The sequence below is a fragment of the Ambystoma mexicanum genome, chromosome 6p (genome assembly GCF_040938575.1).
Source record: "Ambystoma mexicanum isolate Mex_15411 chromosome 6p, UKY_AmexF1_1, whole genome shotgun sequence".
Classification (NCBI taxonomy): Eukaryota; Metazoa; Chordata; class Amphibia; order Caudata; family Ambystomatidae; genus Ambystoma; species Ambystoma mexicanum.
This window is the reverse complement of record NC_090935.1, coordinates 732,754,567-732,826,655: the sequence shown is the minus strand read 5'-3', so window position 1 is coordinate 732,826,655 and position 72,089 is coordinate 732,754,567.

Below are 72,089 nucleotides of genomic sequence, written 5' to 3'. Positions count from 1 at the left end.
AACATAAAAAGAAACCAGAGAATTAAGATAGCTAGGAGCAATTCCACAGAGAGATTTACATACTATACAGAGAAAATAGAATTTAAGTTGAGAATGAAAAGGGAGCCATTGAAGAGAGGTCAAAGAGGGAGAAATAGAGTCACACATTGGTAGAAAATACAAAAGACGAATGGAGGAATTAAAAACAGATTTAAGAAGGGGGCGCTGTTGCGCACAATACAAATGGCCGCCTGATTGTTGTGCTCCCGCTCCACTGAAAGATCCTGTGGAAAAGAATCTGTCTCAGACCTGCCTGGCAAACCCCGGGCACAGGCATCGATAGCCCGACTACCCGTGTGCATCCCCTGGAAATCCTGCGTGCTGGCGACCGGGGAGGCCGGAGTTGTGCCGTCCCGAACATTGGGTGGCCCATGCAGCGGATGGGACCCGGAATTGGGCACCGGGGTGGCCGACTCGAGTGCCGCGACTTTGGCGTGCCGAGAGGACCCGGGTGGGAAGAGCCTAAAGCCTCGACCTGCGCCCGCTCTCCGTGCTGGGACTGCGCCACTGGGCTCCCTGGCAGCCCTGGTGGGGCGAACCGAGAGATCGGACCTACGACCGAGGAGGTGCATAGCTTGAGGCGATCCTGCACTCTGGGCTCCTGAAAGGCCTCCCGAACCATCGCCCTGTTAGGACACTCGGCGGGTGTCCGGCCCGCATCGCAGTGCTACGTGGCTACAATTGGGCATTGGAAGCGCCGTATCACCGTGAGAAGGGGGGCCGATACTGTGGCCAGCAGAAGAAGAGAGACACAACGCACGTTGGCGGCGGTGGGGGGATCCCGCCTGGTGGAGTTTCCCCGGGCCCTGTACGACAACATCCGATAAAGGTGAGGCAAGCCCAACTGTCACTCCTATAAATCCTTAAGTGTGCTCCGGGCAATTCCCTGTGAAATAAACATGCAGGGCTGTGGCACCCTACATCATATCCCACCCGGAGGCCAGGGGTGGTGACATATGCATAAACTGAGTACAGCCTGGTGACTTCTATATAATCTACCATGAGTTGCCATTCTGGTATCAGAATACGTGGGAGTGCGCAGTCCACTCGGACATACTGGGTGGTTCCCCCCGATGACAGGGGTACATTCCTGCATCCCGCTCCTGATACACCCTGCACAAAGCCGGGACAATGGAAAACTCCATTAACACGGCTACCATAGCGGATTCTATAATGGGGGAGCCATCTCAAATGGGCAGGAGCTCCAAGACACCGGCAAGCAAGAAGAAAGGCCCGATGGACGCCTACACGGGAAGCCAAAACCCAACCACGGTTGGAGATCTTCATACTGCCACTGATGAGGCCTCGAACCCGGAACCAGGTGATCAAGTAGATAAGCTAACAGCAATAGTGCAGAGTGGCTTCCTTTCCATTAATACAAAGCTGGATGACATTGTTTTGACTATAGGCTCCCTTAAGGCTAGAGTGGAAAAGGAGAGTGCATGTGTCACAGACTGAAAATAGAATAAGCACCAATGAAGACACCATTACACACCATACCCAAGATATTGCCCAGATCAAAGAAAACGTGGCTAAATTACAAAACAAGTGCGAGGATCTCAAATCGAGATCAAGGAGGAACAAAATCCGCGTGGTGGGGGTGTCGGAATGGCCAGATGGAACGACAAATGGAGGAACAACTCAAAACCTTGTTTGGACAGGAGGCATTCTCTGAGCATTTTCTGATCAAAAGAGCACATCGTACTTTGGCCCCGATTCCTAAGCCGGGCACCCCCGCCACGCACTATAATTGCAAGACTCCTGAATTACAGGGACAGAGACACAATCCTGTGCAAGGCAAGGGAGGCGGGAACACTCCAATTTGAAGAAAATCGCATCCATATATATCCTGACTTCTCTGCGGGGGTGCAGGCGAGCAGAAGATCTTACGAGCCAGGCAAGAAGCTCCTACGGGAGCGTCAAATCCCGTACGCCCTAATTTTCCCAGCCAAAATGCGGATCCAACACGCAGGCAGAGCACACTTTTTTGAATCTCCGGCTGAGGCTACGCACTACATCGAAACCTCTATACCTCTTCCTCCTAAGGGGGGCAGACAGGCACAAAACAACAGCTCAGACCGGCAGACTGAAGGGGGATTAAAAACTCATGAGACAAACGCAGGTATATCATATGGTTCATTGAGGGCCATAGCTGAGAAAGTGTGTAATATTTATCGGCCCAGGCAATGGGTTTAAGTGGAGGCTGGGACCCAGTTGGCAGCGATGTGAAGCAACATGGCTACCCTTGGAATATTCCACGAGTTTGGTTTGATACATCATCAAGTTGGGGGTGACGATGAGAGTGGGGGGGAGGGCAGGCAAGTTGGGATTAACATTACAGTTCAGGACTGGCCCTATTGTGGCACAAAGTTGGTAATTGTGATCTGAGATGTAAAAATGTGGTTGCATTTGTACCGGTACTGAGTAAATTGCACGAATACTATATAGTTGCTGCTCGGGACGATGGCAGATATTCACTCATGATGTACAGGCGATGGACTGAGGGTTAAACTGTTAACATGGAATGTTCGGGGGCTAAATACTCAGATGAAAGTTAAAAAAAATTGGTAACTACATCGCCAGACATAGCCCCCAGGTACTGATGTTACAAGAAATTCACATGGTGGGGACCAGTAACATGCACATACTGCCTAAATGGGGCTCCCTAAGGTTCTACACAGACTATTCTTCCCAGTCTAGGGGGGTCATCACACTCACTCATCCAGGGTTGGGGTTTAGGCCAGAGGGCCACAGGGTTGACTCTCAGCGCCTTCTCCTAGTTAACACATATGGGCCCAATATGGACGACCCCGCCTTCTACTTAGAATTGTACCAGATAATCGTTTTGCTTGAAATCTCAAGGGTCATCTGGGGTGGGGACTTCAATCTGGTCCTTGATCCGGGGCTAGATAGAGCCTCTAAGGTTGTCAGAGCTCCCAGTAAAGCAGCCCTGAATCTGACACATATCCTGTCTCAACTTCTGTTAGTGGATTCCTGGAGGGAGCTACATCCCGATAATAGAAGATACACATTTTACTCTTCAGTCCACGACTCTGAATCAAGAATTGATTACTGGTTTGTCTCTTCATCCAAATGTTGCCACTCAATATGTCAGACCATTCCCCAGTGTTGTTAGACCTATTGCTCCAGAATGTGCCTGCACCCTCCAGAAGGTGGAGAATGCCCAGTGGAATGCTAGCAGACCCCGGGGTAGTGGAAAACATTGCATGTTGATATTGTGGAGTATTTTGCGTACAATGTGGGATCGGTTGATAAAATTTCAACAGTATGGGAATCCTTTAAGGTCTGGTTAAGGGGGGTGTTGATATCCTGGTCTGCCGGTATGCTAAAAAGGGTGAGAACCGAGTTATCAGAGGTCGAAACCAAACTATATAGGTTAGAAACAGACTACACTCGTACCCAAAATAAAGACATATTGGCTGACATATACGCACACCTGCAAGAGTTTAACAAACTGGCAGGCAGAGAGGTGCAATATATCGCGGCACCCATACGTGCTCGAAGATATGGAGAAGGAAATAAGGTGGGTAGAACTCTTTCCAATTTACTTAAGCAGGATAAACAACCCACCCTGATCACTAGCATTCATACAGCGCAAGGCGACATACGCCAAACTGATGCAGATATAAACAGGGAATTTGTGAACTTCTATAAACACCTCCATTCGAATAAAGATGTGAAATCACTCCCGGAAATTAGGTCATATCTTGAAGCCCTTTCACTCCCTAAACTCCTTGAGGAGGACCGCCTGGCCATGGATCTACAGATAACTCCAGACGAGATCACTGAAGCAATCAAGGAGCTGGCGTCAGGCAGGGCGCATGGGTCGGATGGGATAGGGGACGAATTTTACAAAGAGTTCCGCGAGGAACTTGTTCCAGTATTAATGCAGTTATGGGAGGAAGCTCTCGAAAGTCATATTTTGCCCCCAACCATGAGGGAGGCTGTAATAACGGTCCTCCCCAAGCCACAATGACCTCCACAGGAAGTATCGTCATATAGACCCTTGTCACTTATAAACACTGACGCAAAAATATTAGCTAAAGTCCTGGCGAACCGACTTCTCCCGGCTGTGTCTACCCTTGTTCACCCTGACCAGAATGGGTTTATTCCCACAAGGTCCACCGCACTGAATCCGCGTAGGCTTTTTGGCATTATGGCACAGATAGACCCGGGGAGAAGCGCGGTAGCCATATCCCTCGATGCGGAGAAGGCATTCGATTCCGTCTTGTGGGTTTACCGTCTGGCGGTTCTGGAAGCGTTTGGGGTGGGTCCTAACTTTGTAAAATATGTAAGGTTGCTATACACAAAACTTGGTGCACGAGTGTTAACTAATAAGACCATCTCCGATATGTTCCTGTTGGGCAGGGGTACCAGACAGGGATGCCCATTCTCGCCCCTACTGTTTGCATTAACCATTGAATCAATTGCGGCTGTGGTCAGATTGAGACACACAAATCGAGGGATCCTGATGAAGGGGTCCACCCAGCTGGTTTCGCTCTATGCAGATGACACACTACTGTATGTCAAAGAGCCTGAGGTAAACATAACACCTATAATGGAAGAGATACAGGAATTCGCAGAATATTCCGGGTACACCATAAACCGGACCAAGTCTGAAATGTTCCCACTTACCCCGGCCACTAGGTGTCCTCTCACCAAAGGAGGGCTTAAATGGTCAGAACACCACATCAGATACTTGGGTGTTCTGGTATCTAGAGACAAACACACGCTGTACTCCGATAATCATGAAAATGCACTACGTACTATAAGCACGAAACTTCAGATCTGGGGACGCCTCCCAATCTCATTAGCAGGTAGAGTTGCGGTCCTTAAAATGGTGATCCTTCCCAAGTAGCTGTACCTCTTTGTCAACATCCCCATATGGCCGGGCAGAGTCTTTGTCACCAAACTCCGATCTATAGTTGTCACATTTCTCTGGGGCAGAAAAACAGCTAGAATAAGCTGGAAAAAAATGACAGAACAGTATTCCATGGGAGGCATAGCGGCCCCCGACTTCGAGCTTTATTATTATGTTTCCCAGGCACAGTTTGCAAAACACTGGTATGAGGCCCCAGAAAATACGCCCCACGCATGGATAGAGGAATATACCACGCAGCCCACAAATATACAATCGGTCCTCTTTGACACACAGTATAGGGACACTTGAGATTACAACCCTGTGAGTTGCAGGGTAACAGCATGGGAGGCAATATTCAAAAGGCTGACGATCGAGACGCCCTATTACCCGGAGGTACCTCTTTGGAACTTCCCGGGCTTGCCTCCCACTCATGACGCTAGCGTATAAGAATCGCGGGACCCTGCCGGGCAAATGAAAGTAGGGGATATGTTTGTAGATGGGAAATTTGTGGATCTGAAGTTGTTCTTAAGGGCACTGGGAGATGGACCACTTAAAACACTCCAATACTACCGTATGAGGTCCGCATTTATTAAGAGATGGCCGCTATTCACGGACAAACCTGTGGCTCATCCGTGTATACAGTTAATAACGGCTACAAACGGTTTGGGGATCTCCAGGCTATACTCTGCGGTTCAGGCTCACACCCCCACGCTGAACCACGTTAGGGAGAAGTGGGAGGCAGATTTACAGACACCAATTGAGGAGGAGAAATAGGCGAGGTATTGCATGCTTACTAAAAACGTCTCACTGAATTCTGGTCTGAGATTGATTCAATTCAAAATCCTGAACAGGCTACATTATACTCCTGCCTTGGTGGCAAGATTTGCACCGGATGCCTCTGACTCCTGCCCTAAGTGCAATACACCTCAGGCTGATGCTTTCCATATGTACTGGAAATGTCCGGTGGTGGCGGGGTTGTGGAGAGAAGTGGCAGAATTATTGGAAGAAATAACACTGGTTCCCCCTGTTTTGACCCCCCCAGAAACAATTCGAAGATTATTCAATATTACTTGTGCCATGGCCAAAAAATGCATACTTCAGAAATTGAAAAGTTCCGCCCCACCCAGTATGAATCATTTTTTGCACGAATTAACACATATAAACGAGGCAGAAGAAAAGTTTGTTATGACCCAACCTGCATCATGCAGACCCAATGACATTTGGGGCTCCTTCAGGGTCTATTTAACATGATTGGGAGTGATGACATGTCTTTGTAACAGTGAACACAGAATAACGTTAAGATGTACTCTTTGCTGTATATGCGAGTTGTGATGAGATATGGTGCCGTTGTGCCTTTGTAAGCATGAATAAAGAAAGTTTTGAACAAAAAAAGATTTAAGAGGAGCAAAGCGAGATACAGGAAGACAAAAGAGGAGTACTGAGCAGTAGAATAGTTGAAATAAAATTAAATAAGAGATAACAAGCTTAGTTGCACTGAAAGTAAGAAAAAGCCTAGCTTTCCGAATAATAAAAAGATGAACACGACAAGAACGGGATGTTATTGAGATGTGATGAGCAAAGGAAAGATTTGTGTCAAGATGAAGGACAATATTACGGGCAGTTGAAGAAAAAGACAGATGAGAAGGAGAAAACAGAATGAAAGGAGGAGACACAGACAGAGGAATAGTATTAGCAGGAAAAAAGAGGACTTCAGTCTTGGATGGATTAAGGACAAGAAAGTGATCCGACATCCAAACTTTAATAGCAGAGAGACAGGCAGAAAGATTCATATGTATAGCAGATGTAAAGGAGGTAAAAGAAATAGCTCGGTGTCATCAGTAAAAAGATGATAAGACAACTCAAAGGAGGAAATAATATTAGCCAAGGGAGAGGTGTAAAGAGAGAAAATAAATGGGCCAAGAAAACACCCTTATGTAACACCGTGCAAGAGAGGAAGTGAATCAGAGTAAGCACCAGCCCAAGATACAGAATATAAGTTTGATTATGTAGATATGATTGAAACCATGTGAGTACAGAACCAGAAAACCTAAAAGAAGCAAGAGATTGGAGAAGTAATGTGTGATCCACTGTGTCTTAGCATAGCAGGCAAAAAGAAGAGAATCACAAACAGAAAGAAGGGCAGTTTTAGTGGAATGAAGAGGTCAAAAACCAGACTGGAGAACTTGATGCTTAAGAAAAGCAAGTGTCTGGAAATGGTTCTCCTCAACACATGCATACACTGGCCAAAAAGCGGCAACTTCATCATTGAATCCATTGTTTTGTCTAGACAGACCCAAACCTATATGCATATTATCTTTTAGAGTATAATCTATATAGAATTATTGGAAATTAATACTTGCGTGTAAAACAGTAGTGAGATTCTTACAGGCAGATACAATTGTTTGAATGACAAATTGTATTTGAGCCTAAAACACTTTGGTGATCTCAATGGTGTAAAGTTGATGACCAACTTAGTTTACGTTTGAATTTTGAGAAATACCATGTCGGTTTTTCATATCCAGAATGTGGGGTGGGACGGTATACAGGGTGCATGAACTGATTCATGCCACACTAAATGGAATCTTCTGAATATAAATATATCTCTACTTAGCGGGGGGCTTGTGTTGCCCGAGATGTCAAGGTAGATTATATGACTTGCGTCCATGTTTAGGTGCATTGAGTAACATAGAATGTACACAAGAACACACATGTGTAAGAAAATACAGTAGTGCATGGCATTAGATGGTCCTCTTTGTATGGTCTCATGAAGTATACAGACATTGTTTGTAAATTCTGCTTTTATAATTAGTGCATTGTTGATCATGACAGAAGGTTGGCCCATCTAATATGTTGATTTATCAGATTGATTTATCAGATGTGTGGTCTGATACAATATTGTCATGATATCAGAAGGCATCAGAAGAAACTTAGGCTTAACCCTTGACCATGAAATTACCAGATAGTTTTGCATGGTCAATTGCAAGTGCAGGAATTGCAGCAGAAAGATATTAAACAGATAGTTGAACGCATGGGCTCACATATTTGGATGCCACATGGATTGCAATATGAGGTACTTTGAAAATGAAATCTCACATCCACAAAATCTGATGGCAGGCTGACACCAATTTTTCAGTGCATCTCTTATTTCACCTTCAAATAGTGGTGAATAGGTTAGTAGAAAGCTCACATGATTTGCACACCTAACATAAAAGATCCAAGAGGACTTTACAAAATGGGCACTTGTTAGCACTTGTGCAAGAATACAAACACTCTCCATAATCCAGGACTTTCAGCCCTTAATGTTATCAATTTTCGATGTCTACAAACACATGAGAAATTGAAGATCCAAATAACTAATAACACCATTTATACCAACTGCTTACACAATGACATTGTGAATATTTGACATTGCTCACAGTGCCCAAATTCAAGAGAGCTCCTCGAGCGGGTGGCACCAGCTTCCCCTACCTAGCAGCTATGCAATGGAACGCACTGCCACCAGCACTCCGAGGTGAATGCTCACACCTAGCCTTTAGAAAGGCTGCCAAAACACTACTCTTCACATAACCACGCCACACTACTTCAGCTACCCAAATGACACATGCCGAAATGCATATTGTAATGTACTGTCTCACCTAAATGCATAATGTATTGTACTGCTCCCTGTATTGTAACTAAGTGTAACTACAAGTAACAGCGCCGTGATGCCTTGGGGCTGCATGTGCGCTATACAAATGGAAAAATAAAATAAATAAATAAAATAAACAATCATTTGAAACAGGATCATGATGAAAATACAAAACCTATAAAGAAACAAATTGACTTACAGACAAAATGTTATCAGCTATGTAATGATGTAATCATCATCAAGAAACAAACAGCTCTGTTAACTCATGGGGAAAATAGAGCTATTCAGAAAATACACCAGTTTATACCACAACTAACACATACTCAAACACAGGATAATAGAAATAAAGCGGCTGCACAAAAATGAATGCTTAGAACAGAGGAAAATGTTGCATCAAGGGACAAAATGGATGTACTATGGACATATATTTATGATACAAAGTCAGAGATAGGACACATTGAGAAAGAATTATACAGCTGCCAGACTATTAGTCAGGAGTCAGCAGATGAAACACATATTTACCAGAAAGAAAGAAACTCATTAAATAAGGAGCTACAAAATATGAAAGAAATGCTAGGGCATTTGATACTAGCCAGGCTAATCGGAGTGAGTCCGGGGAACAGCTGGTGTGAAGTAAACAGCAGATCATAACCAAATTGGACCATACTGTTAGATTAAAACAAGAAATCAAACATGTCCAAGTAAGTTTGAACTCACAGTCTAAAACTTGCTGACAGATAAGTTTCACGGAAGAGAGGAGATTGTCCTCAATCCCTGAGGTTATCTCTCCATTGCCAAAAACGTTCCAGAGTCATGCTGGTGGTTTCAGCACACCTAGCCATAGTCAGAATATAATGAACAACAGAAACAATATCTCTTCTTCCCAAACTCACCTAGATACATAGGAAGACCTGATTTCCGTATCAGATACAGAGGACTACAGAGAAATCCAGAGAGTAGAAGGGAGTGTGTGCCGACTTGACTTCTACCCTGCAGGTGTTCAAAGATGAGCAGAGGCTAAAGCACCTACTCAATCCTCACACTTCTACTAACAAAAAGCCAACCCAATCATAAAGATAAAACAGGAACAGTTAACTCTTTTGCCTTTTGTGGTAATGTGGACTGAGGGCAGACTATACTCTCAATAGGGATGGGAGTGTGAAGCAGTAGCAACAAGAACAGAAAAGTATAACAGTCTAAAATAAAGGAATGCCCAATCAAGGTTCGGAAAAAAAGATATATACTTTAATTAAACACACCATATGCATTAATAACTAAACAGAAAACACTAAAAAAAACTGTAGAAAGAATACAGAATAGGCAATGTAGTCAGATGCAGCACTGTGGGTAATGAGACAGGGGGAGAAAAGGCAATACAAACCACAGTTTCAAAAAAAGTATGCTAGTGTGTTGTAAAAAGCGATGGATGTGTCCTAGCCAGTCTATAGAGCCCATATATATAGATACTTTATCAGTTTACTGGTCAGACCATTGCGATCAAATGTTTTTCCTGAGGCATGACCCGGAGAAGCAATCAACATCTAATGTCAGATCTAAAGTTTTAGCTCACAGAATTAAGGATTTAGTAAATATTCCTGAAATGCAGGTTAAGCAGGCTTTGGCGACTATCTCGCCTGCTTCTAAATGAAATTATTTTGTTTACTGTGGAACTACTATAATCGGCATATCTGTGCCCAGATAGCATCACCTAAGTCAATAAAAGGAAGGAAAGCCACATCCTGGTTTACCCAAATTTTAATTCCCTTGCGAAAACAGTGTAGAGCTGCAGAGTGGAAATGGAGAGAGCTTAAAACAGTTGATAGGATTATTAGGGCCAAAGATCCTCTAAAAAAGAACAAGCAAGCAATTTATGGAGCTTAATGTGCATATACCCACGAGAAAACTGATAATGTTAAACACCATCCACGGGAACTTTTCTCTGTTATTTCAAATCTTTGCCATCCAAAGTGCCTCTCCTACCAAATGAAGCCTCCTTTAAAACAGACCAATCTGTTTAATATGTTTTTGAAAGAAAAAATAGCAACTATTCAGGCTAACATGTTGTTAAATCTTCAATCCTCTCTTAATACAGGTCTGATTCAGTCTAGACATAGTGTTTCAGCTCAACAGATGGTATGTCCTGTGACAGAGCTTTTTGATTTTAGCCCTGTTCTAGAGGTTCAGCTACTAATTGTCTCACTTAACCCAACCAACAATCTTTTATTTCCATTGCCGGCATGCACAACGAAGCATCTGGCAACAGTGATTGCTCCTTTTATGACACATTTCATAAATAAATCTTTTGAGCAGGGGACACTGCACCTTTGAAACTCAAGAAAGTGGTTGTTACACCTATATTGAAAAAAAACCATTGTGGATCCATCTATTCTGCAGAACTACCAACCTATTGCTGGTCTTATATGGCCAGGCAAACTGCTGGAAAAGGTAGTCACTAGTCAACTACAGGGTTATGTAGAGAAGGAATTCTTGTTAGACCCTCTTCATTCAGGATTTAGACCGAGGTTTGTAATGGAAACAGCTCTTCTGGCAGTTCAGGACAAGGCTGTGGATAAAGCAGATCTCTCCCTACTGGTGATGTTGGATCTCCCCGCGGCCTTTGACATGGTTGATCACTCGATTTTGCTCAATCGTCCTAAAGAGATTGGGAACGTCTCTGAAAATGCCATGAAATGGTTTAGCTCTTTCCTTTCAGACTACAGGTAAGAATTGTGAGTTTTCTGTCAGATCCCGTTCCTTTGGGTTGTGGTGTCCCGCCGGGATCTTCCAGGTCACCTTTATCTACGGCCCTTGATGACCATTCTGAGGAGTCGTCAGATCAATTTTCACTCCTATGCCAATGACACTCAGATGAACAGCAAAATCTGGAATGTTGATGAAACATTCCTCAGGATTAACCAGTGTCTAATAGAAGTCAGTCTTTGGATGGCAGAAAATTGCAGCTTAATCCGGCTTAGACTGTGGTTGGACTATTTGGGACAAAACATCTTCTTGCCATAGGGACGTGCCTCAAAATCTACACTTTATGGGGGATGATATTAAATTCATCCCCAAAATCAAAAACCTTGGCTGTATATGGCAAGATAACCTGGGCAGTGAAAGCTAGGTTCGTGCCAAAGTGCAGACAGTGTTTTACTCCTTGTGTTTGCTACTACAAGTCTTATCGTTTATTCCTAGTAGTGATCATGCTGTTGACAAGGGTTTGTTAGTAAATTCACATTTGGACTACTGCAACATTCTCCTTTCTGGAATTCAGACAAAGCAGCGTTAGAGACTGCAAAGGCCCAAAATGCAGCCGTTAGATTTGTCTGTCATCTGCCCATGTTGTGGCTGCCACAAAAATTCTCCACTGGCTGGCAGTTGATGATAACATACATTTTAAGATGGCTTGTTTGATTTATAAGAGCCTAAAGGGTCTGGCTCCATCATATTTAGTGAACAAATTCAATTGGTATCAACCGGTTAGGGTGCTATAGTCAGGGGACTAACTGTTGTTGCATATTCCTCTATTGCGCTGTGTCACAAGGGGAGATAGATGATTTGCTCTATATGGCCCAAAGCTGTGGAACAGCATCCCTAGAGAAATCAGAGCTCTTGATTCTCTTCAGCAGTTCTGAAGAGCCGTAAAAACCTTTCTTTTTAAATGACAGACTGCCTGAAGCCTTCATGATTTGTCTCCCTCTGAGAATCTGGCCCTTCTCGACTGTTTCTTGTCCTGCCTTATTGTTTGTTGATTTTATCATCTGCACCTTTAAACAATGAGGTTCATCCTTGTGTGCTATACAAGTCTCTCAAATCAAATCAAGTCAAATCAAGATGGACTATGGGAATTTATCAGTCAATAATAACTTTACAGTGTCTTGGTCGATTTGACTACAGCGAACCAGGCTTCTCAGTGATCTTCCGCAGTTTGGTGCAGTTTCAAATGCAGCAGTCACAGTGGTCCAGCAGTAACCATATGTCAGAGAGAGGGTCAAATTGAAGAACCATTCAGTTCAGAACATTACTTATGTGATGGAAATCTTGGAAGTCACCAGGTTCAGTTCAGTGGTTGGGATTTGATGGCAGAGGCGCAGGCAAATAGGCTTGAGGTGGGGACTGGAATGGCACAGTTTGGGAACACAACCAGGGTCAGTTTGATCTGCAACTCATTCAGCGATGAAGAAGCTGGAGATCTGGACAGTGGTTCAAGCAGTACAGATGCAGTAGTACTTCTGTGTTCAAGCCAAAGCAAAAATGCACTTTCGGATGGCACAATGCAGAGGTGAGTGGGCTCAAATGTTCTCATGGACAAGATGAGTCCTTTTTGCAGGCTCCCAAACAAGGGGGATGCTGTGGCACACCTTCAGGGGTTCTTAATCATGGGCAGGGCAAGAGTGTGGCTGTAAAATATGCAGGTCTTGTTGCAATAGCAGTTCACCCCCAATGGTTGCTGGGGATGATTAAGGGACAGAGTTTTCCTCTGACTAAAACCACTGCCTCCAATTCACACCTGGCGGGCTTTGGAAATGATTGCTCTCCCAACAGGTTCCAACAAAATCTTCTTGAATGTTTGAAATCCACAGAGTATTTAAAGAAGTGGTCAGAAAGTCTACAGGTGATCACACAAAAGAAAGCCTGCTTAAGGATCCAATACCTTTCTTTGGAATAAGTGGATTTTGCCTCCTGACATCAAACCCAAAGTGCTTTATGCTACAGAAAGTGGAGGAGACAGGAAAGGAAGTAAAGATCGAGGAAAAGAGAATCAAGATTTTGGAACCTTCCTCTATCTGTAAACGCTACCTCCTTCTTTTCACAATAGAATCAAAGGCCTTTTGGTATGCAGGACACTGCTGTGACGTTACACCTTTTGTGAATGAGTATGCCCTTTGATTCCTGTTCCCAGAACAGCTTCCTGTGCAGTGTCCGTCACTGGGGAGGGTGTTACCTGCTCTCGCAAAGGGACCAAAGAGGGGCAACCCCCAAGGCTAGAGTCTTGCTAGCAGCAGCAAGTCGGCCTGTCTTGGGAGACTACACATAACCCTTCCAGAGATGAACTTAGCGCACAGGGCTGACACATGTGTGATATCAAATTGATGTGACTGGGATAACTATAAGAGATGCTGGTCACCATACTCTAAGGGAGTGGGCTTCCAACCTTTTAGGCCTGGGCGCACCCGAGCAATATGTGGGCAGGCTGGCCCCCCCAAAAATGCCAAATGGACAATAAGTCCAAATGGCTATGAACAATTGGTGCCGTCACTGCATCCTACTCCCAGAATAGTCCCTGGGCTCTCCCAGCTGCTCCCATCACAGTGTCTGGCCTCCCTCATCCCACTCCTAGCTCAGTCCCTGTGCTCTCCCACCCCACCCTGCCACAGACCCTGCACTCTCCAAACCCTGCTCCCACCACTATTCCATGGCTCCCACCCATCCTGCTCCCACCACAGGCCCTGGGCTCTCACATCCTGCTCCCAGCACAGTCCTAGGGCGGTGGTGGCTCATGAATTTTTTTAAGTGGATGGACATAAATATTCACACCAGTTATTCCATAGTGATTAAGCGCATCAAGGGAGCCTGAACCAATCAAGGGAGGTTTGGGGGATTTTCCCCTATGACTTTTTTTAAATAATTGGTTAACATGTTGCATTTTAGATCATACTTTTAAAAAAGAAAATGGGTAAAAAGCCAAACAGTTTGATATTGGGGGGGGGCTAGGGGGCAGGTATGATATTTTGTACTAGACATCTATGATAGATGTCCTCTAAAAAAGGGTGAATATTAAGGTGAATAGTGAGCCCAATCAAAACAGAACGGTCCATTATTTACTTAAAAGGGTTTCTTACTGAATCACTAAAAGACATGTTTGATATTTAAAAGTGTGGCCATTATGATGTTCCCATAATACTCTTTGCTTGTATGCAAATCACCTAAATTGGGTTCTATGAAGAGATACGTGTTGCACAAACTGGCCTGGGGCCATACCCTTTAGCCCCGCCCCTCATCCCAACAGCCCCGCCCCTCCTGTTGACAGTTCTCCCAGTAAATATTTGTAACATTTCTAGCACTGACTGCAACCGTTGTTTGCTGCACTTGGCAGTACAACATTGCAGCTGGCTAGGCTGGGATTTCTCTTTTAAAGGTGATTGTGGATGCTACTTTAAAGTGGGGAGGTAGATAGTAAGGAAAACCAGCTCCAGCATCTTTTCATGATTCTCTACCTTCTGACTTTTCTGAATATGTACGTTAACGTCAATCCAGCTTTCTGAACTAGGCAGCTCTCTCATCTAGTCTGCTCCCCAAAGAAAGGTCAGAAGGGGAATCTCCGTTACAGGAAAATATACATTTTTTAAAAAGTTGGAAATTTCTGCCAAAAATAGGATAAGCTCTAAGCTTCTTTTAAAAGTATCATCCACTTAAGAAGATTACACAATATGAAGGACCTCTTATGTGTTATCGAATAACACACAAGTAATTGGAAGTGTTTTTGTTTTGCTTCTCATCTGGACCTCCATCTGTCAGTAATATTTACACTGCATGACTGGTGGTATTATGCTTCCACTGCTGTTAAATTATTACTACAGACATTTACAATGGAATTGCCGAAAAGGGAACAATTTGTGCGATCGTACTGTGGTATTTTACTGCCGATGACAATACCATATGCCTGACAGCGGCATGGCATCAACAAACCTTTGCTGCTACCATCTGCTCGGGCGGAAACGATTTGTTACACTTTCAATGCAGGCATTACGTTCAGATCAGCTGTGTCAGCTGTCATTTCCAGATGTGTCTTAAACATTTGTAGTGTCTGCGTGTGGCAGAGTTGGGGCTGTTTAACTGAAGTGTAATCTGCTCGCACACTTTGTGAACCAATTCTTTTTCAGAGCAAAGACATGTTCCTAAATGTGCGTGACTTCGGTCAGACCTGCGCAGCACGCTCAGATGGGCCACTGCAGCTGGTTATAAGAAACTTTGAGGGCGTCCAGCTGAGGTATTCCTCCCCTGTCACCAGCCTCTGCCTGCATGTTATAATGGCCTGACAGCCCACGATGCTTTCACTGTGTGCTATGTGGTGGCAGAAGGGAAGAAAGCAAGTCTTTTTTAGCTCCAAAGATCTGTAGGATGTGAAAGGCCGGGTCTAGAAGAAACTCAAAGGAAAACATATTGTTATTGCCGGAAGAAAGAACAAAAAGTCTGCTTGGTTGACCCATACTCTCTGCTCTTTTTGGTGTCTGTTCAAACATAGACTGATAACCATGGCAACATCAATAAAGCTTACCCTCGTTTTGGGAAGATTTCTACTCCAGAAGGCCATCTGCTTTTGGATGTTGGTGCAGTCCTGGCACGTGTATTGCATCACTGATTCATAAGGAAAGCCAGTGGAAAATGAATAACGGAAAGAGAAAAAAAAATCCTGTGTACATTTAATTCACAACTTAACACGTTAAAGTAGAAATTCACAACAATAACGACATTTAAATTAAAAGTGAAGCTGTATAAATATGGTGATCTATTGGAGCTTGTTTGCAGAAGTGGTGTTGCTAAAGCATGTTGCAGACATTGGGCCTCATTAGGACCCTGGCGGAGAGGGTATTACGCCAGCGTAGTGCATGGCGTACCTCTCCGCCATACTACGAGTTCCCGTAGCGCCATGGAGGTTTTCTCCGCCTGGTTTTACCAGCCGGAGAAAACCATGGCGCTACGGGACCTCGTTGTTAATTACGCCACCGTATTTTACGGTGGCGTAATTAACTCCTTCCCCACTCCCATTATACCCTATGGGGCAAAAATGGGAATGGGGAAGGGCAGAATGGGGATTGGGGATTTACCGCTCCGCCGAGGTCGGAATGGGGCGGTAAATCCGCCAACCCCCATGGCGCTATCGGCGGCTTTCCGCCATGCTTCGCGGTGCATTTAGCACCGCGAAGTCCGCCTGGGTCGTAATGAGGCCCATTGTTTTAAAAAAGAATAGTAAAAAATATAAGAATTCATAATAGGTTTTTGTACACTTTTTTCATTCAAACTTAACACATTTTAACATACTAATTAAATAGTTTGGGTTAGAATGAAGAACATGATTTCTAAGTTGTGTCCAGAATTGGGGATCTGGCGATCTGGAACCATATTCATTCAGAATTGTATTTTCAACAGATTCAATAAGCAATTTGACAAGCACCCATCTTCCAACATCATCAGATTAATTCGCTATAACCTTGCACATAAACCTCTTGTTAACAAGAGATATAACTCCATTCTTCTTGCCATCAGCTGCACTAGAGAAAACTTGTTCTACCCAGTAACGTTTAGGTTTGGCAGCTTCTGCTTGTGATAAAATAGTTTCTTGAATACTTGCTATTGACGGTTTAGTTCTATTAAGGTGTGACAATATTGTCTGCCTGTTAATAGGGATGTGTAACTCCTTGACATTACAAAATGGTACATTAAGGTCATATCTATGAACAAAGTAATTAAATGTAACAGTATTATGACATAGTACAGATTATAATTGTAGTAACAGCAGTAATAGAAGCAACAACTGGAACAATTATTAGGAAACCTTCCATAAATAGAAGTTGGTAGATCAGTGCATAGGGTGGAAACATGAGGGATATGGGGAGACGAACAAAGTCAACATGGATATATATGAAATATAACTGTATGAAAAAGAGAACCCTGAAATAAAATGTGGCCAAATTAAGACAGCCACTCCAAGCCATGTTGAACAAAAAGGAAATAGATGGGGGGTTAGAGGGCCAAAAAGGTGACATCCTCCCTTCCACCCCACTCCAGTGGAGAAATAGTGTGATATGTTATAATCATTGTGCTCTTATCTGTTGAAATTCCAGTAGACGGTCGTCAGGTGTCCCTCTCATCCTTCTTATAATTTTTAATGAAGTATTTCAAGTCAATTGGATTTTGAAAATTGGACGTACGACCATTTAGAATGACTTTGAGAGCAGCTGGATTACGATATCATATCTGGTGTTTAGTTGTTTTAAGGCTGGTCTGAAGGTCATTCTTTTCTCCTAGCAGCTGTAGCATTTGAGACATCCTGGGAAATGTATATCTTTCTAATATTCCAAAAAAGTTGCTTTCATAGCTTAACTTTTTCCATTATGAGTGTCACATGTGTGTAATCCAGAAGTGCAAAATTAAGGGTTCTGGAGGCATTTTCCGATGAGCTCTTTGGATATTAAGTTGTACCGACGTCGGTAGATCCAGGGGCTTAACAAGCATTGTATTTAGAAATACACTTGTATTATCTCCCTCAGTGCCTTCAACAAGTCCAACAATACGAAGATTGTTCCTCCTGTTGCAGTTTTCAAGATTTTCAGTTTGTTTTTGCAAAAGCTTAACAGAGCTTTCCAATATTTGAACTCTTCAGCTAACATCCTCTGCCTCACTAACACGTCTCTCAACCTCAGTGATTCCTGATTCGAAGGCAGACCATTAATCGTTGAGTTGCTGTAATTTAGTATTCGTATCTTCCATGAAAGGTTTCAACACCCTGATTTCAGAAAAGCTTGCATTCCCGGTCTAAGGATTCTTCGTTTGGTGGCGTTGATTCACTCTTCTGCCTCTTGAGAGTGTTAGAGGGGGATGCTGGTATGTCTTTCAGTTGACCTTTTTTAGATGCCATGGTAAGTTGGGTGCGTAGTGTTCATAAGAACCAACAAAATGAGGTATACAGGAATACAGGAAAGAATTATGGAGTAATGAAATGGGCTGACCGTACCTGCCCCCAGTGCAGGACATGCTACAATATATCCAAATATTAATAATAAATATTGAATATTTATTTTTGAGAATTGTCTATACACTGTTCCTTAACTTCAATGAACAATTGATTAATAATGGTCTTCTGGTGTGAGAAGTGCAGAAATTATATCTATAATTAGCTAAAGCACTTAAAATATCAAATAAATAAGACTTCAGGATGTTATATAATAAAGAAAATCCATACGTGTGTGTATTAATGCTTCATTTACGAACAAAAACACATGTTATGAGTAAAACGTGTTACCAGCAAGTCAGCGCCTCCCTCGCAGCATTTTTCCCGACCAGATGACAGGAGACGTTGGGTAATCAATCACGGGAATCCACTGTCACAGGCCTCGCCCACAGAAGTCCTCGCTGACAGAAGGCCTTGTACAGTAATAATGCAGCCTTTTTAAAGGTAAATTATATGTGGGCAGGCCAGGCCCCCCAAAAAATGCCAGATGGACAGTAAGTCCAAATGGCTATGAACCTTTCCTCCCCGTCACTGTAGCCTAATCCCAGTATAGTCCCTGGGCTCTCCCACTAGCTGCCATCACAGTCTCTAGACTCCATCATCCCACTTCTAGCATAGTTGTTCTCTCTACCCCACCACACACCCTGGGGTCTCCAAACCCTGCTCCCACCACTATCACATGGCTCCTGCCCATCCTGCTCCTACCATAGTCCCTGGGCTACCCCACCCTGCTCCCAGCAAAGTCCCAGGCCCTGTGGTTGCTGGTACATTTTTTAAGTGGAGGGGCATACATTTTTCCAGCAGATATGCCATAGTGACCAAGCGCAGGGAAGGAGCCCGAACCAAAGAAGGAGGATTCAGGGGGCTTTCCCCACCTGTGAATTATTCTTAAATAATGGGTTCAAATTGGGTATTTTAGAGCATACTTTTTAAAAAAAATGGGTAAAAAGCCAAACAGTTTGCAATTGGCGCTGGGAGGCCCAGGGGCAGGCATGATATTTTCTATGATAGCTGTCCAGTAAAAAGATACAATGCCTGTCCCCTGGGTGCCACAGACCCTAACACAAGCAACATGTGTGTGTGTGAATGCAAGGCGCTGGGGGGCCAAGGGCGAAAGCATGGTATCTTTGACTGCACATCTATGGTAGATATCCAGTATAAAAATACTTTCCCTGTCCCTTGGGCTCCACAGCACCTCAGAAGGAGAGGCAGATGGTAGGGGGATGGTGCAACAAAGGGATTTTGCCCCCACTTGCCAAAATCAGCTCAACGGACCAAAACAAACACACACACACAAGCACGCACACACACACACACACACACACACACACATATTCACACAGCAATCACTCTATCATTCACACGAGCACCCATCACCATATACTCACTCATAACACAAGCATACAAACATCCATATACATATTTAAATAAAAAACACATTAACGTAAACATACCTTTTATTGGGGCCTGGGCATAGTTGCTGAAATGCCCCACCATAGGCTGTTCCATCTCTATATATGAGGAGGTGCAGGAGCTCCCCCTCGCAAATACAGACAAGCAGTGTCAGTGTTTCCAATGAGCTATGCAAGGCTAGCAAAGCAAAACGCTCCCAGCCATGCATGGCTCAGTGAGCATGTTCGGCTGGGGAACTAAACTGAACTGTCAAAGGGAGACAATGTTTCCCTTTGACAGTTCAGCCAGCCCAGGAGCACTCCCTCAGCTGGAAAAAGCAGTTGAGTGAGTGCTCAGTGTTGCACTGGTTTGGCTCCTTGGCTCCTCCATAATGGTGAGGGGGCCACTGGGTGGATTCCCCCTTGCCCATGATGGATGACCCACCAGGCTTGGACTGGCCAATAGGGCAATAGGGCAATGCCCATACCAGGAATGCAAAATGCTAATGTGGGCCAGTCAAAATGAAAAACTATTTCGGCTAATGTGGGCCAGTTTGATGAGTTACTATATCCAGCTAGTAGTTTTGATAATTATTGCTGAATAAATATTCTTTAAATATCACAATGTGTTTACAATTTAACACAAAACACCCCCTTGGGACAATTCAAACAGTCTGTGACTAAAGGAATCATTATCCATTTGCAACTGCAGGCCACTTTTTGATTCATGCCTAAAACAGTTTTATGCTCCAGTCCGATCATGTGAGCCGCCCCTGCCCATTTCCTCCAATCTAAAAAACTAAAAGAAATAAACATTTCCTTTTTTTAATGTTTCATGCTGGCCTCTTGCGCCCCCCTCCACCCTGTATGTCCACTCTCAACAATAGGAAGGGGCACATTCTTTCCTGGAAATTAACTCTCCTCATTAAACAATCTTTCTGTATGAGAAGTGTGTTTCCATTTTCCACCAAACACATCACAAACTTGTAAGTACATGAATTGTTTCTATATTTTATGGAATTATGTAGTCACCTTAAGTAATGTCTTAATTTTCTTCAATACGACAATGAACAATTTTCTTTTCATACGAAAGCTTTTTTTTTATTATTACTTCTACTTTTTTTCTTTTGCAAAAAATGCTTTACAAAATATCCAAATTTTGGTTTCACACTTCTCCAAAGATTTGTAAAACTCGAATGTGGTACATTTTTCTATCTACAGCTTTATTCCGCTGTTTCAAATTGATAGCACATTTACTATCTTTTCTTCTCAAATTATTTGTTTTTTTTACTAGCTACTAAAAGAGTTTATTCTTTTATTACTTTCACTAAAAACATTCTGGGTTCCATTAATTTGTTGAGTTGCAGCATCTCCTATTTGAAATTGCAGAATTTCAAAAGAATTGATGATAACAGGTATTGCTGTATTATCTACAGTATTTGTATCTACAGGTTTGAGAACACTACTAAATATTACATTGTAAAACGTTATTTCCCCGCACGTGATTCTTCCTTATGGAAGTTGTTGTTGCTTGCTTTATCGCATCTTAGAAAAAAGCTGTAAGGAAAAACTGGGATGCTGAAGGTCAGTGATTGTGTTTCTTTATATTTTCAATATATAATATATATTGTTGTTTATATGAAATGTATTCAGTATTTTTAGGTTTGTAGTTTAGTACAGTTTATAGGTATTATTTGGAAAGTAGGGTTTTTCCATATTTGATTTCAGTGTTTTCTGAAGAGGATTCGAGCAGTAGTACATGTTATTCTATAGTTATGTGTAAGAAAAATACATTTCCCACATCAAACATCCTTAATTCTTTTTCTATAGGTATGACTTGGCAAACCCCATAGTTGGTGCATATCTTTCACTTCATATGTGAATACCTTATCATTAATTCTAAAGTTGTAAAACAAATGGTCATTATGATCTCTACAATTAACTGAGGGTTCATTCAGGATTAGCATCTTGAAAATCTACTGTACCAACCAAAGATGTATCACACACTGAGAAACTCAGTTACCATCCATTCATACTCTACTTTGCTCATCTTATTTACTCTGTATGCCATCCTTCACACACTTTCTCCAATGATATGACGTTGATCTATAAGAGCTATGTCAGCCTACTGGGCAAAATGCATTCCTTCCCCAGACATCCTTTGCCACAGGCATCGTTTCACCCTGCCTAAAAGAAACCTGGGTTTGCCCGCTCTTAAAAATTCAACCCTAGACTCTGCCTCCTCCAACAACCACCGTCCCATAACCATGGTACCTTTTTTGTTACACATCCTTGATAAAACTGCCTATACCTAAATCCAGCTCTTCCTTGAAACTAATTGCATTTTAGGCAAGAGATAATCAGGCTTATGCCCGGGTCATAGGATGGAAACAGCCCTACTGGATCTAAAAAATCAACTGGCTGAGATAATGGGTGATGGCAAACCTGCACTTCTCCTTCTTCTTGACCTATCTGCAGAATTCGATCTCATTGACCATAAGATCCTCTGCAGTCACCTCACTAAGTCAGCTCAATTCTCCCCCCAAGCCACTTCCTGGGTCACCTCCTTCATAGAGTGGAGAGCTATGAAAGTATTCTCTGACCAGGCTTATGCAACTCCCACTACCACCCACTGCAGTGTCCCCCAAGGCTCCTGCACATCACCTACTCTCTACAACTTGTTCATCAAGCTGATCCTTAACAAACTGGATGCCCGTGGCATAGATTAGACAAACTATGCTGATGATACGCAGGCCCTCCTTCATCTCTCTGGGTCGTATGAACAAGATCCCCTGATGCTGCATCAGGTTTACTCCATTATCCAAGCGTGGAAGGCAGTAAATGGGCTATGCCTCAATGGGGATAAAATAGAAATCCTTATTGTTGGCCCCAGCGAAATTATTGGTAAACATGATAAACAATACAGCACCTTCAAGGTAGACAATACAATGATGTCTGTTTTACCCTCGGTAAATACTCTGGGGGTCTACCTTGACTCAATGCTCTCTATGCATCTCCAGGTCAGCTATATTGCCCCCTCCGCTGCCTTTACAACTAAACTCAATAATGCAGTCAAGCCTTACCTCTTTAAACAGAAATGCCTATCGATAGCTAGAGCCACAATTCTGGCCAAACTCAATTTTTGCAACGTACTCCTTGCTAGTACATCCTCCAATAATCTGCACCAACTCCAAGTGATTCAAAACAATGCCCTTAGGGCTGCATTAAACATTTCTAAAAGAGAGCATATCTCCCAGGCCAGACGGGAGGCCCATTGGCTTCCTGTCAAAGAGCACATCACTTTTAAAACCCTATCCATAACACTTAGATGCCTCTCACTCTCAGTCCCCTCCTAACTCTCCAACAAAATTGTCAGGAATAACTCGGCCAGGTCTAAAAGAACTAGGTACACTAACCAGTTGATCGTCCCCACCATAAAAAGGGCTAAAGCAGGAGGTGCCAGATTTCCCTTCCTTGCGCCCAAACTATGCAACGCTCTCCATATCACCCTCAGGAATGAGACTTCCCTCACTGCCTTCCGGAAAGTCCCCAAAACCACTCTCTCAAATTAGGCCAGTTCACCCCTTCTACTTTAATAGCCCCTCATCCTATATCCTCAGGGCACCATCACGTGGCTAGATGCTGTGTTGGCCATTGTTTGCTGCATTCTCCTCTCTGTCACTGAACCACTGTAACCATGAACCACCACTGTTTCCCTGGTTCTCTGTATCCACAAACCACTTGTCTTATTTCTATAGCCCTACTTTCATGTTGTCCTTGTAACTAACCTAAGTTTTCTTTTGTACCTGCAACTGTGCCACAATGCTCAAGGGCTGCTTTGTGCACTTTACAAATGTAAAAATAAAAAATAAAAAAAATAAAAAGACATTTGAAAGAAGGGCATGGTCTTCTCCCTCAACATTCATACATCACTAAAAACTGAACATGAAAAGTGGGCATCTTAGTCCTGAGCACAATAAACATGGCATCAAGTAGCATTACTTTTTAATTCACATACATAAAGGTGTTGCAAGATAATCTGTTACATATATTTGGTTTGATGTAGCAACTTGCCAATCATTAATCTCTGGTGTGTCCTCAATTCGTGAGGAAGGTGATGAGGAGGAGAGCTCGAAGGTAATACACTGCCATTCAGTTGCTCCACCCAGCTCCAGTTTTCACACCGTACAAGTCTCTACTTAAGGACTGTAGGTCAGCTCAAGGCAGACAGCATTGAGAAGGCTGCTGATCACAAGACCTGCCAGTCACTTGCTCCACCGACCACCTATTTAATCAGTCCTCCGTAGGTGTTCTCATCAAAGCATGTGCAAAGACAAGGGCCTCACCTGTTTGTACCTGTTCTGACCTGATAGTGCCAATAGCTTGACCCGCTATCATGCATTTCACCTACAGACTATTTTCTACTACTGCTACTCAACGAAAGATATCACCGTGTATGTCCTCCCTTCACTGCTTATCCCCACTCTCACTAGGGTTTCAATGGCCAACTGCCATGGGCAGCCCCAGATAGCTACCCTGCTGAACGTCATCAATATTGACCTTGCACCCATCTTAGTGAACATTTCCTTAGTAATACCTTGCATACTGTAGCCATAACTTCAGAGTACAATTCCCAAACTGCTTTGCAAAAGAAGAAATGTTCACTGGAAACTTACCAGTTCAAATTAGCTTTCCCTGTAAAATGGCTGAATCCTTGCATTACCACAAATAAGGAAAACAACATTTGTCAATCTAGCCAGGTTAGCATTGATCAGCTGCTCTCCATTATAAAAATTGTGATATTTAAATATACATTCAAACACTTCCACAAATCAGACACAAAAGGAGTTACTAACATGGGATCATATATCAACTTTGGAGCAGAAATCCAGCTGCAATATTTTTCAAAGATAGAGGTAAGCTGCTTATTTGATAGTATGAATTACTATGCACCCCCATTCATTTTACATCTTCTTATATCTGGACATTGTGTAACAACATATGTGATCACATAGCATGTAACCCAAGTGGTTTCCTGCCCTACCAAAGCACACCATTTCCAAACAAATTGTGAAAGTGCCAAATATGGTTGCTGATTATTATTTATAAATTACTACGAGATTTTAGGGCCTCATTACGAGTATGGAGGTAGCCATGGTGCTATTAGCGCCATGGCTGCCTCCATACCGGGCTCCAATACCGGGTTCCTTCAATGGAGAATAACCGGGTCATTTCAATGGGGAATAACCGGGTCATTCCAACATTGGAGGACCCAGTAATTCCACCTTGAAGGAACCATTCCCCATTCCAATTTGAGCCCCCATAGGGCTCAATGGGAATGTGGAGGGAGCTAATAACGGGCACTTTACTAACGGCTCGTTATTAGCTCCCTCTTCCCCTCGCGGGACCCGGAAAGGACATCTGGTTTTACCAGATGTCTGTTCCGGGTCTCGCAAAGGGAACCTCGTAATAGGCACTCCCGTAATGAAGGGTGCCGGTCCCGTACTGGCACCCTTCAATACGGGAGCGCCAGGGTCGTAATGAGGCCCTTAGTTTTGTCTACCACACAGGGTAGACTGGGGATGCATTTGTGCTGCACATTTTAGTACCCGTATGGTTCTAAATACAATACAGTAATGGAATCTACTTTCAAATCGGTGACTGAAATGTTAGACTCAATTTGACATATATTGTTGGTGAAGAAACTACGTAGCTGAGCTACATAATGCATCCATTTGATGAGAGTGGAAATACTGCAGTAAAAAGAAATGCCCCACGTAGACCTCTGCTCTACTACTTGAGTAATGTGGAATGGTATTGAGCAGCTCGTATAGTGTAAATAAGATGAGCAAAGTAGAGTTTCACTAGGTGGGCACTGAGTTTGCTGGATTGTGATATATGTGTGGTTGGCACATTACATTTTTGGGATGAAAAGCCTAAATAAAAAGTGGGATATTCGTATATGCCACAGTAACCATTCTGTTATAATGTAACAATTGAATCTATGTGATCACTGCACAACCCGTAATTCCACAGACGAAAATGCCGATGACCATTACGGCAGATGGACCACTGTAGCATGCATCCCCACCCAACTCCCCACTGGCCACGTACCTCAACGGGTGGCACACACAGAAGTTTGCCGCCGACTTTGCTCGAATCCCTGCAGCGCCAGTTCCCACCCACTTGCGTGGGTCGGCGCTGGGGCTGCCGGGTCCTTCTTTTTTTTAGACTTTCGTGTCCCCTGCTCTCCATTTAATGGAAGCGGGGGACACACCCACAACCCCCACTTCCCTCAGTTGCAGTAATGAGGGTGGGCATTTTTGTTATGCGCAGAGGTGTAGTTTTAGTAGCAGGTGAATTTATGAGATTGCAGTACTGGTACAATTCCTAACAGTTCATGATAGATCATGAACATATAAAGAGAAAGATATGCATAAACCATGGACTTTGCAAGGTCATACCAATATAAAAAGAGGTAAACACATTTGATGGATTACTGCAGAAAAGCTGAAATGCAAACTATAAGTCCCTAACCACTTAGCCACTAGGAATTCACCTTCTTCACTGTGCTTCATAATTTCCCCGAAATCTTTTACCTGGTGTATTTTGCCTGAAACACCAATAGACTTCAATAATACCTGGCATACACTAGCCATAACTTCAGAGTACAATTCTCAAACCACTTCTCCAGAGAATAAATGTTCACTGCAAACTTACCAGTTGAAATTAACTTTCTCAGTAAGAATCCACACATCTCCACAAATAAGCAAAACAACATTGCCAAACATCATAACCAAGTTAGCATTCATCAGGTGCACTGCCTCATAACATTTCTCAAATTCAAAACTTTGTAGAACATGCAGAAACACAATTAAATGAAAAAGGTTTTTAATTTGACAAATTACATAACCACGGCTATTACCCCGGTTTCACTGAGAGGACCTTCCCATAGCCACAGGTACATGTACATTTTACAAATGCACTAAAAAAACAGGGCTCAAGTCAAGGGGACACGCGGGAGGATGGAGTCCACCCACTTCTTTCAGAAGGTGGACTCAGTCCCCCCCAGCTAAAATGAGAACCTTTGAATGTCTTCTTTGAATTTATGAATTAAAACCGGCCTCAGGGATCGAACCACAGTCGTCAGGTTTGGAGGCTGGATACTTCACTAATGCACTATATAACCTGATGATAAATAAACAACTAAAGGTGAAATGTCCCATTTCAGTACTGCAAGTTCCAGGGAAAACATTTGTATTGGTTCTAGAAGATTAAAACATGCACACTGCTTAACCTTTTCAAAAACACAATTAGAAAAACACATCTTGTTTTGTGTGTGTGTTGATTTTAAGAAAGGCAAATTCCATTAGTCCTGTGCTATTTAGGTGGTTATGCAAAGCCAATTTAATGAAATGTGCATATTTCACATTGATCTACTAATTTAAGACGACGTCACACTCCATTACGTTTGTTGATGAGCCACCCCACTTTAATTTTTAGGACTTGACCCCTGTAAAAAAACATATATTGCAACGTTTAAAAAAATAAATACACATGCATTGAAGTGAGACCATCCAAACAGAAAGACATGTACAAATCTGTGCTAGAACATCCATAACATATTTTGATCACTGCACCAAAATACTAACAGCTGTAACCGTGAATAGAATCAGCTGGTTCATACCCATTGCTAACAAAGGCTGCTGCAAAGTAGGATGTCTAATTGCAGCATAGGTAGCGACATGTTTGGTCAACCCGCAACATTTTTCTAGATCTGAAAAACCATATTACCAAGGTGTGATCATTCAAACAACACAAATTTAGAAATAGATACATGTAGAATTGTCTAATGTAAAATCCATGAAATATCATGATCAATGCACAAGAATTGGTATTGTTGTACCTGAGGCTGGCGCGATAGGCACAACGTTTCATTGGCTCATGTCATAACCATGGCTATTTTAAAAAGGCATCAAAGGTATTTTCCTTAAAACGTTCTCTGGCTGGCCCTTAAAAGATCCTTTGGTTTCGTTTACCAATATATAACCAAAAAATATATTTTCAATCAGAGAAATACTCTTCACGTCTATTACAATTAAAAACAAACTTGGAACATTTCTTTGTGATCTTTCTTTAGACGATTAATCAAATTACTTTTCCCAAATACAGAAAAACCTGTGCTCCCTGTCAAAAATATTTCTCCACAATTGCAGCATGAACCTTCAATTTCAAACACTCTGTCTAAAATATTAGTATAGACCCAAGAACGTTTTGTAAGCCAATGCTTTGACAACACATCACCTATGTCATGAACATCACTTTGAAGCTCTTTCTTAAAATTCTCAAATTCTCTGCAGTCTTTTGAACAATGCAATTCCTCTCCTTCTGAAATTGGCTCCTTGTTTCAGATATCCTATGAAACCATAAATATACCATAATAGTAGCACAATCTCCTAAAACTAGTCCTCACTTTCAAATAATAAAAATATACCATGTAGAAAAACTCTTAATATAATTATACAACATAATCTACCGTTTTATTGGCATACATAAACATCACTCAAAACAAGTACAGTCTCTGATAGGTTCAACAGTTGAACAGAATATGTGGTACTTGACATCCTATTGGCAGCTGCCCACCACACAAACAAAAACAATCAATTGGAAACTAAATATAAGAATGTCCAACTTCTCTCCTTGTGTACTCTTCCTCCATTGCTTATTCTAATATCTGAAGTGACAAGCAGTATTTCTTTCTACCACAGTAAAATGGAAAACTACATATAATAGCTAGAGGACAATTATCCTACAAAGAAAGAAAGTAAAAACAAAGATGCTCAAGAAAACGAACCGTAAGAAAATACGTCACATTCAGGATTCTGTGATTCCATTCGTTATATTTATGTAAAATTAGACTAATAATACTATTTTAAGCAACAAATATCAATCACCAAACAGATATAATTTATCTAACTGCTATTAAATGTCTATACAACCAACACAAATATGTTTATATTGTATTATATCTTCCACTTGTTTAAAAATATTTCAAATATTTTCAAATAGATGAAGAAGTAATTGAAGTATCAAGATGAATTAACAAGAAGCACCACAGGAAGTACCCACATGACTACTCATGGAAACATTAAAAGAAATAAAATAACTATTAATTAATGTTCAAAAAGCAAGACAATCAAAAGGACATCGAAAATGTACTGGGGTCCATTCACAGCATATGAAATGTATATATAGGGGAGAACACAGACTTGAAAGATAGCAATGCTTTCTGTGCATGAAGATAATCAGTAAGGTTATTAACACTTTCTTATTGTTCTGCTGTTTTTTTATTACTGTACTTTCTCTGGATATGCTCATATTTGTACTCACACTACTTTTTTAGGGGCCAGTAACATCATGTGATAGTTATACATAGGGAAGTAGTAGCTTTGAAGCAGACCAATCATTTCTGCGCATGAATATAATCAGTTAGATTATGAAGAATGCCTGATAACACTGCTGTTTTTCTGGTTACTTCACTTTCCCTCTGTATGCTCATATTTGTATGTGTTGTTGTCTTTTTGTGTTTTGTTTGCAATAATGCAATTATGTAGTAAGTGGGTTTTATTAGGTACTTATTACATATTTACATTATGCAAACTCTAATAAGAAAGTATTTATAATGTTAGTATTTAACATGGCAAGATTATTAATATTGCACCTTCATCATGCTGCACACAATGCCTATGTTTCTACATGTGAACTTTAGTATTCTGGAAAACACTTCACAATAGAATGCTTGTTGGATCAATGCATTGCTTAATGAACTACGTACCTCATGATATTTATTCCAATGATCCTTGACACTTTTTTATTAACATTACAATAAGAATCCCTTGTACAGACTTTTCATGAAAAGTAAATGCACATGTGATGTCATCATCATCAATGACATTTGTGATGTCATCGTTGATGTCCTGGGTGTTAGTCTTAGCAGTGCACAGTGGTGGCACGAGTTATGGTTGCTTAGCTTACCATAACTGGCAAATTTCTGGGATTTTTCGGTTTTACTTCTAACCATAATGTCCCTTTAACAAAGTTTTTTCACTGAATTTCATAGAATTTTAGTACGGCAACATCACCATAACGTTCCTTTAACAAAGTTATTTAACTGAATTTCATAAGTTTTTGGTAGCTCAACCTAACCATAACACCCATTTAACAAAGTTTTCTCACTGAATGTGGATTTAGATAATATAAATTTGATAAATGTTTACTAGAATTCCCTTAGTTTACATAAATATAACATAGAAACATAGCCCTCGCTAGTGATTTTGATGTCCGCGTACCATGCGCATGTCCGCGGACGGACGCGGTCACCATCAACACTCTCCAAAAACTCAGAGCGTATCTTACATTATTGTATCATACAATAAAAACACTAAACATTAAATTTAATAATAAATAAGAAATGCAAACTCTATATGCAAGACACCAACTATCCACTGAAATAGCATTTGCAATATAATGGAATATACCAAAACAAAATAAATATGCCTCCAACAGAATTACCTCACAGAAACTGCACAGCAAAAAGCAAGAACATACCTACACAGCAGTAACACCAAAAGTTTGTAAGAAACTAGTAAGTACACTACATTTATTTCATATATTTATAAACTTTCTGTATTATGTACACTAAAACTGATATTGATTTTTTTTTACACAGAATTGTCCAGTACTTTGGGATGGCTGGAAGAAAATTTCCCACAAGATGAAATGAGTGAAGACAGTGATACTAATGGTAGACACAACATTTCTCCATATGAGCCAATTAATAATCATTACTTTATGTGTACTTAACACATTTTTTTAACAGACAATACAGAAACATAATATACCAAGGGAGACATTAGAAAATACTCTGCAGCAAATGGAACTAAAAATGAATATGTGAATGAAAAATGTAATTCTTTTAAAACACTTTATGGAGGACCACATAAAAGAAAACATTAAATATCACTGTCCCACATGTACCTGTTCCCTCTCTCTACGTCCCAGCCAACTATCCCCAAAACATCCCCAGCAAGAAAAAGGTTACAATGAAACTTCCATACCTTCCTCCCCTCCCAGACATCATGTCCAAACCCTTAATTCCCCTGCATTTGTTTCAGTTGCTGCTTCCCCCTCTCTTTCATAATTTCTATACTTGTATACAGTACAATAATAACATTTTAAGTGTGTTCTTAGTATATGCCTGTGTCTTTTTTTTTAAAAAGGCAGTTAGGGTGTCCCTGGACAGCGCGGGTGTCCGGGGTGTCCACAACGTACCAAAATGGGGGCGTCTTAAAGACACTATAACTGTTCGTACTGTTTGTAATTAAAATGGAGGTGTCCTTAGAACACACAAGGTGTCTGCTTGTCCGCAATTAACCAAAATGGGGGTGTCCTAAGGATATTATACCTGTTCGTACTATCCGCAATCAAAAAATTGAGGTGTACTTAGAACACACAAAATGTCTGCCTGTCCACAATTAACCAAAATGGGGGTGTCCTAAGGACACTATACCTGTTCGTACTATCGGCAATCAAAATGGAGGTGACCTTAGGACACACAAGATGTCCGCCTGTCCGTTATTAACCAAAATGAGTGTGTCCTATGAACCCTATACCTGTTTGCACTGTTCGTAGTTAAAATGAAGGTGTCTGCAGGACACTAAATCCGTCCGCATGTCTGTAACTATTCAAATTAAGGTGTCCCAAGAACACTCCCCTGTCCACAATGTCCGCAACCAGAATGAATATGTCCGTAGAACACATATCCAGTCCACCTGTCTGCAAAGTTTGATGCCCATTTATTTTATTCAGGGACTTCAACACTGTTCGTAGAACACCCGTGCACATGCGCACCACACCCGTGGGTCCTACAAACATCGTTCCTGTATGTAACTGTCCGCTACATGGGTGTCGCAGTTTTAATTAGTTCGGGGACCCAAACACTGTCCGTAGAACACCCGAATGCATGCGCACAACCGACCCGCACATTTGGTGTCCTACGTACAGCCGTTTCATTCGCAAAAGTATCCACGATATTATCATGTGACCACACCCATGCTGAGCGTGTGTCCTTACTTGCGGACACTGTCCGGGCCCCCGAACATTTAAAAACTGCTTTTCTGAGCAAAGGTATTTTACAGTAAATGTTCACCATTGCACATGTTCCAGACAATGTCCCTGCCGATCTACATACTGTTTGGAACTTTTTGAGCCCTTTCTTGCTGTTTGATGTGTCCGCGGAGAGGGCGGGTGTCCGCAAAGCGTGCCCTTGCACCCCTATAAAAGGCCACACCCCAGAGCTCATCCTCATTCTGTCTTTCTACTACTGCAGATTGACCTGCTGTTGCTGCTTTTGCTACTCTTGCTGCTTTTTCTTCAGCTAACCTGATGGCATCCATGGCTGCTGCTGGTGCTACTTCTGTCTCAGCACCACCCCCAACCTCTCCACCACCACCACATCCCTAAGGGCCTGCAGTGGGGAACAGGCGTGAGGATGCAGAGGCGACAGATGAAGAGGATGAGGTAGTGGAAGTCCCAATTATTAGCATTCATCTTGAGTCTTGGGTATGGCGGTTATTTACAACTGTTGAGGGACTGCCAAAAGCTTGTGCAAACAAGGTTTTCTGCACTCAGTGCCGCATGTTGCGGAGTCGTGGCAAGCCTGGTTTGTATAGCTATGGTACGACATCAATGAAGTGACACCTAAGGTCATTCCACAGTGGGGCTATTCGTAAGGTTGTACCTTGCGATAAACATAGTAGGTTGAGTTCCCCTGCAGAATCCTCCGTTTTCACTCCTGCCACCACAAAAGACACTCCTGTGGGACAGCGCATCCCTCCAGCTGACTCGCAGGCCATTCATGATGCTGTTGACCCTTACCTTTCGAGGGTCACAATATTGTGCATGCACTGAGACGCAGTACTCTTCTGGGGGAGAAACTTTCGAGTGCTTTCAAAACTGCGGTCAAGGACCATGAGAAGGACTGCTACCTACCTGAATAAGGCCCACCCTACATCTTCCTCTCTCCACATGCCCTTTCTTATCCCCGTGGTTGGTGTCCCTTCCTTATCCTCCTTTACCCGCCTTTCCTTGAGTGTCAAGTTTAAAAAACCCAGAAAAATATAAAACAACAAAAAACCCCAAAAAAGGCTCTTTTCGTAGCCGCCTTTCACAGCTCAAAAATAGAAGTGACAAATAAATAGAGCAGGGCCCTGTGCAATTTTTAGAAGTCCACGCACAGTCCGCAGACATTTAATTTTTTTGGGGTACTGCCCTATCAGAATCAATGCAGAAAAATCTGAATGCCGGCATAAGTAAGATGTACTCCATCTCTGCGAAAAATGTGTGTACTACGAAACATAATGTTTTCATTCTGAAAAGAGGACATACCAGCATCTCTCAAAAAGGCACAGACAGCCTTGTTAACATTGAGCCTTGCTTTCTCCATTTGTGGACCAAATGAAAAAGAACGCAGCCACAAAGAGATTCCAAACACATGTCCTAAACTGTTCCCTCAACAAGAAATAACAATAATGTCTGGATTTTGCTGTGTCACCAAAGTAGCATAGAGAGGTACCGAATCCAGCCACTTCATTCCACGCACTCCATACCAGTGCACTTCCACATGAGAGAATCCAAGATGTTCAGCCACTCCACAACGATCTGCATGCACCTCAAACCAATTTATCCACAAATCTACCAAAATCCAAACAATCTGCTTTCTGAAACACACAGCCATAGCTATCTGCTCACCTCTCAGGAAAAATACTTTCTGACAAATTCTCTCCTTACACAACACATCCAGTAAATCTTATTGACCAATCCCTTGCTCTGCTCAGTCTCATTTACATGCCTCTCTATCCCAAAATTCCTGTATGTAATGCGCAATGTCCACGGAATACTACGGTGTCCACGGACAAATCGAAACATTTGAGCATGGGGAATGAAAATTTAAATAGTGTGCCCCATTTCCCCTTTGAGGTTGGCTCTGAAAAGAGCTGTTTTTGTTTTTTGAAGATATTTCAGAAACACCTTTTATTTTGTACTTTTTTTGTTTTGTTTTTCCTTATTTTCCTCCAAAAATCTTCACAGTAGCTTCTCCAAAGCAATCCTTATGTTCCAAAAGAGCATGGCATTTCCCATAAAAGATAAAGACATGCCATCATCTTTAAAATAAACAACATTACCAGATTCAATGTTCTCATTATTACAAAAGAACATACCAGCTCTAAGCATGAAAGTAATGTAAAGGCCCATCCCCACGTGCAATACCAATAAAATAGACACACCCCAACAGGGAATGAGATGAAGAGGACAGGCTGCAAGATTTAGAGTTTCTTTATAAAGAATTGGCATCCAGAGAACCCTGCTGCCCGAAGGTGCTCTGGCAAACAATATACTTACAAGTGATTATAAGGGCAGAAAGCGTCATAAATGATGTCAGACATGAATGTTGCAAAGTTCATTATGATTGGACACAAGCTTGCGTTGTATAGGCACATATAGGTGCTGCTCCTCCGTGGTTGGCTGCTGGGTTGGCGGTGTCCAGGCAGGGTGAGGGTCCGGTCGCTGTGAGGCAGGGTGGCCGCTGACTAAGCTAAGCTAACATAATACACTACCATTAAACATGCACAAAACAATAGTCATTACAACTCCTTTGAGCAAATCATCATAAACCTATAAATTGTACTCATGTAATCGTACCATTACTTATTGGGACGTATATGAGGTACCAGGCTAAGGGGCTTGACCAGTATGATAACATAAATTATGGGGTGGGTCTGGACTTATCAAAGAGGCTGGGGGCAAGTTGACGTTTGTTAGTTACAAAGAGAAATATACGGTGACAGAGGTCTGATTTTAGCTAAGGGCACACTGGGGTGTGCTTCATGGCAGGATCACATATCTGGAACATCAATTGAATAACTTGCAGGGACACGGGGTTACACTGGCAGTAATTGTCCAACAGCGGAGGTGAAAGCGCACGGGCAGGTTTGTGGAGATGGATGAGCTACAAGGCCTGGCTCAGGCCGGTTCACACACGGGACAGTGATCTCAGAGGAAGAGCGAGATGTTACATTTGTTGTTGTTGCAATTACCTCTGGCTTAAGCGTGAGAATGGAGCTACGAAGCTTTCAGACACAGTGAGAAAGGGTGGGGGCAATGTGCGTGATACGCGCGGCACTGCACAGGGGAGAAAAGCCTTGTTGTGTTATCGCAGTGAGGCCTAGTCCAAAAAGATGGAGTCGAGGGTGTACAAAATGGATTATAACACACCAATAAAAGAAGGCTGATTAATTTACAAAGTTATTCCTAACGCTGAATCCCTAGCACAAAGTTAAATGCCCCTATCTGTAAAAAATCTCATATCGATTGATTGAAGGCCCTAGTGAGTGCTGCTGAGCCGACTACAAGGGATGTTGAGATCCTGACCCTAAACTCTCTAAAACAACAAAGTGACTCTATGACCTGACGGTCAATAGAAGTATTCTTTTGACAACTGTCAAGAGGACTGGTTGATAACCCAAACTCCAACACCCTTATAAATAAAGAAAAGGGCTTGTTAAAAGAAATAGTTTCAGTTATCATCACACATTTTCTCTGCACTACACCACAGTGGTTAGAAAATAGGTTGTTTTTAAGAATACTTCTATTGACCGTCAGGTCATAGAGTCACTTTGTTGTTTTAACGATAAGACACACGCTGTGGGGGCGGAAAGATTAAAACACAGAATACCGACTTCCATGTTGTGTGCACTTGTAGACACTAGGAAAGTATTTTAGAGAGTTTAGGGTCAGGATCTCGACATCCCTTGTGTCAGCCGATTGCCCTGCTGCTGATATGCCAGCCAAACTTTTTCTTCCCTGGATGTGGCTTTGTGGGATTAACATCAGAGCTGAATGCAGGGTGGCCAGGGCGCAAGTAACCCTCCATGATGCCGGTAGATGCAGGTAGGCTTGTGTGCCACAGACCCAATATATGTCCATCAATGCAGCTGTACCTTTTTCAATATCTGGGATAATGATTGTTTTGTTACACTGCTTGCTGGCGCCCATTTGTACCTCTGGTATCTCTTTTTGGTTTTTCTAGGGCAGTGACCCAGGTGAGTTTTGCAATGTGCTGGGACCAGACAGGGGCACACGTTTCTTTGACCCACTGAAAGTTTTCTTCAGTTAGTCCCCTAAGTGCTTCAGCTTTGCACTCGATCGTTTCATCATGCCACTTGTTTTCTGTGAATCTTGTTCCTTTATAAATGGTTCTTTAACGCAGATTACTCCTTGGTGCCTGCTTGTGCATGTTTTCTCATTCTGCAGCAGTTCTATTGTCACCGTGTGTGCCTGGAATGTGCTCTGAATTCTACATGATACAAGATGAATTAGACACTGGGCGTCTGACAATGGTACTTCTTCTGGTACTAGTATTTTGGGTGTGCCTGATGCATGCGGAGTGAGAGAGCAGACGTAGCAGCTCTCGTTCGTAGCTTGTTTTGCTGTAGCACTCATGTCTGAGTACCGTTTATTTGTCTAGTGTGGGTGGCGGGGGTCTTCAATTTCATCTAATCCCAGGCCATGGTAGATATCATATCTTTTCCCCCCGACCCCCTTTTCCGTCTCTTCCTCCCGCCATACCTGGTTATTCATTGTCTTTACTTTTTGATACTTTATGGGAAAAACTCCTGCCCATGCTGTGTCATTAAATTCATTCACAGTGTACCTGGCCTGTATTTCTGGTGGCTCATAAAAGTGCATTATAGTTCCTTGTGAGGTAGGTTCTGTGGTTGTCCGAACATCAATATCAGTTTAGATTCATTCTCCCAAAAGTAATCACCATCATACTGGTTGGTCTCATTGTCATTGCCCGGGCTCCTAGCAGCAAGTGGAAGGAGGGGGGCTGTTGCTGTGTGCTTTATGTACAACGTAGTGAGGTTTGTATTAGCAGAATAATTATTAACAGAATAATTATGTTTCCACATGATTTTCACACCTGCCCATATAAGTATTGATCCTTCTAGTATCAGCTTTGCCCCGCTCCCCCCCTTTTTCATGTCATCAACAATGAAAAACACAGCATAGTACCATGCCATGAAAAATAGCATAATCGAAAACAATATTGCAGAATATTTCATGCTGGACTCTAAATTATAGTATTTATTAACTCTATTAACTAACCTATCCCTAACTAAAACTGTGTTGTCATCTGTGAGTGTACTCCTTTCGGCCATTTTGTTACCTGGAGGGGTGATATAAAATTGTTAAGTGACAAGCATACATTATTTATTTCATTACGTTGACATTTTGTTGTTGACATATCTACTATTGCTAAATGATACTTTCTATAGTGTGCACACCTAAATTCTATTTTTCTATTTTTCTCGTGCATTTCATTTGTATTATATAATTTCAAAATTAACATCATTTTATTTCAATAACAATCATCATTTTTCTATACAAGCTGTCCATTTAATTTCCTGATATCGATAGAAAAGGAACAGAGAGCGAGAGAGAGAGAGAGAGAGAGAGAGTCCTAACTCATTTTTACTCAATGCTTTTCAACTTTTCATTACTGTCACTTTGAGCATTTTCATGGTTTTTCTCTTACCCACTAGCAACTTCATTTCTGTTAGTTTGTTCACATTGAGGGATTGCACTATCACATGCTCTTCTCACATCTGACAGATGCACCCAATATTTCAATCCCTTAACCTTTACAGCGGTAGGTGTGCAGTATATTACTCTGTTGGGGCCATAAATCTTGGGGAGTTCCACCTCTGAACAAAACTCTGTACATACACATTTTCTCCTGGCATTAACTGACACTTTGGACTGTCTTGGGCTGGCATTGCAGTGTTTGTCGTAGCATTTTCAGTCAATGGTGGTGCAACTTGCCATGCTATGCTACACACTGCGTGTGTTAACTGCGTGAGTTATTCCTTGAATCTTTCCCCCAGCACTGTGCCAGCCCTGTGAGCATCTGAAGCTTTTCTTACTGGGGAGAGCGGCATATGAATGCGCCTGCCTGTCACTATTTCGTGCAAGCTCAAATGATGGTCTTTACTTGGTTGCGTTCTGAGTTGAAACAGTGCTAGGGGCAAGCAATACACCCAATTCTTTTTAAGTGCGTTGCACAACTTTGATAACTTACTTTTGAGCAGGCCGTTAATTTTCTCTACCACTCTGTTAGCCATTGGGTGATAAATCGAACACAGTTTGTGCTTGACCCCCAGTAATGACGTTACTTCCTTAAAGAGGTCATTCACAAGGTGTGTGCCATTATCTGATCTTATTACATCACATATGCCTCACCTCGAGAACACCTCTTGTACTAGGAACTTCACGGCACACTTTGCATCCGGGTGGGGGCATGGTCCAGCTTCCACCCACCGTGAGAAGGGACAAACTATCACAATTAAGTATCTTGCTCCATTACATCTTTCTCCCATGTCCGCATAGTCAATGTGGAGCTCTCTGAATGGGCCCACAGGACGAGGTAATGATCCTCGCAATGTCCTCAGTGTCATTCCTGAATTGTGTGTTTGGCATGTGGTGCATCCTATAGTACATTTTTACAGATGTCCCTGTATGTTCGGAACAAACCAATGTTCCTGTATATCTGCTGCAATATGTTGTTTAGTTACATGCGTCGGAAAGTGTAGCTGTTGGAATGCTATTTCCAGCAACCCCACTGGCATCACCACTTTCCCTGTCTTTGCACCCTCTCTTGGCCCATAGCTCTTGCTCTTCTACCGGTGCGCATCTTTGAAGTTCTATTATTTGGGATATTGGTGTATGGTTCTATCCCTCTTCTAATGTCTCTGTGCTCAGTGTTTTGATAATGCATTTGATTGCTGGTGGGACATTGAAATACGCGCCATCTTTCACTGCTGCGTCTGCTGCCACGTTTCCCAATGAGATTGCATCTGTGTTATTGGTATGCGCTTGGCATTTCACCACTGCTACTACTGATGGTTCTGCTAGTGCTTCTATAAACTCATTTAGTAATGCAGCTTGCTGCACTGGCGATCCACCTGCCCTCCGGAACCCTCTCTGTCGCCATCATGAAAGCCCTGAGTGTACTGTTGTTGTGGCATATGCCGAATCTGAATATATTGTTACTGCACATCCTTTGGCAGTGCGCAATGCCTCAATGAGTGCAGTCAATTCTGCTGCTTGTGCGGAGTAATGAGAGGGGAGGCGCTTTTGTACAATGATCTCATATCCCTCTTCCTCCATTCTTACAACCGCCACTCCCATGTGTTTTTCTCCTGTTTCACTATCTATTGATGCTGATCCATCTATGAAGTATATCTCTCCTTCCTGCAGTGAATTTTCACTCGCTTTGCGAATATCATCTTCTTCTCCCTCATATGTAGCACAATCGTGTTCCTGAATGTCTCCTGCATGGTTCCGTAATGAATGTGGCTGGGTTTACTGTCTTACTCCTGACCACATGGACATTTGGACTGGATATTATTATCTCATAGGCTGTTGCCGAGTGTTCTGCGTAAAAGGTCACTGAGCATCCCATCACGAGGGTGGCGATTTTTTCGATTGTGAAGGCCACTGCAGTGAGAGCTTGTTCGCATGCAAAGTGCCCTTGCATAACTGAATCTAATGTTCCACTGTAATAGGCCAAAGGCTTGTGACCTAGTGATGTGTTCTGTGTCAGCACTGCAGTCATTAGAATGGCATTGCAGTGTGAAAATAAGTAACATTTCCTGTCATAATCTGGGTTCGCCAGAACTGGTGCGTGTGCAATGAGATCTTGCAGTCTGAAATATTGTGTCATCATCTCATTTGTCCATTTTATTGGGACATTATTCTTTTGTGCTTCCTTCAGTGCTTTTAGCAGTGGGCGTGTGTACACTGCGTAATCGAGTATCCATGTGCGGCAGTAATTACAGATGCCGAGGAACTTTTGCATGTCTTTTACTGTTTTTGGTATTATCACATAGTGTATGGCTGCCGCCCTGTCAGCAATATCCTCTTGCCATCTTTTGAAATTAGCTGCCCTAGGTAGAGCACCTCTGCTAGGTAATATTGCAGTTTGCCTTTGTCTACCTTGTACCCTTTCGTGGCCAACAAATTCAACAATGTTATGGAATCGGCCCTACACTGTTCTTCACTCTTGCTGCAGAAAATCGTCTACGTATTGTATTATCGTGCTTTCTACATCAATGTTTCTGGGATCTTCATGTAAAATCCTATTAGAAATGTTGGTGCTTTCACAATATCCCTGCGGTAGTCTGCAGTGTTCATATCTACTCCCCCCTAGCGTGAACCCTGTAAGGTACTGAGAGCTTGGGTCAATCGGAATTGAGAAGAAAGAGTTCTTCAAATTCACTACTGTGAAATATGTGGCATCTTTGGGTATGCTACACAATATTGATGCTGGATTAGGAAATAATGGGAATTCTTTCTGTATGACGTCATTAAGTGGGCGCAAGTCCTGGATCATCCTCCAAGCCCCGCCCTTCGCTTTTTTGATTGGAAAAATTACTGTATTACATGGTGAATTGGATGGTACTTTTATCCCTTGTTGTACCAGGGCTTTTATTGATTCTTGTATTCCTTCCTCTGCTTCCTTGGAAAGTGGGTACTGTTTTACTCTGGGCAGTATGGCTCCTGGTTTAAATTTTATTTTGATGGGTGTAACTTTGTGTAATAACCCTACATCATGAGGTCCTGTGGTCCATATTTCTGACAGCACCTTCTCCATGTCTTTCTCAAATATGGTTGGTGGCATGTTAACACTAGTCATAAGAGGATTGTGTATTTCCCTGTGCTGGATCATGATATCGCATAGTATGCTTGTCTCCATTATTATTTCCCCATCACTCTCACTGTCAGTGAACAATCCTTCATCAGTTAGGTTGTGCAACATTATGTTTGGATCTATGCACAGTATTGTTCTCCAATCGCACCCATGTGTGTCCAGTCCTATTACTGCAATATGTTTGCTCGAGACCTGTACCCCCTCTAGGTCAATAGACAAAATTGTTCCTGCTAGAATATCTGTATTCATAATTGGGCGGAAGACAAAATCTGAGGTACCTTCCACTCTTTTCTTGTTATCTCTAGCATCACCCGTGCTAACACCTTATACCATAAATGAACATATCCATGTCAATGGGCACCCCTCTTACCACAACTTCATTTGTCATTGTGCTGATCATCAGCATCGCCCATGCAGGGCACACTCCTGGGGTGGAACAAACTATCCTCCGTTCAGTAAAGGAGATCGGCATGTTTAATTTACTCAGAAGGTCTCTTCCCAACAAATGTATTGGCGCATCTTCGTGGTACAGTAGAGGTGCGCGCACTGTTTTTCTCCCCCACCGTTATATCAAGATCTTTTGTTTAAGGAACTTTTAAAATAGCCCCAGAGAAGCCTTGCGTTTCCAAATTTCTTCCCGAGAGCAGGAACCGGCCTTCCATGAGGCATGATTTTTCTGCTCCCGAGTCTACCATAAAGATGAACTGTTTTTTGCCTATCTCTGCTCACACTAGTGGTTCCTCTTCTGAACGTAGGGTAGTGGATAGTACTGAACACACAAGTGCTTTCTATGGGCTGTCCTAATCGGCATTTGTCAATGTTCCTGGAACCGAGATGACGTTATCTCCCACCACCGCTGCACCGCGAAAAGGTACCGGTGAGCCATTAGCAGATGTGGCAAAAATGTTATTGTTTGCATGTCCTACAGTGTTTTGTCTTGCCATTTGTTGTTGCATACCTCTCTGCTGTGGTTGTTGTTAGTGCTGTCGCCTCTGTTGCATTTGGGGCTCATTATAATATTGCTCGTTCTGCTCACCCCCTCCCATTGGTAACCCATAGGGACTGCCTGGGTGTGGGTGGCCATACTGTTGTTCATTTCCCATAGAGGGCTGTCCTTGATAATAACCCATAGATCGCATTCTGCATTCCCTTGAATAATGCCCCCACCTTCCGCAGTTCCAACATGACCCTTGTGGTCCTCCCCTCGTCCCAGGCCCTCCAAATCCTCTATTTCCCATTCCTCTGAATCTCCCCTTGGTCCTCTGTACAACCTCGTCCTCTTGCTGGCCTCCCTTGCCATTGGGGCCCTCCATACTGTTCCTATTCATCCCGCTGCTCCTGTCCGCTTGCAGTCCATGTTGCGGCCATTCTGGCTGGTGCGTTTCCCGCTCCCTCTTCTCCTTCGCCGTTCCTGTCAGTTGATGTTGCGGCATTCAGTGCTGCGACCTTCACTAATTTATTTTGTACTAGCTTTGCTTTGTCTGCCAACCTTTGCTGTGCTATCTCTTTTTCTCTTTCTTTGATCCTCCTACAACGGTGCACAATTATGCTCTGAATCTCGGGCCAGCCCTTGGCTTCTATCCCAGCTATTTTATCCAAGGCCTTCTCTACCTCCTTTGGGAGCTCTTTTTTGTTTATAAAGTAAAACAAGGCCATAGATTGGTCCCACGCCGTACCCGTTTCACTTCTCCACAGGTCTTGCACCCGGAGGATGAATTGCATAGGCTCCTCCTCCTCTCCCATAGTGCACTACATCACTAGGTGTAAATCTGGAATATCTGGAAACGTTCTCAGCAATGTATCCCATACTTGTGCTCTGACGTTGTTGAATGGGGATCCGTCATGGTGGTCACAACTCATTGTCACTCCCGGAAACCCCGCCTTCACCCACACTGCGTCTGCTTGATCACCAACAGCGGACAACAACAAACTTTTCACATCCCCTATGGCCAATGGTACCCTTGCTGTGTTCTTTTCAAATGCATGTATCCATTTCCCCGCCCCACCTGAAAGTGGAGGGAGAAGTTTCAACAGGTTATTCTTATCCATTTGTGCCCAGGGTATGTAGTGGGGCCTCCCTGCTCCTTTGTGTATCAAGGGCATTTGCAGGTTTGTTTTGCCCCTTTCTTACTTACCGTTCCCTTCTTTGTTTTACTTACCAGCATGTTTCCTACTCTTTGTCTTAACCTCCCATGCCATCTTGGTGCAGCCCTTTCATCTTCTTCGTCGAATGGAATGGCAGTGGAGATCCCGTCGCTGCCACTCCCTCTTCATATTCATCTAAATCACTCCATACCTCCTCTACATCCTCCTCCTGTTCCCTTCTTTCCTGCGTGTCCCCTCTCTGGCTCTCCGGGGTTGCTGATTGTATTATTCTCATGGGTTTGCCGTTCAAATGGAGCAGAAACTCACCTGATTTCCACTCTTGTTCTTTCCCTTTTGGTATTGTGCCGACGGAGGTGGCAGGGATGGTGTTGATCCCCCTGCTCCACTTGGCAGAGGTGTCAGGTCTCCTAACGTTAAGGGTGGTACTTCCCCTCCCCCTGGCAACATCTGGCCCATGTCGCACAAGGCTCGCAATCGCGTTATCTGCAATTGTCTGTCTAAATCTCCTGTTAACCACGCCAAATTTACTGGTGGGGCACTGGTTGGGCTGTACATCCCTCCTCTTTCATATGGGGGTGGTGCGGTGGCTGATGCCGTTGCCGGGGTTGTTGGTGTGGTGCATGCTGGCACATACAGGGGCTCACTGCATCCCACTGCAGGCCTGGTCATCAATGGGTATATTCTAGTAGGATCACTCCCTGTTGTGGTTGTCGTACATTCTTCCCATGAAGCCCCATCTCCTCCCTCCTGCACCTTCTCTTTCTCAATTATTGTGTCCTTACTTACCTCACCAGTAGGCGATACCTCTTCAAACATTTGCCACAAATCTAGCACTTCCCTTCTGTTCTGCAATTGCTTGCCCCTGTATTTCGCGAGCAAGTGTGTGGATACTAGTTCCAATACCCTTTTGTCAAAGAACCCTCCCTCTGCCCATATCGGCGTTACGCTGTCTCCTTTTATTTCCACCACCCATTGATCATGATACTTTTGTATTTTCTCACTATACAAAGGGAGATGCTGACAAATGTGTGCTAATGGTGTTGTCCCTCCCATGATAGCATGTTTGTACCCTTATTTTTGGTCATTTCACTTTCTGGGGATAAATACACAATCAATCAGCCAACAATCTCTATTTTGTGACACTTCTATTCAACCTTGTTTAACCTTTGGCGTCCAAAATATTTCAACAACCTTTTTACGTACACCAGCTTGCTGGAAAAACAAATTAGTTTTAAAAAGTATTCATTATTTGCCAATATTCAATATGTTTATCATATTACTAACACATTTCATTGCCAATTTTCCTGATCAACCTTAATTCTTTTCGATTCACAAATACATAGGCACTTACTAACAGAACAACATGTAACACTGTTGCACATGAACATAGAACACATACATATATAACATGAACTACCTTCGCTTTGCTCCTCTTCTTAATTATTTCAGTTTATACCCCTCAACCTTGCTTTCTCATGCACTCCCCAACTCTAAGTCCCCTTAATCGACCTTACCAAGAGTTCTGCTCAAACAGAAAAAGACTTTTCTAAATTACTACTCTGAGTCTACTAACTATATGAGACTACTACTGTTTTCTCTTTATCTTCACTTATTTACCTGCACTGGACGAGACTATGCTACACGGCACTGCCTTCTACCCCCTTCGGGCTAGGATCCCTTGTACCTCTTTACCTCTTTTTCATTTTCTCCACAAAACCTAATGGCCATATAAAGGATAGATAAGAAAAAGCTTCAGTAACATTCACACAGACCCTAACTTTGGCCTCTTTTATTTTACCCACTTTGTTATATTTACCCCTTCTCCCAAACCCTTGTTTCTCCCCTTGAAGTCTCGCAACCGGTACTCATGTGTTCAGTCGGGTGGTCCGAGAGCCACCGGTCACGGTCTATTCACAATCTGGTCCGCACCCCAACCAAGCCGTGGCCCGCCTCGGCGAGCAGTTTTTAGTTGGGTATTCGGAAAACGGGAACCCTTGGACACTCTCCTTGTGCGCACGGACTGGTCAACCGAAGAGGCAATGTTTTTGCTGGGGGGCGTCCTGGATCTTGGCGCACGGCATGGGGCCTCGGGGCACCTGTCCCAAATCACATTGCGGGGGGTCACCAAATGTAAAGGCCCATCCCTGTCTTAGCATGTGCAATACAAATAAAATAGAAACACCCCAACGGGAAATGAGACTAAGAGGACAGGCTGCAAGATTTAGTCTTTCTTTATAAAGAATTGGCATCCAGAGAACTCTGCTGCCCGGAGTGCTCTGACAAACAATACAATTACAATTGATTATAAGGGCAGAAAGCATCATAAATGATGGCAGACATGAATGTTGCAAAGTTCATTATGATTGGACACAAGCTTGCATTGTATAGGCGCATATAGGTGCTGCTCCTCTGTGGTTGGCTGCAGGGTTGGCGGGAGGGTGAGCATCATGAGGTCCATCTGTCTGTGTTCAGGTGGGGTGAGGGTCAGGTCGCTGTGAGGCAGGGTGGCTTGTGACTAAGCTAACATAATACACTACCATTAATCATGCACTAAACAATAGTCATTGCAACTCCTTTGAGCAAATCATCATAAACCTATAAATGGTACTCATGTAATCGCACCATTACTTATTGGGACTTATATGGGGTACCAGGTTAAGGGGCTTGACCAGTATGATAACATTAATTATGGGGTGGGTCTGGACTTATCAAAGAGGCTGGGGGCAAGTTGACGTTTGTTAGTTACAAAGAGCAATATACGGTGACAGAGGCCTGATTTTAGCTAAGGGCACACTGGGGTGGGCTTCATGGCATGGTCACATATCTGGTACATCAAGAGAATACCTTGCAGGGACACAGGGTTACACTGGCAGTAATTTTCCAAAAGCGAGGGTGAGAGGGCACGGGCAGGTTTGTGGAGATGAATGAGCTACAAGGCCTGGCTCAGGCCGATTCACACACAGGACAGTGATCTCAGAAGAAGAGCGAGATGTTACATTTGTTGTTGTTGCAATTGCCTCTGGCTTGAGCATGAGAATGGAGCTGCAAAGCTTTCAGAAACAGTGAGGAAGGGTGGGGGCAATGTGCGCGATACGCGCGGCATTGCACAGGGGAGAGAAGTCTTGTTGTATTATCGCAGTGAGGCCTAGTCCAAAAAGATGGAGTCAAGGGTATACAAAATGGATGCCAAGTGTCTACTGCAACAGCCCCATCTATGCCAATGCCAGCATATGGCTGATGTTAACATAAGGGCAATGGAGGCGTCCCCGACCATTGTAAGAGCAAGTGGTCCAGGCTGTACTGAATGTATGGCAGGGGGCCCAAACGACCCCTCACTCCCACACAGCAAACATGCCTCAGTTGATTGCACGCCTAGCAATATTTTGCTGAGGACAAAAAACAGAACTATTGTCCCATATTGCCCTAGTTATTAAATCAGTAAAACAAAATTGGCATTTGGAAGTACATTCATTACTGCCTGAATCAAGTGTTCCAGATCGTCCAACAAAGTAGGGGCACTGGCATAGCCCAAATGCAAAGCACCACAGTGCAAAACAACCACATGTGGACCGTTCACCCTGCCCATATCTCCACAAACGTGTACAATTCCCTGCACATTGAAACCAGGCACAGTGCTCCACACCACCTCCACTCCTTTAACATCAAAATTGTTTGCCACATTCCTGCATTTAGCATACTGCTCCAAACCATGCACAAACATATCTCCAACCACCAACACCCTGACTTTCTCCAGCTCTGCTATCTTCACTACACACAGCCTATTTCAACAAAAACCAGAACCTCAACAACTGATAACACTAGGGCAGCACTTCTACCCTTTCCACTTCACTCTCTGCACCATTCCCTCATTGGCTACTGTTAAGCAGTCACACAACCATCCACCAATCACATCCAAGAACTCTACATCTAACTCCATCATGACAGATCAGAAATGTAGATGTACTATTGATCACTCTCAGTACAAGATGGCTGTGACTGCAAAGGACCTACATTAATAACTACTATAAAACTCCCCAATATTTCTACTTGCAGATTCATGCACATCCACATGCATGAACCCAGACTACAGGTAGGAATATTTGTACACAGTACAAGTACAGCTCTTCTATGAATGCATATAAAGAGAGTAACTGCCACTTACCCTGTATAAACTGTAAAATGAACTTAATGTCATTTCTCCCATCTGCTATGATCAAGTGTCACTTGCAAACCTGTCTGCTCTCCAAATGTTTGTTTCCACACACAGCTATCTAAAAAAGTGTCATTTCATATTAAAAGATGGGAAAATAACAGTATAATAATATCATTATGGAAAAAGGCTTTCTAGCTACCTACCTGAATAAGGCCCACCCTACATCTTCCTCTCTCCGCCTGCCCTTTCTTATCCCTGTGGTTGGTGTCCCTTCCTTACCATCATTTCCCCTCCTTTCCTTGTGTGTCGTGTTTAAAAAGCCCAAAAATATATAAAACAACAAAACCCCCCAAAAAAAGCTCTTTTCAGAGTTGCCTTTCACAGCTCAGAAATAAAAGTGACAAATAAATAGTGCAGGGCCCAGTGCATTTTTTAGAAGTCCGTGGACAGTCCGCGGACATTTAATTTTTGTTGGGATACTGCCCTATCAGAACCATTGCACTTTTTCTCTGGGAGGAAGTGGTGGCTCTGAGAAGAGCCTTTTTGTGGTGTTTTTAGTGGTTCAAAAACTTCAAATGGTAAACACCGACTGCAAAATGGATTGCTGTAATTCCAAAAAAGGTTGCAATGCATTGTGTATACTTCGCAGAAAAATCTGATTGCCGGCATTAGTAAGATGTACTCCATCTCTGCGAAAAATGTGTGTACTACGAAACATAATGTTTTCATTCTGAAAAGAGGACATACCAGCATCTCTCAAAAAGGCACAGACAGCCTTTTTAACATTGTGCCTTGCTTTCTCCATTTGTGGACCAAATGAAAAAGAACGCAGCCATATTTGTCTCTGCGGAACATGGGATAATATTACTCTGGAGTTTGGATACATGTCCCTGACTTTCCCAAGTCTTTCTTTCATTGCAAATTGCAAAGAGATTCCAGACACATGTCCTAAACTGTTCCCATGACAATGAATAATAATAATGTCTGGATGATGCTGTGTTACCAAAACAGCACAAAGAGGTACCAAATCCAGCCACTTCATTCCACGCACTTCATACCAGTGCACTTCCACATGAGGGAATCCAAGATGTGCAGCCACTCCACAGCAATCTGTATACACCTCGAACCAATTTATCCATGAATCTACCAAAATCCAGACAATCTGCTTTCTGAAACACACAGCCATTGCTATCTGCTCTCCTCTCAGGAAAAAGACTTTCTGACAAACTCTCTCCTTACACAACACGCCCAGTAAACCTTATTGACCAATCCCTTGCTCTGCTCAGTCTCATTTACACGACTCTCAACCCCAAAATTCCTGTATGTAATACACGATGTCCACGGGCAACCACAGTGTTTGTGGACAAATCAAAAAATGTGAGCGGGGAGAATGAAAATTTAAATAGTGTACCCCATTTCCCCTTTGAGGTTGGCTCTGAAAAGAGCCTTTTTTTGTTTTTTTGAAGATGCTTCAGAAACACCTTTTATTTTGTACTTTTTTTTGTTTTGTTTTTCCTTATTTCCTCCAAAAATCTTCACATTAGCTTCTCCAAAGCAATCCTTATGTTCCAAAAGAGCATGGCATTTCCCATAAAAGATAAAGACATGCCATCTTCTTTAAAATAAACAACATTACCAGAATCAATCTTCTCATTATTACAAAAGAACATACCAGCTCTAAGCATGAAAGCAAACATGCCTCGGTTGATTACACGCCTAGCAATATTTTGCTGAGGACAAAAAACAGAACTATTGTCCCATATTGCCCTAGGTACTAAACCAGAAAAAATAACCTTGGCATTTGGAAGTACTTTCATTACTGCCTGAAACAAGTGTTCCAGATCTTCCAACAAAGTAGGGGCACTGACATAGCCCAAATTCAAAGCACCACAGTGCAAAACAACCACATGTGGACTGTTCACCCTGCCCATATCTCCACAAACATGTACAATTCCCTGCACATTGAAACCAGGCACTGTGCTCCACACCACCTCCACTCCTTTAACATAAAAATTGTTTGCCACATTCCTGCATTTAGCATACTGCTCCAAAACATGCACAAACATATCTCCAACCACCAACACCCTGACTTTCTACAGCTCTGCTATCTTCACTACACACAGGCTCTTTCAACATAAACCTCAACCTCAACACCTGATAACACTGGGCAGCCCTTCTACCCTTTCAACTTCACTCTCTGCACCATTCCCTCATTGGCTACTCTTAAGCAGTCACACAGCCATCCACCAATCACATCCAATAACTCTATATCTAACTCCATCATGACAGATCAGAAATGTATATGTACTAATGATCACTCTCAGTACAAAAGGGCTGTGACTGCAAATGACCTATAAACATAACTACTATAAAACTCCCCAATATTTCTACTTGCAGATTCATGCACATCCACATGCATGAACACAGACTACAGGTATAAATATGTTCTACACAATACATGTACCACTCTTCTATGAATGTATATAAACAGAGTAACTGCCACTTACCCAGAATAAACTGTAAAATGAACTTACTGTAATTTCTCCCATCTGCTATGATCAAGTGTCACTTGCAAACCTGTCTGCTCTCCAAATATTTGTTTACACACACAGCTATCTAAAAAATTGTCATTTCATATTAAAAGATGGGAGAAGTAACAGTATAACAGTATAATTATGGAAAAAGGTGTTCTTGTGTGTTATAAAATTACATGCAACCAGGATGAGTACATGCATCTTAATTCATGCACACAGACAGACAATATCATTAGAAAGGCTCCCAGCTGAAAAAACACCACTGCCTCTACATTAAATCCATCTGCTTAATGTCCCACACCTTCAAAAATGCATACATTGCATGCTTCTCTCTACAATTTCTGCCATTCACCCTGTACAAATAGCAAAAAATGCATATGATTATTTCTTCTATCGTCTTATATCCAATAGCAAAGCCTTAAAAAGCCAAGTGTGCTCTACACGTTTACTATTATACTCATTTGTAAAACATGTTCAACTAACAGATTCTAAGTAAAATGTACAGGATGCACATAGGCAAAGGAAACTGCATGTGCATACTATGCTCAGTTATCAGAAAACACTACTAATACAAAAACAAAAAAAAAACATGGTCTACATTAACAAAAGTGCTGTAAACACACATATTCAATGACTTCATTTTTTTACAATTGCAGTGAAGGCCACTCTCCTGAAAAGCAGCAGCGTCTGAAGTATGAACAAGAACTTAGAACAAACCTAATCTTTACATACAAAAGAGTAAGTACAATACCAACATAATGTAATAACTGTTACTCAAGCACACTAACATTTTAGTATTGTAGAACAAACAAGTGTATTAACCCTCTACCATTAGATTTAGTATTTGTGCTTCCCCTCACCAGCTGCATACTTTATATTTTCATCTGAAGCCCAGTATAGTAACACACAAATGCAAGAATAGCCTTCCCAACTTGATGTAGCTGCCCATTGCACAATCACACACCTCCACAAACATCCTTAACATCATACTCAGACACTCATGCACAAAGCACGCATACAGTGCACAACAGCCCAACCCACACTTTCGTTTTTCTCCAACAGACCGCAATGCATGCCTACCAAGAAGCAACTCCATAGAAAGCAATGCAGAAGTAGAGCAAATCAAAATGAAAGTGTCAAAATGAAGCATCCATCTCTAGCAGATTTTGTACAAGAAATTCAAACAAAACAGCTAATACAGTCATTAAGCAAAACAAAACAAGGTTTCAGTACAGAAACTTTGCCTCCTCTATCAAAATGTAAAACGAAACAGAAAGTGATTAACAAGACTTCAGCTACCACTACTGCTAACACTGCACCTATAAAACTTGATGTAGTGGCAAGTAACCATACCAAAATAATTATTTTACAAAAAATGTTCTGCCACAGAGTCCTTCAGAACCTTATGAAAACAGGAGTGTTTTCATGCACAACCCTTAAATCTACTGTAGAAAATGAATCCTAGAAGTTCTCATAGGCAGTGCAATCCTTCTCAAAAGGAAGTTATTTATTTTAGTTTTAAACAGAATGAAACCACTGACAAAACTAACTACTAAACTACAACAAAGACTTCTCAATGAACGGAATATCAACAAAAATAGCTTCTTAAACATCTATGGATGTGAATGGAGTCACACCACGCGCACAGAACCATATTTTAATGAAGAAGCATATAAACAAAAGCAAACAAACCCAATTGCCATACATAGCATTGGACGAGGGTATGAAAAACGTAATAACACCATTATGGAACAAAAAACTCTGCTCACAAAAATATCCCCAGAAAACTCAGTATCACCTCTTCATTCCACTGAACCAAAATCTAAAGTCTATAAATGGCCGTGCACACCAATGTGTAACATTGCCAAAAAATCTTTCAAATCTTTACGCCAGTTCCTCAATCAGTATGTAAAAAGTAAAGACAAATTCAAAATGAAACTACTACAAAATATGGATGCCTGTCTAGTGCGTAAATACACAAGACTACAAGGACATTCATTAGCCTGCATTTCAGGACCTTTTTGCAAAAGCACCTTCCATCATATCAAAATGATATCAACACATCATTCAACTATAAGAAATCTGGTACATAAACTCTACTATGGTGAGCCACTTACAAAATGCAATAGCTTTAAAACAAACTAGCAACTACTGTACAAATAGCAACCTTCAATTAGACACATACAAAAAAGAAATACTAAAGTTTAAAACTACATCTGCTGAAGTACCAAACTATGTGTGTGTCTGTTGCCGCAGGACTTTCTATAAAAGTAGCACAAAAACTGTAGACATAACGTACAAAATAGAAGACAATGAAGATTCCAAATGGTTCCAATTAGCTCTCTACCTTATAGCAGATAACAAATACAAAATTACTGATCCCTTAATACTTTGCAGTTACTGCACTGCAAAACTTGACAACAACCAAACTCCTTCACATGCTATCATAAATAACTTAGAATTATTCCCACTACCAAAATCCCTGCAACATGCCAATTTATATGAGAGTGTCATAATTCAAACAGTGCACCCATTTCAAGCAATAATACGCCTTCAACCAAAAACAGCAAAATTACCTCCCTCTGAATTAGTCAAAGGCATTCGTGGCAAAGTAGTTTATTTAGCATTAGATCTTAAATAAAATGTATACACTATAGTAGTACAACATCCAATAGATCAATCTTTAATTGTATTAGTAATTGGCGTACCTACAAAAGACATAAGAATTTGGCAACAACTCGTGGACTTACATAAAGTTAGACAAGCCTTGCAATATCTAAAAAACAACAATGAATACTACAAAGACATTAATATTGAAGAAAACCTGAGAGAAACCATTGAAATAATTCAAAAGTCACCAGAAACTGGTCAATTTCAACTTTTTAATTCTGCTACAGAATCCAATATTTTAGACCATTATACAATTCATCCTTTACACTCTAAAGACACTATAGATGATGCACTGGAAACGTACCAAATGTGACAAGCCAAAGGATCTCCAATTAGCATATGGGAAAAAAGTATAGAAGCACGGGCCTTTCCTCTACTCTTTCCTACTGGAAACGGAGGAAGGTACGATGATAGACCCACACAGATAACAGCATCAGAATATCGCTCTTTACAAATGTATTCTGACGACCCCAGATTCAGACAAAATGTGGAATACATATTCCACCTTCTCTTTGAAAGTGAACTAGCAATCCTATGCTACAGACTTGCAGACACTTTAACATCAGGTACCCATTTTCAAAATATGTCAGCTATGCAATTATTACAAAAAGTGCAAGAAAAAGATGAGGTTTTACAGTCAAGTATTACAAATCTTTTAGCAAACATGCGTGGTACAAAAGAATACTCGTTCCGACATCATGGAGATGTAAGCTGTATGATAAGAAACCTTGGCCCACCCACTTGGTTTGTTACATTAAGTTGTGCAGAATATGCATGGGAAGATTTACACAATTTCCTACGCATAGCAAACAAAAACAAAACAAACATAGATATAAAAACACCAGGAGAACTCTGCTCTCTATATCCTGTATATGTATCAAGATATTTCCATCATCACTTCATTGCTATGCTACACTTTATTTGTAATAAGACTGTTCCTCCCCTCGGAGAAGTGCAACAATTCTTTTGGGGAGAAGAATACCAAGCCAGAGGAGCACCACACACATCCACATGCTATTATGGATTACAGATGCTCCTAAATTTGTAGTGACAGTAGGTTGGAGCTGGCGGGAACTGTGGATCACTGTGCTGTTGTTGATTGCTCTGATTTATGTGTGAGCTTCCTTCGTTGGTCTGCCGCCTGTATAATGGCCTCAGAGGGAAAAGTGCTGTGGTACCTGAGATCCAAAAGTCCTACTCCGGCGCTGACCAAGTGGTACTTGGTTTTAATAAGTTTTGATTTCAACAATTGGTAGGTGTTTGCAATATGTATTGCTTTATTATTTGTCACGTGTTTTAAAAACTGATTGCCACTTTTGAAGCTTCATCGAGCGGATCACCGCAGGGCCACGAACAGCGCACACACCCAACCGGAAACAGAGACTACCCAGTCCAAACATTGAAACCGTCTGAAGCCCCCACTATCCATGACCAAGCTATTGATATTATTGCCTTGAGAAAAACCTTAAGGATGAAACACATGTCAGCACCAGTTAAACCAAGGCAATTGCCTATTTCGGTACACCAAGGAGGGTTTTGAATGACTAGACTGACTAGAATGTATGTCACAAAAGTGGCAATCAATGTTTAAAACACCTGAAAAATAATAAAGCAATACATAATGCTCCTATATTTGGTCAGGACAGTGATGCCACTGTTTTGCAGTTCAACCAAAAATATGTCACTTGTGAAATCCCTTCACAAACAACACATAGTGACCTTCATGCACAAATTTTACAATTTCAAAAACACAAATGTGGGAAATATTGTCGTCGCAGATATAAAAACAAAGGGAAATACTACACCAAATGCTGCTTCATGTCTTCAGTTAGACATTGGCCCTCATTACGACCCTGGCGGATTTTTTCCGCCATCGACGGACTTTTCCGCCATGGCGTAAAGTCCGTTTACGCCATGGCGGATGGCGGACTTACCGCCCCATTCCGAGGTTGGCGGGGCGGTAAGTCCCCATTGACCCATTTACCCTTCCCCATTCCCATTTCGGCCCCATAGGGCTCAATGGGAGTGGGGAAGGCGTTGATTACGCCACCGTACATTACGGTGGCGTAATTAACACCAAGGTCCCATAGCGCCATGGATTTCTACGCCCGCAAAAAGCGGGCGGAAAAGTGACCATGGCGCTTTGGGAACTCGTAGTTGGCGGTAAGGGGTCGGCGCAGCTAACGCTGGCGTAAACCCCTTACCGCCAGGGTCGTAATGAGGCCCAAAGTGTCAAAGGTAAATCACCTAAGAACACATATTACATAAAAAGAACAGAAGAATCAAAATACATCAATGATTACAATGCAAGCATTGCCCTCCTATGGAATGCAAACATAGATGTGCAGTACAATGCAGACAATTCCAAAGCAGTTGCACGCTATGTCACAACCTACTACCAAAGCAGAAAAAACAGAGCTTCAGGACTTCTGGGATGATATATCATCTGACAAAACACTATCACAGAAATTGTACAGTTTAGGAATAAAAATGCTCTCTCATAGAGAATATGGCTGCTATGAAGCTGCAGACCGTTTAACTGGTACTGCCTTGTATGGAAAATCTGACAATATAGTATGGCTAGGTCTTGGGTCTTGCTAAATCTAGAAAAAGAGTTTTGAAATCATATGAGGACATAGAAACAATAGCCAAAAATGATCCCAACAGCCAAGACATTTTGAAAAAACAATTTACTAGACACATAATACCATAACAGGAGTACCACTTTGGAAACCATGTGTCTCTACCACGTATCCCAAACCTTCACATACAAAAATACTATTAAACCAGATGAAAAGAAAGGTAGAGACAGAGTAGCAAATTGTGAAGGCAGCTTACTTATCAAACACAGCTTACTTAATCATATCAAGTTGTCATTAAAAACTCCTCAACATAAAGAACTAAATTGCATGTCCGTGCTACAACTTTTTAAAACATGGAGAAAAGAAGAAGAGTTACTGGATATGTATGACTCCTAAGAAGACACTTTCTGTCAGGTACTGTCAGGTTGGAGTGACATATTCTTTACATACAGTATCATATACTCATTCACATTGGGTCAGGGGAGACACATATTTAGTATAGAAAGGTTTTAGGTCAAGTGGCACAGCGAGTAGAGCGCTCGCTTTGACATCAGTGCAGAGCCTGCTAACGCAGGTTCGAATCCCGGCAGGGCCAAACTCAGCCTTTCATCCTTCCGAGGTTGATAAATGAGCACCACACACCGTGGGTAATAATAAGCAGCGCTCAGATACCTGAGGGTTCGTAGCGCTATATAAATGCCAAATTATTATTATTATTATGGGTTATATTTTTAAACAGCCAATTTTGCCCTTAACCTTCATTGCAGTCTATGGAAATTGCCCCAAGCCAAGATGGAGGTTCTCAGTCTAAATTCTGATTGGCTGGGGATTCTTTATAGGGAGGACAATGAACATTCTAAACTGCCTTTCATCGTCCTTGCCCAGCTGAGAGGTCGTGTGCCTTGTTGCTCCTGCTTAACTTTGTCAAGGGTGACAAGTTTCTAGCAGTTGAGCGGAAGATCTGAAAGTATAACAGGAGTTGTGTTTGGAGTTTGGTGGAGACACAGGACAGGAGTCAGAAACTTCTATTTTTTCTGAGAAAAGAAGTTTTCAAGTCTTATTCACAAGATAAGTGACCTTCCAGTTTTGTTGAACTTTGTAAAAAGGTTATATTTATCTAAGGGATTGAAATCGCAAATCTGTATCTAAAAAGATTGAAGCGGGTACGTTTGTTTTTATCGCTACGTGTCAATTCAAACTAGCGCGTGAGTTTTTTCTCGTTACTTTGAGCCAGCGCGTGTGTCTCTGCGCGTGAGAGTGAAGCGCGAGCGTGAACTTTGGACTTGCGTTTACTGTTCGTTTACGCGAGGGTTTTTCTGCGTGATAAAATAAGCGCGTGTGTTTTTTCTCGCGATTTGGTTATTTGCGCGTGTGCGTATTTATTCGTGAGTTGGACTTTAGCGCGTGTAATTTTTATCGCGTCTTGGACTTTAGCGCAAGTGCGTTTTACCCGCGAATTGAATTGTCAGCGCGTGTGCGTATTTCCCGCGACTTGGAGGAAAGCGCGTGTAATTTTTATCGCGTCTTGGACTTTAGCGCAAGTGCGTTTTACCCGCGAATTGAATTGTCAGCGTGTGTGTGTATTTCCCGCGACTTGGAGGAAAGCGTGTGTAATTTTTTATCGCGTCTTGGACTTTGGCGCGAGTGCGTTTTCCCCGCGAATTGGATTGTTAGCGCGTGTGCGTATTTCCCGCGATTTGGAGAAAAGCGTGTGTGATTTTTTTTCCCGCGGTTTTGGAATTTAGCGCGTGTGCTGGCTTTCCACGTGAAGATTCCATCGCAAGTTGAATTCGTTCCTGAGAAAAAGACACTCTACAAAGAAAATATTAAAAACAAATACAAGAACTTAAAAGAACTTCCTAAAACTTATTTGAAGACCTTGTTCAAGAATCTTAGGGTTGAGCAGACTAACTACAAAGTTAAATTACATTCATGGACCTACTGAGAAGGCTGAATGATCTATAAGATTCTGGTCCACAAGTAAGGAAGTCTTGTCTGCTTATCACTTCTCTGGGCATTCTGAAGAGAAGTACCAGGTATGGTTTTTAAACTATTTTGGTAAAGGATTTAGAGTTTAAGGTTAGTATAGTAACCCATGAGTAATGAGGTATATTGCATGTTTATGTTTTAACTACAGGTGAAGAACCAGCGAGTTGATAGCTTCCAGCCTGGTGTTTGTTTCTTTGTCCCTTCCCCCTTTCCCCAGAAAGTGAGGTAAACTGAGCAGTTATATTTATGTCAGCTCAGAGTGCCACATTTTGGGTGGATTGTCGGGGGTTCAGCAGCTTCTGCAGACACCAGGTTCTCAGCATGACACTTTCAAAGCAAATGAAAGCACTATTACAGAGATAAACTTTACACAGTACCAGAAAATGTTGCACAATGAGCAGCAACACGAAGAAGAACTCCAAGCCCAACTAGAAGTGGACGCTCCCGACAGATGTCATACTTCTGTAACAGGAAGCCAAGAACCACTTGGACAGCCACTAATAGCAAATGAGACAGAATTAGCCATGACAGAAGTATAAAACACCATGTGTCATATAAACAAGCTACAGAAGACTTTGCTGTACTGAATTCACAACTGAACAATGAGCAGCGTAGCATTTTCCAAGAAGTAACAAAACAAATTAAATATGGTGTGCAAAATGAAAATAAAAACTGTACCTGCCAAGACTACAAATCTATACTGCTATACATCAGTGGTCAAGCTGGTTCAGGCAAAACATTCTTAATCAAATTCATCAGCAAGTTCCTCCAACAATTGACAAACAACAAACTGTCAGCTGTTGTAACTGCCCCTACAGGTTTAGCTGCCTACAACATAGGCGGTGTCACTTTACACCGATTACTACTCCTTCAGGTAGAACACCAAAACAAATTAGACTATTACAAACTTTCTACAGAAGCTGCAGTGGAACTATGCAGAGTTTTGAAACAAATGAAAATGCTACTAATAGATGAGGTGAGCATGGTCTCCAACCTCATGTTGGCTTTGATTCACCTCAGATTACAAGAGGTAGTCAAAACAGACTACGAAGAGCTCTTTGGAGGAAAACACATTATTGTTTTCGGAGATCTTCAATTGACACCAGTGAAAGGTGAACCTATTTTTAAAACCTTAGGTCACAAACTGTGCCGTAAAACTCTTGGCAGCGAAGGAAATGTCAACCTTTGGCAACATTTCCAATACAGAGAATTAACAGAAAATTTGCGCCAGTCTGCAGACTTCAAATATGCCAACATTTTAAAAAGTATTAGAGTTGGTGTGTTATCTCAAGAAGCACAAACAATGTTCAAAACTAGGCACATCCATGCACTCTATGGCCATAACTCATGTGCTGATGTCATGGAACAATTAGCACACAAAAATGTCAATTGTCTGTCCTTGATGCCAACTCTTGCAAGTTGTTCCAAATTCAATGAAACAATGTTAAAAAAAGAAATGCCACCAATAATTGAAATTTGCTCCACAGATAAACTGGACGTACATGGTATGACACTACCCATGTGTCAACAAGCCACAGCAAGACTAAATACCTTAGAAATCTCTATCTCCAACACATCTGGTTTGGAGAAAATATTAAAATTATCTTTAAATTGTAGAGAAATGCTTAAATGTAACCTTGACGTGGAGCAAGGACTAGTTAATGGAGCACTTGGTACAGTTGTTGGCTTTCAAACATACCCATGTGACAAAAACATTCAGTTTGTCAATATTCTCTTTGACAAACTATCAGAAGTTAAAAAGATAGGATGCTCAACAGCCTGCTTCCTTCTTTTCAAAGACATGTATGTATGCAGAGAACAATTTTCAGTAACTCTAGCATACGCAGTTACCATTCACAGATCACAAGGTCTTACCCTAGATAAAGCACTGATAGGTATTGGTAGCACAGTCTTTAAAGAAGGCATGAGCTATGTAGCACTATCACGCTTACGTACACTTGATGGACTATTTCTAATCAACTTTGATGCAAGTAAAGTAAATGCTGATATTCCTTGCATTCTAGAATACAATAGACTGTGTTCACTTTACACCCCCCATTTAAAAACCTATCCTGTTCCACAAAAAGCAAAACTTTGTAAAAGAAAACTACTTCAGATTGAAACGATACAGGATCTCACTGCAATTCCTCCAAAGAAAGTAAAAGAAGCTAATACTTCATCAACTACCACAACAAAAGAAGAATCTACTGCTCAAAGTCACTCAACTACTTCTTCAAAGAAGCAACACATACTCTGAACAAATGACTTCGACACAGAACTGTCAGGTCCATTAAAATTTTCAAATACAACTGGTGTAAATTGCTACGCAAATGTAGCAATAAATATTCTATTCCAATTGCCAGCAATTAACGACAACATTTACTTACACAGTACAGACCAATTGTGTTTGCAAATGTTAGTCCTTCATAGAAATGCAACCAACAATTCTGCCAACACTTAAAGTGTTTCTGGAATAAGGCAAGAGTTAGACTACTTTGCTGGAACGGTAAAATTCACTATAAACTCACAAGAAGATCCACAAGAATTTCTAATGTACTTACTTCAAGTACTGTAAAACAAAAACATACCTATAAATGAAATCTTACAGATGTTATACATATGGAAACATACATGCACTCTCTGCAGCCATGTGGCACAGGAACAAGTCCCTAATGAATGCTTTGTGTATGTATCCATACCTAACTGTGAATCCATTCCATTTCAGCAACCTGTACAAAATGCAAACCATGGCAGATTATGTACTACCTGCAATTCAGATAATCGCTCCAATTTACAAATACAGACACATATTAACAGGGTAATTCATTGAATAAATGTGCACCGAAAAGGGGAGCGCAAGCTTGAAAATCACAGCGCATGCGTGCCAAAGCTGTGCACGCAGCCGTTCATCGATTCATGGAATGTGCTGCGCTAGTAAAACCTGGTATGTGTGCCAAATCTGTGGGTGGTGCACGCGAGCACACACGTCACTAAACGGCGTGCGCTACGCGCACATGGAAAGCACACATCGTGTAGCGCACACAAGAAAAGTGGGCGTAACACCGGGCGTAACGAACGGAATGGGGAATAACGCGTGAAAATGTGGGTGTTACGGGGGAAGTACGGGAGGCAAATGCTCACAACGCCCACACGCACGCTAACAACACGTATTCATGGAATCGAACAGGGGAAATTTGTGCGCCAGACAAGACGCGCTAATCCGGAAACACGCACGCCAGCAGGAAGCAGGCGTAAGCAGGCCCGTGCAGCCTAAAAGTGCGCACATATAACAAACAAGCTCAGATGCTACGATGAATATACCGTTCCTCGCAGCAGTGGTCGTGGGACTCTACAGGAGGAGGAGGATAGGCAAGTCCTGCATTTATTTACACAGGACCAGCCTTTTTGGGATGCCTGATGACTAGGTGTATGGGAGGTATAGGTTTCCACCACACATTATCCTAGAACTGGTCAGGGAGTGGGAGGATGACCTCACATCACCCACCCTGTGCTCCCAAGCACTGAGCCCCTTGGAAAAGGTGCTCAATGTACTGCACTTCTTGGCTACTGGTTCATTTCAGTGGACAAGTGCCATAGTGGGGGGTTGTGTCACAGGCCACGCAGTCACGCTGCCTACACCAGGTGTTGGCCATCATGACTGCACGCCCCTCAGTCCGCAGGCACATATACATGCCCAGAACTCCTGCAGAAAGGCAGGCTGTTGTCCAGCAATTTTTATGGGTGGCACACTTTCCCAAAGTGCGAGGTGCCATTGATTGCACCCATGTGGCTCTATGTCCTCCCAGGTCCTCTGAGCATATCTATCGAAACCGCAAGCACTGGCATTCCATCAATGTGCAGGTTGTATGTGATGCCAAGGGAATCATCACCTCAGTATATGCCAACTATCCAGGGTCCAGCCATAATAGTTTCATATTCAGAATGTCACCCCTAAACTGGGAATTGGAAGCTGGCCGTCACGGCAACATTTGGCTAATTGGTGAATATAAATGCCTCTGCACATGCATGCATATCAGAGACAGAGAAATGTGAAAACCCCACTAATGACAACCATTATCACCTCCCCAGGGGACAGTGCCTACCCTCTGAGCACCTGCATGATGACGTCAATTCGGAACCCCACAACACCACCTGAGGTAAGATACAACACAGCCCATATTGCAACCCGGGGCATAGTGGAGTGTACATTCGGAGTGCTCAAGTTACTCGTTCGCTCCCTTGACCGCTCTGGTGGGCAGCTGCTATATGCACCCCCAGTAGTGTGCAGGCTCATAGTGGCAGCATGTGTCCTGCACAACGTTGCAACCCAGCGGGGCGTGCCGGTGGACATGGTGGTGCCCCCACATCCCCAACCACATGCACGCCCGCTGCGCATGGGAGGTGAAAGGGCATGTGGTGAGGCAGCCCATTCCCAGCTTGTGGCAAATTACTTCACCTAAAATCCCACCCCTGCGGAGTGCACACAGGCCTGGCACATACCAGCTCACAATCAATGATGATGACAAAAGGGACAGTCAACTGTCACAACCATACCATCCTGAGATTGTTGACCTGGAAGTGCTACATTGTGTGCATCCCTAGCTACTCAAAGACACCCAATGCTGTGTCAGAAAAAGGCACACATTCATACAGCAATAAGGATTACCCCTTGCGAAATACCACATCAAAATAGTGGCATGTCACCCAACCCCTCACCATCTCACCTACCCAACACACCATGGCATGGCATGCAATGTGAAAGAAACCAAATGAATGCACAACACATGACACAAGTGTCACAAAGTGCACTGTCCAAAATGGAAACAGGCCACAGACAATTTGCTCTCAATAATGAATAAAAAAGCAACACACATGAACAAATACTTACCAGCAAGAGAAAACATCAGTACATGATCAAACAGTGGCAATATATGAGAATAAAAAATCAAAGTAGTGCAAGTGTCACAAGCTGACTCAGGCAGCACATCGACCCCTTCCAACTGCAGAGTGTTGCTGGAAGGCAAATGTATCAGTGTACTGCATACAACATGAACTGCATCTGCAAAGTAGATGGGCTTGTTAAGACATGAAGAAGGTACATACATATAAGGAAAAAGTCATGGATGTAGAACCATACATAAATCCTCCATGCAGTGGAGATTTCTACAACAATACCCACTAGGGATGTATACACAGTTTTGACTACAGACTGTCCACACAATTTATGGGAGCCCAATGTCACTGTGTAAGTTACTGTCACTTGGTCACACCCTTTGCAAGCCCATGGAAAGGGGAAGCAGGAGGGGTGTGTGTGTCAGGAACCCAAGTATCTAACCCAAAGACAGGACAATCCTGCATGTGCGCAGCTGGAATACACAGTGGATGCCTACGGGAGCCACACAAAGCTACACACTGTTAAAAAAAAAAAGAAAATCAAAAATGGCCATGTGTGGACCAGGGGGAGGGGCACCCAGGAGGGATGAGGTACAGGGTGCATCCCAACACCCACATGCATGGATGTTGAGGAAAAGAACCTCCATGGGCTCATGGCCTGCACGGCTACGCTACAGTGGGAGAACTGCCATCGCTGTCATCACCCTCGGGTGGTACATTAGAAGGTGGGCGTGATATGGGAGGCAGACCACGCAAAGCCCTGGCATGCTCCTCCATGGCAGCAAGCATGTGTGTCTGAAAGGTTTGGTCTGCAGGATGATGGTACGGAGATCCCCATGCAGCACCTCACGGGTAGCACGCATTTCTGCCTCATGGCCTCGCGTGATGCCCGGATCTCCTGACAGATTGCCTGGAGCTCAGCTGACAGTGTGCGTTTCAGCTGCTCCAGCTGCTGTTCTACCCTTGTACTCAAGTTCACACAGAGTATCTCTGACGGAGCTGTGTTCCAACCTCAGGGCTTCCCTGTGGGCCATGTGACTCTACAGATATGGCTGTGTGCAGAGTCTCCAGTCCAGCCTGTCACTCCCTGTCGGACGTCAACATGTCCTCCCTGAGTGAGTGGCAAATGGACTATGTTGCCTGCTGCTGGAGCTCCTTCTGCCTTTCTGGAGGGAGAATGGAAGTGGCCACCCTATCCATTGCCTGAGCCATCATTTCGTACAATGCCCCCTGTTGTGCTGCTATAGTGTAGATGGAGTTCTCCCACACAGTATTGCCTGGTGGAGCATGCCCACCGCGTTGGCGGGCACCACACCTGTTTGGGGCAAGGTGATGTGCACCTTGCTGTGCTGGCACTGCCTGAGGCTGCAGGACTACATTCCTCCTTTGATCTGCTGGTCCAGGAACAGCAGCAAATATTGTGGAGTGTGACCCTGCATCCGTAACCGCCACAGGTGGACTTTCCAACACTGTAATCCCCATAGAGGGGTCTACCCCGGTGCAGGTGGGTTGGACAGAACAGGATCCCTGCCAGAAACACTCACCTGCGATGGAACATATGTCTCAATGTCTGATTCAGCACCTGATTCATAGAGGTCTCTGGAGGTGTACCCAGAGACACCCGTGGACAGTATGGTCTGTAGGAGTAATGGGTTTTCACCCACCACCACCCCATGTCCTCTACTGGTGCCCGGTTGTGGCAGTGAGTCCTCCTGGATCTGCGCCATCTCCACCTCAACAACATCAAGTGCCTAATCGCCTGCAAAAACATAAAAGAAAAGTAAAGAAAACAGGCATGAGCACCATAGCCCACACACATCGGCATGAGGAGGCAGACATCCAGTACATAAATGACACATGTCACACATGACAATAACTCTGGCATGCATGCACTGTCAATGAGTTGGAAGGGAGGCAAAAAGCAGACACTGGGGACTCCAAGATGGAAACCCAACACATGTGCTGCATGCTGGATAGCACTAGCATCACACATTATCCTATGAGTGGCATGGCCAATACACATACATGACACATGTCAGCACACAGATGGCACGTAGCATAGCCATGGCAGATTTCACAAGGACACCCCGATGGTAGCAAATCAGTACTGCCACCCATCCATGTGAGATGGACATCATGAAATAAAACATGCAAAATAGTGTGACAAAACACGCATGTGCCACACGCTGCAACAAAGCCAGTGTTCACTGATGCAGTGATGTCAGGCACATGGATACATCAATGGTTGTTCACTTCGACATGACAGAAGACAATTGTCATGATCAACATTCAAACAGGGCCCCAAAATGATTGTGTGCAGGCCATGTGTAGGCGCACATTACTCAATCAGCCTGATTGGTGAAATCATTCCCATAATAAGGTAAGAAATGTGGGCCATTGTGGGGTGTAACCTTTGACTGAAGTATGTTACTTTTGGGGCAGTACGGCACAACAATGTGTGGTAAAAATGCTAAGGATTTCATCAATCAGGCAGAATGAACAGGAAAACAGTATGAACAATGTTGTGGCAAGATGACAGTCGAAGGGCAAAAGCAGTAATCAGGTGCAAATTGTCAACTGCGGTCAGAAGGGATATGTTGAAACCCAAACCCAAGGCCGGGGAATAGTTTGGAGGGACCACATGGGTGACCCATAGCCGTCATGACTACACAGCCTCACCTGGCACTCAATCAGAACACATCACCCAAACAACATACACATGGATTGCACACACATGCATGGTCACTCACCGGACATTGCTTCAAGATCTGGGAGGTCTCCCACGCCTTGTATCTGAACCTCTGTGATGAAGGCTCCAGCGATAGACTCATGTTCAGTTAGTTATTCCTCCTCTGGTGGAGACCCACCGCCAGTCACCACAGTAGAGGCATGATTGGAAGCCAGCTTGTTCTTTGCTCAGTGTTTCAGGTCATTCCACCGCTTAGAGCAATCATCAGCTGTGCGCCTCACAAATCCAAGGGAACTAATGTGGTCCGCGATGGTCTGCCAGTGGGCCCTAAGTTGAGCAGGCATAGTCTTGCAACCTGCAGTCACCACCATTTTGCGGCCATTGGCTGACACGTAGCCCAAAAGTGCATCTAGTTCTGCATCATTGAAACTAGGCTTCCTTGATGTGCCGGAGTGGGTAGCCGTGTCTGGGGTCCCAGCCTGTACCGCAAGAGCACCCTTCTTCCTCTTGGAAGGTGGTGCGGACCCTGAGTGGCTTACGCCACTCTGGTTGGTAGGGGCTGAAGCACAGGTGGACTGGGCACTGGAAGTAGCCAAAGGCACAATGACCAAAGGTCTCACTGCTGGCATTGGCTGCTGGGTGATGTTGGCAGGACCAACCTGGGTGTGATGGACTTGGACGAACACTGTCCCAGCTGGGAGACTCGGAGCTGGGGTGGATTGAGCTGCAGCTGCCCCGGCAGCCTCCTCACCCTGCCTACTTGGGGCAGCAAATGACATTTCTGCACCAGATCCACAGGGCCTGTGACAGCAACTTTCACCGCCACACGTGGCTTTGACTTGGTGAAACGGAAGTCAGCCTGGGAATTATCCTGTGCCAGTTCAGTTGACAATATGGGGGTAACAAGGCCTGAGCTGGGATGGTATCAGCTGCATCTCCCCGACCCATTGGGGGGGGGCATATGTGTCCCTGATTGGTCCTCCACACACTGGCCTCTTGGGTCAACCTGCACATCCTGGCCACGTCTCCTACCGCGTGCACCTCTTGCAGGTCGGCCACCTTTGCCTCCCTTACTGCTTGGTCACCTCACAACCACGGCACTGATGTTGTTGTGCGAATGGGAGCTGCAGTAAACAATTATCCTGAGCAATTGGGGTGAAAGGGGTAGGGTACTAGATGGAATACGTACCCTAGTGCTCTAGCAAGGCTGTCTGTGACCCCTGGGGGAAGATGACGGGTGACGCAATGCACAGGCACCCTGAAAACAAAATTTTACGTGCACGCGACCCCTGGTAGACCACGTGCGTGGAATAAAGAACCCGCACTACGCTGTGGCACCCAGAAACACAAAAATAAGTGTATGCGTGGTACACGCAGGCTACAATGACCTCTGAATGGGTACGCGACACACGGGGCAACAACAGTTGGGAAATACGAGCGTGACTCACTGTCTGCCTGGAAAAAGAATGTGAAAAATATGCGCGTGTGCGTGTTGGCAACACCCCTGCCAAAAGAAGAATAGAACTCTGTCTGAGTATACAAGGAGTACGAACTGGAACCGTTGTGAAGTAATCGCGTGTGAACCAACAAGAAGTACAAGAATCACCCGCTCGCTCCCCACAAAAAGCACATACAAGAAAATGGCGTCCTACGCATACCTTTAAACCAGCACACACGTGCAATGTCACTTACGCTTGAACGCGCTAAGGGCCTTTCCTCCAATTACACGCATTAAGATGCATACGTGCTATTTCTTCACGTGCTGATTCACTATGCACCTATCACGAGGGAAACACCCGCGCGTGTAATGTCACAGACGTTCTTACACGCTAAGGGCCTTTCCTCGAAAAACACGCTGACGTGCACTCTTTTCACGTGCCAAGTCACTCCATATCAAGCTGGCCACGCGACAACACACGGAAGACCACGCTCCTGTCCTGAAGGCCATTTTCCTGGCCCCTGAGCACGCTCCCACCTGCCATCTGCTGCTGCCTGCCTGCTGGCCACTGCCCTGCTATCTGGTGCTTGCACGTCAGCCATCTGCAGGGGTCCAGTTGCTGTGACCACCCCTGCTGGAACAGAAGACTCCCGACTGGTATTCTATCGCTCCACAACCCAACCCCAGGACCCAGTTGCCCACCCACACCTGCCTCGGGGGTTGCCATGTCCGACACAACACCATCTGGCACCAGTGGCAACCCCCCAGCAGAGAGGCAGAGGGCTGCCAGCTTCAGTGCCAAAGAAGTTGGCATCCTGGTGGAGCAAGTACTGGGGCATTATGATGCCCTCTTTGGAAGTTCACGCGCCGACAATGAAGGATGGAAGGGGATCTGGAAGGACATCGTGGCTGCCATCAACGTGGAGGGGTTGGCAGCCCACGACATGCAACACATCCGGAAGAGCTGGGAGGATTTCAGGTCCAGGACCCTCAGCAAGGCCCCACGCCTCTTGAAGACAGAGGGGTGCCGGGTCCACCTGAGTAACATCCAGATGAGGGTCCTGGAACGCACAAACCCAGCGCTGCACTGCCAGATCCTTCAGAAGCAGACCCGTCCCGAATCGAGCGGTAAGTGTACATGCGTACTGATTGGACGCAGTGCATGCTGAGGTGTGGCAGGAGTGTGCAGGTTGGACATATGTCTTGGAAGAGCCATGTATGGATGTGCATGTACAGGGACATGTGCCTGCCGCATGTGAGTCCAGTCATGTGTGAGGCACATCAATGGTGTATGTGTTGAAATGCATGGTGGCCACATACATGTGTCAGTACACACATGCTTTGAATTATGTGTATGTACTATGGCATGGCTGTGGTGTGACACATAGATGTTGGTTCCACTTTCATGTATGTGCACAATGTACATGTCCGTCTGTGTGTATTTGACATGTGTGCCACTGTGATACACCATGGATGCATGTGATACCGACATGTAGGAGGCTGATTCGCAGATGTGACATGCATGGCAATGATTTCACTGCGACAGGTGGTGGAGATGTACATATGCATGTATGTCCGGTGGTGCTGTGTGCATGTGTTTGGCACTCCCTGTGTTGCATGTGACGTCAGGCTAACCTTCAGATGCTCACGCTGTTGTATGTGTATGGATGCTGCTGCCAGATGCAACAGTCCTGTTAACTTGCGCATGTGTGTGGGTTGAAATGATGTGTGTTGGTGAGTGTGATGCCATCTGTGTTGTTTGACACTGCCACACATGTGCAAATGTCATGTGTGTATTGGACCATTGTACAGTGCCCTGATGCCTGTGTTTTGTCTCTCCCTGTCTGTAGCGTCAACTGATGAAGAGGGCGGAGACGGTGCTGTGGAGCAAAGCGGCAGGGATCCCACCGCCAGCCAGAAACGCAAGGCCCAGCTCCCCTCCCAGGTTGTCATCTCTGTGGGGATTGAGGAGTCTGGTGCCGTGTCCGCGACCGCAGCTGCCGAGGGGAGATCCAAGAGGGGGAGGTTGGAGGTGGACTCCTCGGCAGCAGAAGGGGCTATGGAGGTAGATGGCATGGAGTCATCCAGGTTGGTGGAGGGTTTGGTTGAGGAGGAGGCCGTAGAAGGCCCACACACGGGGCCTGGAGGTGGGGATTCCAGTGGTGCTAGTGATCCTGTCCCTGATCCTGTGACTGCATCAAACCGCACCACCAGGGATGCCTACGTCCAGACCCGTTCTCAGGGAGGGGATCCGCAAACAACAACTGACCTTCCTCCCCCTGCGGACGTGGCAATCTGTGACCGGGCTGAGCCTGTCCTAGCTGGGGTGGCGGTGCGTCAACGTGGATTACGGGATGACTTGCAGGCTTCTCGTGAGGAGAATGCAAGTCATTTCGAAATCCTCATTGACCGCGTCAACCTACTGGGACAGGTCACCAGCACTGGGTTCCTACATGTGCTGGGTCTTCACCCGACCCCCTCCTCAACTGAACCCCTCTATGCGTCAGTCGTCCTCTGTGCCATCTACCTGGCCAAATGTCACCAGCCAACCCTGTGGAGCTGCCCCTGAGCCAGCGGCTAGGCTGTTGGAGGACACATCCCTGCCACAGTCGGGAGTCGGAGGTCCAGCAGGGGTGGCCACCCCAACAACTGGACACCAGCAGGAGGAATACGTGCAGGCATCACAAGGCAGGGCACATGCACGGCAGCAGTAGGCTCAAAGTGGGAGCGATGATGGTTCGGGCCATCAACATCAGAGGGGCAGGCATCGGCCCAAGGGCAGGAGGACCCTGGATTGGGAGTGTCTTCCATGTGGCAGCGGTTGGGCCAGGCAATAGATGCAGAGCGGCGGCGGGCCAAAGAGGCATGGCTCACTATGGTCAGGGCGAAGAACTCCATGCTCAGGGCACTGAGGCGGGTTGAGTGCCTCGAGGGAATTTGCAGGGATTGGAGGTGAACATGGCATTATCCCTGCGAGACCTCGGGGCCAATGAACAGTCCCGCCTCCAGGACATTGAAGAGGAGTTCGATGATGCCCTGGGCCGGGACATCAACAAGTGAGCCGTTGGACTTGCCCGCCGCCATTGTATATACTTCATTAGTGTTAAGTTTCCTTTCTATTTTTCTTTCATTTGGGGCACATGGACTATGCCCCACATTTCTGTATATAGTTATTTATTAGGTAGGGTTTTTTTGTAGGTTTCCTTTGGATTGTTGGGCTCATGGACCCTGGATTTTTTAATTGTACATAGTTCCGGAAAGGATTTGAATTGTTTGCATTTTCTTTACCCACGGAGCAAAGGTTTTTTAATTTATTTTTTACCTTTGGATTTGGTTTGATGGAGCCATTTTCATTTGGATTTATTTTGATTCTGCATTCATATTTTTTTATGCATTTTGGACATGCAGCCTTTTTTTAATTTAATGTTTTTCTTGTGTGATTTTCTTTTATTCCGTTGATTTTGTATTTAATACATTGTGATTTCATACTTCATTTGTGTGGTATTCTCTCATTTGTTTTGTGCATGTCCCGATGTGGGTTTTCACATTCACTTGCCCCCATTGTGTGTGTCTGACAGACATGTATTGATGTGCATACTTCTTATTTGGGATCTATCATGACATGGTGATTTCAATGTGGAGTGGATGGAATACTTGTTTGAGTGTTTGGACTGGGGTAGTGTGGGGTGGGATTTGAGTGGTCTTGAGGGCCATTAGTGTGGATCATGATGACGTGTTGGGGGGACATGAGTCGGGGCCTGCTGGCAGGTGCCCATCACTGCTGGGTGGGTGAGTAGGTGGGGGGACATGAGTCGGGGCTTGCTGGCATGTGCCCATCACTGCTGGGTGGGTGAGTGGGTAGGGGGACATGAGTCGGGGCCTGCTGGCAGGTGCCCATCACTGCTGGGTGGGTGAGTGGGTGGGTGGACATGAGTCGGGGCCTGCTGGCAGGTGCCCATCACTGCTGATTGGGTGAGTGTGTGGGGGACATGAGTCGGGGCCTGCTGGCAGGTGCCCATCACTGCTGGCTGGGTGAGTGGGTGGGGGGACATGAGTCGGGGCCTGCTGGCAGGTGCCCATCACTGCTGGCTGGGTGAGTGGGTGGGGGGACATGAGTCGGGCTCACAGGTGAACTCAGGCATGCATGGTGCCATGTGGGCTGCCTGCAGGGCATGGGGGGATTGTAGACTAGTCCCCTGTGGTGTGGGCTGGCTGCAAGCAATGGGGTAGTCTCCTGTGGTGTGGGCTGCCTGCAGGGCATGGGAAGCGGGGGGGAAGGCCACACCTGGGAGGGCCCACATGCATAATTACATGTGAGACTCCCCGCACACCCCCAAAATACATGTACCCTGTTCGGCCAAGGCCTATCATGTGTGAAACTCCCCGTGTACCCCCAATATACACGTACCCTGCTCACCCAAGGCCTATCACATGTGAACCTCCCCGCGTACCCCAATATACACGTGCCCTGCTCGCACAATGCCTTTTGTGTGTGAAACTCCCCACGTACCCCAGTCATAAACGTACCCTGCTCGTCCAAGGCCTATCGCGTGTGAAACTCCCCACGTACCCCAATATACACGTGCCCTGCTCACACAAGGCCTATCGTGTGTGAAACTCCCTGCATACCCCCAATATACACGTGCCCTGCTTGCCCAAGACCTATCGCGTGTGAAAGTCCCCGCGTACACCAGTCATACACGTACCCTGTTCACCCAAGGCCTATCGCATGTGAAACTCCCCGCGTACCCCCAATACACGTGCCCTGCTCGCACAAGGCCTATCCCGTGTGAAACTCCCCGCGTACCCCCAATAAACACGTGCCCTGCTCGCCCAAGCCCTATCGCGTGTGAAACTCCCCGCGTACCCCAGTCATACATGTACCACGCTCGCCCAAGGCCTATCACGTGTGAAACTCCCCGCTTATCCCCAATTTACACGTACCCTGCTCGCCCAAGGCCTATCGCGTGTCAAACTCCCCGCGTACCCCCAATATACACGTACCCTGCTCGCCCAAGGCCTATCGCGTCTGAAACTCTCTGCGTACCCCAGTCATACATGTACCACGCTCGCCCAAGGCCTATCGCGTGTGAAACTCCCCGCGTACCTCCAATATACACGTGCCCTGCTCGCCCAAGGCCTATCGCATGTGAAACTCCCTGCATACCCACAATATACACGTGCCCTACTCGCACAAGGCCTATCGTGTGTGAAACTCCCCGTGTACCCCCAATATACAAGTGCCCTGCTCGCCCAAGGCCTATCACGTGTGAAACTCCCCGCATAGCCCAGTCATACATGTACCCTGCTCACCCAAGGCCTATCGCGTGTGAAACTCCCCACGTACCCCCAATATACACGTGCCCTGCTCGCACAAGGCCTATCACGTGTGAAACTCCCCACGTACCCCCAATATACACATACCCTGCTCGCCCAAGGCCTATCGCATGTGAAACTCTCTGCGTACCCCAGTCATACACGTACCACGCTCGCCCAAGGCCTATTGCGTGTGAAACTCCCCATGTACCCCCAATATACACGTGCCCTGCTCGCCCAAGGCATATCGCGTGTGAAACTCCCCGCGTACCCCCAATATACACGTACCCTGCTCGCCCAAGGCCTATTACGTGTGAAACTCCCCACGTAGCCCAGTCATACATGTACCCTGCTCGCCCAAGGCCTATCGCGTTGTATGGATATTGCAGGCTGCCATGATTTCTAACACTGTCACACGCTATTTCTGTATTCTCTTCTCTCTACTGGTGCTGCCTCCCATTTCTCCCAAGAAGCTCTTAAGAGAATAGTTCACAGTTCACTTGTATATGTCATGGGGCCAAGCTGCACATCATAATATTGAATCCAAGCAGTGCCAGATTGTCCCTTCATCGTGCCGATACCAAAAAGTGAGCCTTGTGGAAATGGACAATGATACGTTTTCATATGTTTCTGCAGTTTTAAATCTCAAATGGCAACAATTTCGTTTCTTTCCATTTGTAGCATTCTACTTACTTCACCATGTGTGAGCGTGCTCACACATGGTGAAGCAAGTAAACATGCTTTTATTGATACAGAATCTATCATCGCAGCACACAGCATCCAGCTACCACTGCCCCATCTCGAACTGAACCCCTTGAGAACATAACATGCAACATACTCCCATAGAACATTCCACCTTACATAGACACTTTCCAAATTCCACTATCTACCCTTCTCACTCAACATCCATAAGACCACTATGTAACACACCTCTCTTCATTCCTCATTCTCCATCCCTTTAGTGTCTACAATTTCTCACATTTGCAACCCATCCTAGATTCCACACTTGTCCACCCTTCACCCTCACAGCCTCTCTCATTACTTTATTAACCTGGACCATTTCACTAAATACCAAATATCCCTTCTTTTTCACAGCACCTTTCCTTATCCTCACCCACTCCCCAACATGCACCTTGTTACTGTCACACCCTCTCCTTTCATTGATATACCTTGCACATCCTTCCTCATATCCTCGACTACACAATTAGATTTGCTC